General features: G+C 35.9%; 2 protein-coding genes and 1 long non-coding RNA gene across 16 annotated transcripts; 1 reads left to right on the top strand and 2 right to left on the bottom strand.

Moving 5' to 3' along the window:
• Positions 1-16343: 16343 nt before the first annotated feature.
• LOC143146434 (omega-conotoxin-like protein 1) lies at positions 16344-18637 on the bottom strand. Of its 2 annotated transcripts, XM_076310748.1 has the most exons (4): positions 18480-18517; positions 17706-17826; positions 16907-17017; positions 16344-16642 (listed from the first exon to the last, which is right to left on the bottom strand). In XM_076310748.1, exons 3-4 carry the CDS (start codon positions 16997-16999, stop codon positions 16508-16510), a joined length of 228 nt encoding a protein of 75 aa, XP_076166863.1. In that variant the 5' UTR covers positions 17000-17017; positions 17706-17826; positions 18480-18517; the 3' UTR covers positions 16344-16507. The 2 variants fall into 2 exon arrangements, with proteins under 2 accessions (XP_076166863.1, XP_076166862.1); XM_076310747.1 differs by lacking the exon at positions 17706-17826 and having other exon boundaries at positions 18480-18637.
• LOC143146433 (uncharacterized) lies at positions 18222-24562 on the top strand. 10 transcript variants are annotated; one of them, XR_012991939.1, is made up of 3 exons: positions 18222-20821; positions 21144-21301; positions 21377-22019. It is a non-coding gene; the product is annotated as an uncharacterized LOC143146433 (long non-coding RNA). The 10 variants fall into 10 exon arrangements; XR_012991937.1 differs by having other exon boundaries at positions 21144-21266; XR_012991940.1 differs by having other exon boundaries at positions 18222-18972; positions 19052-21266.
• An 8750-nt stretch (positions 24563-33312) lies between these two features.
• On the bottom strand, positions 33313-46039 carry LOC143145986 (uncharacterized). Of its 4 annotated transcripts, XM_076309890.1 has the most exons (4): positions 43579-43672; positions 35876-35949; positions 34804-34900; positions 33433-33571 (listed from the first exon to the last, which is right to left on the bottom strand). In XM_076309890.1, the coding sequence occupies exons 1-4, from the start codon at positions 43583-43585 to the stop codon at positions 33561-33563; spliced, it is 189 nt and encodes a 62-aa protein (XP_076166005.1). In that variant the 5' UTR covers positions 43586-43672; the 3' UTR covers positions 33433-33560. The 4 variants fall into 4 exon arrangements, with proteins under 4 accessions (XP_076166002.1, XP_076166004.1, XP_076166001.1 ...); XM_076309887.1 differs by lacking the exons at positions 35876-35949; positions 43579-43672 and adding an exon at positions 45981-46039 and having other exon boundaries at positions 33313-33571; XM_076309889.1 differs by lacking the exon at positions 35876-35949 and having other exon boundaries at positions 33313-33571; positions 43583-43612.
• Positions 46040-72089: the final 26050 nt, after the last annotated feature.

Genomic DNA, 72089 nt, shown 5'->3' on the forward strand with positions numbered 1-72089 from the left:
GAAATAAATATGGATACAATTGACGATGATCATTGACGACTTCTTTCGAGGAAGTAGAATCCAAGAATTCCAGTCGAGAAATGTGAAATTTGATTATAAAATTACTTTAAGTTGCGTCTAGTCTTTCCGTGTCCACATACGACTTTAATACGCTTCGCGTAATATTCTTTACATTCGATTATAAATGATAAAAGATACAGTTCTTGTACACGTACCAACAAAATCTTCAACATCGAATGTACATATTTCATAGGTCCAAACATTTGTCCCCCTTTTTTTCAAAAGCTGTTACACCGACCGATTAAACTGCTTAATTTTTTGCGGCTAACACAATTGAAACCAACTACCCGAGTCTTGCTTCAGAATTGTTTGTATTACCGATTCCAAATCGTCCGATGTTCTTCGATAAAAAAACTTTTGTAAACCCGTGGTCTACTTTGCAGCTTCATCGTACGAAAAATCACTCGAAACTTTTGATATTGCAACAATTTTAATAAACCATCTCCCTTTGACAGGATTCACATTTTCATTAATATTTCCCTTTCCTAGTCCCCGATGGACGTCATACGATTTTATGCAAACCTCGGGCAGGGAAGCGTAAAGCATTTACAGTCACGGTACTTTGAATGCGACTAATTTTTGACAGCCTCGAAATTATGAAAGTTCAAAGTCACCTTCCGTGCGTGTAGTGGTCGGTCTAATGGACGTCGAAAAGAACGCACACATCGTCACGCGGTCCCATTAGCCCTAAAGTATTGCAATCATCGAAGTTAACGCTACGAAGAAAACTAGACCAACGGCAATTTACGCAGTCGATCGGGATGATAGACGAGTAAACGACTTTTACTTCGTGGCGAAAGCAGCCCGATAATGGTCGTTTCAGAGCGAATCTCCTTGAACGAGGCCAATCGTGGCCGTTTTACGCGAAACACGGCATTAGGGCTTGGCGCTGATGGACGTGCACGCGACTTTCAAAGTTTTTCGCGGGAATGGGCCGTCCTAGTAGGAAGGTGCGTTACATTATTTATCTTATTTATCGGAGTTTGCGCCATTTTCTGATCTGATTCCGCGATAGCAGTCACGTATGGCCCGTGGCGACGGAGACAACACACAAGGTGGCGTGCCAGAAAATTATTATATGCCTTACTTTGTCGTCTGTCTGCCGAGTGAATATTTTATTAATCCCATAAAGAGCGCACCCGCTGGCCCTGGTCGACCCGCGTTTGCGTCAGAAGCTTCGTCAGCGGAATCTCGAGCCGGACTTGCCTTCTGTCGAGGATCTCCCAAGTGTCGGGACAAGAATGTACAGGTTTTTAAGTAAACTCGACGAATTAATTGGAACACCGGCTGGATATCTACGAACTAAGATCGCGTTCGGAACCGAACGATGGGCCACCTCTTGTTACGGTTTTATATCTGTTACGAAATTTCAGAATGTTGCGTTGCACTTCACGAAGCTAAATTCACTCCTCGATAGGGAATTGATTTCAAACATTCTCTATCGATCGAGATATTATTTGATCGTCGATAGACAACTGTTTTCGATCTTGCAATATTTTGGTGTACGTATGTAAAGAATAGAGAACTGGGAATACCGAATTTAATTGTTAGAAAAGAATTTATAAAATTCTCCTGTTCTCTACAAATGACTGAAACAGGAACCAGAATGGACAACACGTAAATGTAATATTCAAAGAGACGGTATTAATTCGCCAATTGAACCGAAACTATTTCCTTTTCACGAGGTAAGATTACAAAAATGTATCTCTTTGCAAGTTTGTAACATTTTTAAATTTCTACAATAAAATGTCATTTCTTCTTACGTAGATGCACCCTTGCGTCACCTTTCGCCGTGTCGTGCTAGTTAGTGTTAGATACGCTATCAAAGAGGATAAATAACTGGAAAATTGCAAATTTGTTTCGCAGCCAAAAGTCCTAGTTCGCTGTAGCAGTAAACGGTCACAAGCACGACAGTTAATCCGAAAGGAAGGGAAACTTTGTCGTTGGAAACGAGGTCCTTCTGGTGTCCTTACGTCCAAGGAACTAAGCCGCAAACTATGAATTTATGCAAATCAAGATAAGACTGGCAAGTCTCCATGACCTCGATCGACCCTCATGGCCGCCCCGGGGTTGCACGCTGGCTTACAGTTCAGACTTCATGCTTTTCTGACTAAATGGGCTAGTTGAACGGCTCGTACTGGCCTTAGACTTAACCGACTGTTAAGTTCTATTTGAGTTACCCTCAAGACCGAATCCCTACGATCCACAGGATCCTAGGAAAATGCGGCCAGCCGACTACTATGCGAGGGTAACGCGGTGCAACGTCGAAGGGATTCCAGCCTAGGAATTGGGTTTGGATCGAAATCTTGGAATATGACAAACGTTGACGGGCGTGCTCTAGACGCGAGGGTTACGAGATTCCGCGTGGCATAGCAAGAATTTCTTACGTATTGAATCAACACGTGTCTTGACGTTCCATCTGGCACCGAAGCTGAAGAAACAAGTGTCTCGTGTCGAGTCGATCTACACGCACTTTAGCTCCGAATTGTCTTTCTTTTAACACCGATTTCAATTTGTACGAATACTTTAACTTGCCACTTCGCTGACAGGATTTCTTTGGACCGAATCTTTGATCACTCTGAAGCGATACAACAAAAGGGTCGATGATAATCGATTTAAAGATTGCTTGAATACGATTTACAAGATTTAGAAGTGGATATGGCTAGAGCTTAGGATAATCTAGTGAGTGCAAAGAAATAGTAGTTTAGATTGTAGGATCACTGTATTCTCATGATACTGTATACCATCACGTGTAGGTGTCGAGAAAGAAAATGGTCGTGAGTTATGAGAAGCAAATTGTCAAAAACAGATAAGGATCTGCTCTTCCCTGTTATCTTTATGTACAAAAGAGCTGTTGCCAGGTCGAATTGTAACGATTTGTAACGATATTGAAAGAAAAATTCAATTGACAGATGAATATATGGATTCAAAACTTACAGCAAGAAAGAGCTACATCCTGAGAAGTTGCTATCATCTGCTCTCGTGGAATAAGGATTGTGTTAATAATTGTAACTGCTAAAACACAATCAAATCATAAATGTAGCAATTAATGTCATCAACTTGGAGCATCGAATGCAGAGTTAGTATACAAATGATTTTTATTAGCGAATCAAAGAAAATGTAATTCTATTATGATGCAACTTTTCACATTAAACGACCAATGGTTCGAAAAATGAAAGAGTTTGCAACTGGAAAATTATACTTTACTCTGAATGGTCACCGTATGTTTTCCAATCGACAACATTATTTATAATAATATAATAAAGAGGTGTGTAAATGTTTTGCATCGAAACGGTACTTTTACTCTAAAAATATTTAATAACGCGCGTATAAGATAATACCATATTGTAAATAACAAAGGAGAATATTGATCGGATAAACACGAGGTATCTCCAATTTCTATTTAAATCAGTTTTTCTTTCCAATAGCGAGTCTTTCTTTACATATTTCCAAGATGAATATTAATGAATAAATAGTGAATGAATTGCAGGCTGAAATCATAATATTATAAATGAGTTCGTAGATATTGAAACTGATTCACGAGATGGAGCTGAAACGACAGATTGCACGAATAATTATAGAACATTTTTGAAGTACGGATTTTATACACTGAAATTTAGCATTCGTATCAATTCGTACGTATCAATGCGTACGTATTAACTCATACGTGTAAAAGAATTACGATTCTTCTCTCCGTTTCATTACTCGATGTTAATGTACCGTCAAGTATTTTATCGTGTTTGGAAATACGCAAAGATATCTTTGCCAGACTTTCATCTTGTCCGTTGCTGCGTTCACGCACAAACGTTTAAAAATAATAATCAGTCGTTGTACAGTTGTACAACATCGCGACTAAATATATAACATTTATTATATCGCGACAGACTTCGTTTTCCTTCGCTGACGAAAGTATCTCCACATTTCATTTTACAAATAGTCATCGTGTGACAACCACACGGTAAAATGCTTCTATTTTCAAGAGTTTATATCTTGATAAACATTCGCCAATAGCGATTCTGCATTTAGGATAGAATCAAAAAAAAAGTATTAGCAATACAAAGATTTGGAATCCTTTGAACGTCACTGTATACATTACTCGATTAAATCTATTTCACGATTTCATTTCCTGTACGAAGAGGAATTTGTTAATTTTCCGAGGAAGTACTCGAAGCAGTTACCTTGCAACTATGGAAAAAACCTAAACTTTGTAGTAAACCCTAGCTTATATATAAATTATTTTAACTTTGCTCCCTTTGCAATAAATTCAAAATCTTCGGCACACCGTTTCATTTAATTCGGTCTCTTAAAGTCAGACTGCATCGCGTATGCAATTATTTCTAGCAACGATCCTCGATATCATGCAGGATATCTTATCAACGAATCGACGATTTCTAAAGGTTCTCTATTCTTGATTTCGAATAATATTTTCCGGGAAGCACGACACGTAGATAGTATCTCCGTTAATATTCAACCGTACGTTTAATTGTCCCGATCCGTAGAAAGAGGCCGACACCGGGCCAGGTCTCAGGGAAATAACGAATGCAAGAAATCAATTCCGTACCGAGATAGGCCCCCTGCACGCATGCACACGTGCGTGCAGCCGTGTGCAAACCTCTACGTGTACATGAACGCATATCCCAGTCGAGACCCGACTTGGCGAACGATAAGATCAGTCGCGTGAGCCAACTCAGGGGTAGTTTGCCCCAAATGGCTAGTCCCATTTCCCTCTTCTCTAAGTAGCTCGGTATTTGTATTGTCGACCGCGTAGTCGTTTTCGCCTCGCTATCGTCACACTCACTAACACAGTCTTGACACACATGGCCAAGGCCTACGCGCGGTTACTAGACTCCCCCTTGGTGTCCGTCGGATCTAGACACGATAGGGGAAATCACTAATGTCCGTTTGTGTATCTTGCGGATCGATCGTTTCAAACGTCTTATCGTCGAAGACGTCGCTGGATCCTTGGAAACCACAGGGGGACGAAACCCTAGTTTCTGATAAACTCGAATTGTAACCGTATTGTACAACACTATGTTGCGTCGAACGTTGCAGATTATACAGGAAAATAATTTCTAACAACTTTAATTGTGAAGAATAAAAATTTTAATTGTTATAATATAATGTTTTAAACGTCTTATCGTCGAAGACGTCGCTGGATCCTTGGAAGCTACAGGGGGACGAAATATTTCTGATAAACTCGAATTGCAACTGTATGGTATAATACAATATTGTATCGAATGTTGTAGATTGTACAGTAAAATAATCTGTGAGATTCTAATCGCTATAATATATAAGAACAAAAATTTGATTAAGATGGATAAAAATAAAAAAAGTCGAATATTTAAAGTGTAGATTCAATTTGTGTTTTAAGGTACATGCATACCAAGAAAACTGACTTTTTCTCAATTTAGAATATTCTTACAGTAGGCGAGTGAAACTTATTCTTTGGAGAATAAGTCTTTTTGAAAATATGTTTCATGCACGTCGACATTTCGGTTAATCGACTTCCCATCGCATTTGCGTTCACGGGGAATTTGAAGTTTAAGTAGATTTCAAGAAAATGCGACACTTGTTGGTTTCTTATGCGTAATATATTTCTTCAATATACATTAACCTATTGGCAGAAACCCTTAACTGAAACAAAAGGGTCCATGTTCTTATTTTCCAAGTTCAAAACTTTGTGCTAACCTAAACGATGTATCGAGATTCTGGAGTATCGTTCCAAAGACAAGTATAGTTGAATCGTAAATGACTTAAGCATTTGTAATAATGCAATCTCCAAAAACGAAGACACCTTTTTGCTTACATTTATTCAAAGACTTTGCTCACCATACTGTAGAAAAACAACAGAAACGAAATGTGAGTGTAACTGGGAATTAGAGGGATGACTTCAGAATTAAGGGGAATGTAGTACCACGTGTAAGGGGAATGTGAACAGTGCCGGACAATTTTTGGCTAGTCGCAGGCCTTTGAAGGCCGACTAAAACGTTCGACCAAATACGATTCGCAATCCTTGCCAAGTGACGTATTTCTATCTCCCTATACTACAAGAACATCGCATTCCATGGAAGCTAGCCGAAAGGGGGAGGTGGTTGTTCGATAACCAAACCCATTATCGCGTCATACAGAGCATAATTGAATCGTCTAATGGCTCAAACATCTGTAATGATGCAATCACTGGAAACGAAGCTATTTTTACATTTAATTTCATTCCAAGATTAAATTCACTATGCGATAGGAAAACAACAAAAACGGAATACAAGTACAAAAACCTTGTATTCTAAGATAGAATATATTCTAACTCGATATCGCGCCATAGATGTCGATTCCCCGAACGCTTCTTAGAATCTTCGCGTTTCAGACGTTCGAAACTCCAGTGATTCGAGGAACCTAAACGATTAACCAACCAACGGTCCCGGTGAGAGACCGGACCGCGACTTGGAACGTTTCAATCCCAGTAAGGGCAGCAAACACGCGAGGCCTCGATTATCCCCGAATTTCCCGCGAACCTCTCGCCGAGTTAAGGAAGCCGATATTTCGTGAAAAAACTCGCGTCAGTTTCATCAGCGGGATTCGGCGCGCGTAGCGGGAACCGCCGAAAAAAAATTCCGGGGCATATCCTCCTTCGGCAACGGTCCCTGTCCTTCCACCCTGCCCGTGAGTGGTTTTCGACCACGTGAATCCGACGAACGAGTACCTGGCTTGAAATCCTGACGTCCTGACGTGGCACTGCGCCGACGGACTGAGAGGTGGTCGCTGCACGGGCGCAGCCATCGCCAGCTTCCCGAGCTAAGCTCAGCACATTGCTGTGTGCCTTCCGGCTTACCACCGATAATGTTTTCATATTGTGCCCGCGAATGTTTACGGCGTGCCAGCTGCATTATCCAGCCGCTCCTTCACGGTTTCCCGCTCGCTCGCGATTCTTCCCGGAGACCGGGTGGCGGACTTAAGTCCTTTCGACGTTTTTCCAGATCGGTGGCCCCGTCCCCCCACCCCCCTTCTCGCGACGGGTGCATCCGGTAACCGCCTCCGGCGCTACATTGTGCCAAAACGTGTCTCCTGGCATCCGAGCTGCCACAGCTTCTCGCTCTTCGGTAGCACGAGAACGAGCTTAAAAGCAGTGGAGGACTCGCGGCTTGCCTCCCGGAAGAGAACTTGAAAGGAACCACGAAAAGGGACACTCGACGCGGCTCGAGTGCTTTCCTCGGCTTACCCGTTTGTCTCCAGCCATGTCGGCTCTGTTCCTATCCACGGCTGCCTCGTGTACATCTGTCCTTCCCAGCGACGACGATTTTCGGTTCGCGAGCTTTCGCGCCGATTCGCTCACCTCGCGATTGGACGACCTTTCGAGGCCCTTCCGACCCGTCTGTGAGGGCAACCGCTCTGCACGGCCGGATCGATGATCGCCGAGCTGATTAGAAGTACACGTGTCGCCTCGCAGACGGATCGGGCTGTTTGGTGATAATTAAGGGAATCTTCCTTGAGAGCGGAAGACGACTGTTTCTTGACCCTGGAGAGGATGTTCCGCTCTCACATGGTATAAGAATCCACAGAAATGGCGAAGACAAGGGAAATTTAACTTAATAGCTCCAGTGGTTACGGTTAGTTAAATTCTGATTACCTTTAAACGATACGGTAAGAAAGATATGTGGTCGAAGTGACAATTGAGTAAAAAGGTCATACCTGACCATACACGCGGTTCACCGATGGTGGCACGAGTCCCGAGAAGAATTCAGGATTTGAAGAAAAATGCTAATCGCTGATTGGTGCACCCTTTGGTCAGCGAAATAATGTATAATTCGTGACAAACTCTACAGGGAAATTTGACCAACAACCATCGTATCGAAACGTACCGCTGTAACATTCTAACCTCTTCAATGTACTTTTGTAACATTCTAACCTCTTCAACGTACTTTCGTAACATTCTAACCTCTTCAACGTACTTTTGTAACATTCAAACCTCAGTTGTTTCAAACATTTATATTAATTATATTCGTTTCCACATTTATATTAATTATTAAACTCGTCTGATTTATATTAATATCCACTCGAGATTAATTTCCCAACACAAAGCAGAGCGAACTTAAAAAGCATCTTTCGCCAAGTTGTTCTAGAGTAATTATTACTTCGCACCGCACGACACGATAGAGTCTACAGGGGCACCCTAAATCACTGATAGATGTTTTGATAGTTTTGTCACCTCGACCGAGGTTATGGTTAATATAAACCGGGATGTTAGATTTTTTGATTGTCTTGCAGCGTCGATAAAAAAGTTTAGGGCCTTGAATCTTGGACTACCTGGTATCTGTCAATGTATTTCATTTTATTCTATTTTCAATTGTGATAACATAGGTAACATCAATGAAGAACTGTTATGCATATTTAGCTACGAATGAAAAACTTGATCGATCTAACGAGAATTTGTTTCCCGTGTCTTGTATCGTTCTTTCTAAGATTAACGATCGTAACCCTGGGTTTGCGTTACCTTTTGGACGAAGAGTGCCATTTTTGACATCGTCGTTTGCCACGTTTCCAGTTTGTTCGGTTTCTCATGGTCTTGTGCACGGCTGGCAAACATCAGCTAATTTTCTTTGGGGAACAACCGTACCGCTCTCAAGAGCAGTTGACGCGTCGTAAGCCTATACGCAGCGACCAAAGGGATCTTAATTTGAGAGCCAGTTTTTTCCGAAACTGAGAGACTCTTGTGCAACGTCTGCGGAGCTTGAATCGGTCTCGTAGGTCCAGCGCAAATTAGGAAAACACCAAGAATTTCAAACGCCTAAATGGAGATCTAGATGTTTAGCAGAGTATTCAAAATAGTACCTAAATTCCGATGGCAGAAAAATTCAACCGTTTTAGACAGAACAAGCCTACCTTGCGAAGACATACTCAGCTCGCAAAGAATAAACCCTGCAAAAGAGTCGACCAGTTTTCTTAGAATCTTTTTAAACTGAAAACGTTTGACAAGTTCGGTCGTCACTGTGCCTATTTAAAATAATTTAATTTCAATGTTGTGTATAGAAAGAAATATTCTGTTAAACCGATAGTCATTTGTTAGTCACCGAAAGGGGCGGGTCTTCGAGAAAGTATTTAACCGACACACACGTGCAAATTCTCTACAAATTCCGAACGAGGAAACTCGACCACGGACACTTAACACCAGACGACGAGCTACGACGACCATAAATTAAGAGGCGTCTCTCGACTACCCTGAACACTTGCCTGCTTTTTTTCGAATACCTTTCACCTCTTTCCTCGCTTACATTTTCCTTTCCTTGATCTGCTTTATACGTGTTCCTTCACTTTTCTCAAAACCCCTTGCTTCAGCTTCTCCGATTAACCTAAACCCTGACTAATCGCACACTTTCGCCTTCAAGATTCCGATTTTTCTACCCACTAAAACGAAAATTTTAGCATTAACTACTACCAGATCGTTTGACGTTCTTCGATACTGAAACTTTAGATACGGTCGTTTAAAATCTACAGTAGAAAACGAGTAGAATATCATTATACATCGTTTGAAACAAATTTCTTTCTCTCTCGTTGTACCAGATTTTTATGTATTTTATATATATATTTTTTCATTGTAGCAGAGTTTTTTGCAAAATTCATGAGAAGCAAACTTTTCGAAGATCGTAAGTTTTTCGCGACTAAAGTACTATTTTTCCACTCTTCTGTGAATAGAAGAAATTGGGAAGATTGATCTTCTCAGTCCCTTAACATTTTCAATGTGTTTAATTCTGATATAGATAATTTGAGGTCATATTTTATAATAGAACTTTAACTGCACTTTGCTTCTTTACAGATTGTCTCGTTATTATTTCATTACGTTTCTAGTTTCTTCTCCCTTTCTGTCTTTTATACTCCATATTTGCAAATCGTGCAATAATGTAAAAATAAATAAATAAATGTATACGAGTTGTAATAAACTCCTTGGAACATTTTATGCTACTGTACTGTAGAAAATGCCACTCGTATTAAGTCAGAAGTTTTATTCGGCCTTCGTAAGATCTGCGACTAACAAGGAACATCCGCGAAGCCCCCCCCCCCCCCTCATGTTGATGGAACATTACAGATTTGTAGAACAAATAAAAATATAGGATACGTATTTCTTTTTGCGACGATGATCAAATTTAAACCGTAAAAGTACCCTCCATGCATGCTTTTGCTTTTATGTGATATTGCTTAAGTTTTATCGAGGAAATTTGTTAAAAATAATATTTATACTTTAGAAACTAAATTTCAAAATCGAATTTAACCAAAATTCATAATCCTTTCTTGAAAGTTAACAGGAGGGGGCATGTTTATACAGAGTGTTTCATAAAATATACATATACGTGAAGATACCTTAGCATACAAAGTAAATAAAAACTACTCGTATAACCTTTTCTATCGTGTATTATTATCTTCGGGTTAATACCGTGTTTATGAAGCTGCTCGTCTTGGATGATTTAACAAAAAATATTAAAAATTCCCAAAGCGTATTTTTATTAAGAAAATTGTCCAATTCTAGAACAAAATAGATGGACAGAATTGAATTCAATAAATTACAATCCCAAGTTTAAGATAAGAATTACCGAAACTTTAAGAACGACTGCAATTTGTAAAGAAAATTACACGGAAAAGGTTTAAATTATTTTTCCGCGATGAATCTGTCTCGTCAATTTTCCACTAAAAATGCTACAAAAGCAATTAAGCTTGAAACCGATGTGCAAACGAAGCGTAGCAACTTCATTCTGGGAGCAAAGGTCAATCGATAAGAAAATGTAACCGAAGAGGACTTATAATTAATAGAGCGTTAGATCTAACCGAAATTGACATTTTATACGAGCACGCGCGTATGGTATCTAACTGTAAGACAGAAGGTAGGTGTACCATAAAGTATGAGAGTACAACATATGGCAATTAAGCTGGAGAACGATAAGGTATATCGAACAAATATTTGTACGGTGATGCCTTTACCTTCAATCCAGCGGATAGAACTTTTTGTACCTTATCAACGTTACACGATTCGAGATTCGGGGAAATTAAAACTAAAGGATCACGAAAATAGATTAAATACAGCGCGCTATCTCAGAATGAAATTGGAAAGTTTGTGACGCATTCTTATAGAGTGAAACTATAATAAATATTTTATTATTAAAGGATCGCTCTTCAAAGTGTGGTAAGAGTCGAATTAAGTGACTTGGAATTTATTTAGATACACGTTTAAAACATAAAACACAAATACGAAACGTGTCGATATTATAATATCAATCAAATCTCGATAGTTGCAAGAAAAAGGAACTGAAAACATATATATCGAGGTAACCAATCTGAAAAGACTAAGCCCTGAGCTTCGCTCGAAAAATATACCTAACTTTCCTTACCTTTATATGGTCGATATTTAACCGGTTGCATAATCGATCGTTTATCTCTTTTTATCTCATACAAAAGGTCTCCCTATCGAGTATTTCTTAAAGGATGTGTATTCCTTACTTGCAATATTAAACTGATTCGTTATCATTTCTGCTTTATTTCCATTAAGATCTGTCAAAGTGACATTCAACACGTTCGAGGCTCAAATTTGCAATGATTTATTTCCAAAAGCAAATGATTGCCCAATGCTTTGGAATTAAGGACGTGGTCGTTTCTTCGTGTACCCTTTTTTCGGACATTAGGTGCGTCTTTTACATCGAAAAGAACTTTATCTGCAAATCCTACGATGGTCAAAGAACAGAGACGACACAGCGTAAAAGAGTCGAGAAGCTTAACTTTAAGCCGAAGCTAATGAGATTGAAACGCTGTGGAAATATCCTATAACGAACACAAGAAGCTTTGAGTCTTTGAATCAAAGTCCATCTACTTTTCGAAATTAGAAAGGCTCTTAACGGTCGATAGAGTAATGTTTCGGTTGTCGGGCAATGACTGAGAAATATTCGCGACAAGCTGCAAACTTTCCCAAGTAACCAGCTTATATTTTGGTTAGGTCAGATTCTTGGACAATCGGTACTTTATAAATTTCTGCTCGTAGAAGGTACAGGGCTCTTTAATTCTAATTCTGATTCTAATTTTCTTAGTCAAATAAGTTATAATTTAGTATTATTGCATAGAATTGTTTCTATTATCGTGACACGTTACTTGTAAAAATTAATTTTTAAGGGTAACCCAAATTACGGATAATATTTAAGGAGTATTTTACACCCAATAGATTGAAATTTGAAGCAGTCGAGCTTGCCTGAAGCTTGTTTAAACATATTTTATTTACCCAGAGGAAACATATAGCGCAGCTAATGAACACAGGAGACATTCAGATGTGCACAGTAACGATATAATTAATGAACGTGTTGTTACAAAATGGTCGAAGTTGTTTAGAAGCGGTGATTTCTGATTGGAAGGTAAAGAGCGAAAATGGAAGATCGACGATGACGATATTCATGTTAATTGAAAATAGTCATTCGTACGCAACGCGAGATAATGTCAAATTATTAAACATTTTACAGAAATCAATTTCCCTTCATTTAGAGAAGTCTGGGTTAATAATTAAGTGCGATGTTCAGGTCCTATGAAAATTAATCGAAAGGAATTCCTTTTATTAATGAATAATAAATAGGAATAAAATATAGATTATATTGCAAAAGCAGTTGAATTATTAGTTTGGAGAAATTATTGCGAGAAAGGTGTTTTTTGCAAACTCTTATTTGAATAAATATAGTCGGACACTATTGCTAAGTAACCTTAAAATTCAAGAAGCAAAAAATTGACAAAACATTAATTTTCATTTTTTAGAAACGTTCCATAGAGCATAGAAAAGTTATTTTAGGTGCAAATGTACAACCATTCATGATGCATATTTACAAAATTAATATTCAAATTGTTGGCACAGAGTTGTATATTTGTACAAGCTGAAGGTACTTACTCGAACGGGAACAGAACATTATAACAGTGATCGTGTTAAAAAGAGCATGTTCGTGTTCCATTTCAAGAAATCAAGGTAATCTGGAAAGTGAAAGACGTTTGCAAAGTTCGCAAAAAAGTTCCTTTCAACTCTTCGATGCGTTCCATGGAACAAAACATACAGGGAGTCCCAATAATTATGGTGCAACCTAGAAGAAGAAGATTCTTCGTTTTTCGATCCACGTACTACGTGTACGCGTGACTAAGTATTAGAGAACGTTCCAGACTATATATAATTAACATAGTTCCGTAAATAAAGACGCGACACATATCTTCTACAATTTTTTCTATTAGACAGTTACCTTCTAGATTAATTTCATTAGAGCAAACATTCAGGATGTTGTCTACGTTGCAGCATACCGAGCAATGCTCGAGAATCGCAATCAATCAAGAATTTGAAAGTAAATTTTTAAATTGTTTTTCTCAATGACGAAAGATCGTGCAAAAAACCGTATACTACGGTGAGATTGCTGGTGCACATTGTAATTCTTCCGAGAGACCCTTCGATGAGGTGAAAAATGTAGCCTGGAAATGGTGAACTGAAAGCTGTAAAAGTATTTTAAAACTCACCAATTTCTACCAGACAATAACATTCTGGTTGCGTTTGAGTCTGCGTTGCCTCCACAGTGCTAGAGGAAACAAAAAAAAAAAAAAAGAAAAAAAAAACCGAGAGCACTTACGAACTATATAGCTATCCAGCAGTAATCTCGAGACATTGTTCACGGGTGGTTTCGATTGAGCCACATATGGTCGATCGTGGCGCGAGTTTATCGAAAGATAAGTCGAGGCGATTAAACCCGACCCTTTCTCATCCCGCGCACCTGTCCTTCGCACGCCAGTTTTATTTAACACGCTTGGATTTTTACCGCTATTCGGGAAGGTGGTCTCTTTTTATCGAATCGAGGATCGCGTTTCAACGAACGAACGCAACGCTGGTCAAAATAGTGAATTTCACTCTCGAAGAGAGTCTTCCAGGGGTTACGAACGACTTCCACGAATTTTTGGATAATTTACGACTTATTTTGCTTCGATTATGAACTTTCATCAAATTCAACCCTCTGTCTTACAAATTAAGTTTCGATAACGCGTCAATAAGAAGATTGCAATTCTCACTGTCCTCGTGAACGTTAAATTTTCTTTTTAAAGACATTGTGTAAAGGTTTCTTTCCTAATACTTCTAAGAAAATGTATTTCACCGTACCTTACCACGAAAGGGTTAAGAAAGGCGACATTGTACGCGAAGGGGTTAAGAACAGTAGTGAAAATTTAGAAGTAGTGTTCAATCAAAAGTTAAGTAAACGAGAAATACGTAAACAGTACTTTGTATCGATGAAAAGAACGAATGGAACAATAGTTAGATTTATATCGGTGATTTTATAGGATATACAAGACGTAGTCTATTACTTTTACGTAACTTTTGTAAAATCTTTGTTGGTGTCTCGTCCTTGATTGATTGTGAATCTATCGGTATGGCTAATCCAACGAGTTTTGCTTCAGACACAATTAAATGTTGCAATTATATTTCCCAATTTAAATATTTCTTAATAATAAGTCTAGTGTTACTATTTGCGTATATAATCAGTCATTATATTATCCATTTTTGATTTCAACCGCACGGTAACTCTAACAAATTCTACTTTTCTTTGATAATTATAACGAATATTATCTAACGAATTGGTACACGTAGATAATAATTTATTGCGGTAAATACCGTTCTGGAATAACGTGACATAAAATCAAGTTTCAAATCAATTTTATGCTTACTCGGTTGTCTTCGACCGAAACTTTCCACTCTTGTTACGTAGTTTTCTTGCATTTTCCACTCTCTCTGCGTTCCCACTTATCATTAAGGAAATTGCACCGATATTTTTCACCGCCAGTATTAATTCAAAAATATTCAAATTCGATCGATTCGAAGTTGATGAAATTTAACCAAGATCCATCGAAGTATACGTCGATGTATATCCGACAATCGAATGGGAAAGTTTCATGCACGATTTTTCAGAACCTGTTCAAACCTACGCCAAAACTTTCTTTCCAACGATAAACAATTGCTCGAAATATTGGAACGAAAAAAAATGATTACGGTCTCGTTGCGTTGAAAAACTCGCCGGGACAATAAAGAGATATCTCGTGTGAAAAAAAATTTCGAACGAAATTTAAGTTCCAGAGGTCACAAATGACACCGGAAGTCAGACTCGATAGACGTCATCCTGGGATTAAAGGACACAGCGAATTCGAAACGCGACACCCGTGATCGGGCAAAGCGGAAAGCGAGGCGATAGAACGCGCCGCTTAAATTCCCAGTGTGCACGGCGCAATTACATGGTTGGCCAGGTATAATTTTTAAAAATGTTTATTTTCTAAGTGCCCCCCTCCCCCTCCGAGTTACCGAGGGGGAGTCGTTTCCGCGTGGAATCGACTGAATTTCATTTCATAACAGCGACACTTTTACCGCCACGATATTACCGAGCGCGGCGTTCGTTGCCTCAGAAACGTAACGCAATAATCTCGTACGAGCTGATAATAATAATCGTAGACCTAATAATCGTGACCTCTTCCCGGAATGGAAATCCCGAGTACCGCTGTATCGCGTCGCGACCGCGCGAGCTCGCGTTCGTTTCGCGAAATACCATCGTCAAAACGTTCGATCGTCGATGGAACAAGGTGAAACGAAACAATTCTGCGATTGCCGACATTGCTTGTAATGAAAACCGTGACCATACAGGGTATCCCAAAACACGTGGGTGTAATTTCAGAGACGAATTCAACATTTTAAATATGAAAAAAATTCGTATGCAGTAATCCGACACGACCTTCGTTTTCACGTTACGAACGTTTCGTCTTTCGGTGGTCTTTACGACGAAGGATCGTCTTTTTTCTTTAGGTAAACCTGTACAACCTTTCTATTTGTTGTGTAAATATTTCGTAACGTCCAATCAACTACCTCGTTTCCACGTTACGGACATTTTGTCTTCCGGCAATCCTTACGACGAAGGATCGTCTTTTGTCTTTCGGTAAACCTGTACAATCTTTCTATCCTTATTGCGTAAGTATTTTTTAACGTTCGATCAACTATCTCGGTCGTTGGACTTCGATCCTTCGGATTTCTATTCGCGAGTCTAAAGTGTTCGGTTTACGACACACCGATGGATACATCGAGCCATCCTCAGTGCTTATTCGAAGCTACCAGAGAATTCGTACAATTTCACGTTCGAAGACGATCGAACAATCGAATTTGAAAACAAAGTCACACCGAACGTTTCTTCCTTGTTTCAGCGCGCTGAATTCACCTTCGAAGTCACGCCCGTGTGTTTTGGTATACCCTGTACGCGCACTCTTGAAGATTCTCTGCTTCCTGTTTGTTCCATTTATTTGTGATTTCTGACGTATGTTTACATCCGCGGGCGGTACTCGTTTCTCGGGTCTTTACCATTCTCCGAGTTAACGTTTCCAATTTGTCGCGTCTCGTCGGGGAATCTTACGATCACGGGGACGTCTACTGGTCGTTTTAGTAAGCCTTGCCCTTCTTGCCTAAGATTATCTCGCGCTGCATCAGCAACTCCTCCGCGGTGATCTGCACTTGACACCTGTTCGCGTATCTGTGACACTTCAGGCTGTTGCAGCACTCTCGGTCGGAGTTACACTGAAACGAACAAATAAATTCCCATTGGTATCCGGCAGGTGGACGCGAAACGCCGTACTATTACTGTTGCTATAAAATTCAATTCGAGACCGATCGAGGTGAGACTCTCAGCGAGCGGGAACAGGGTCCTCGCGACATCGTCGCGATTGTCCCTTTCTTTCGCGTGGTTAACGATCGTCTGGTTTCTATAATCGGTTTCGAAGTGGACATTAGCAGCCACGAACAGGTGAAAAGAATTTTTCTTATTCTTTTATTTTTACTTACGGAGTCACCGTGTCTACCGCAGCTCTGGGGCGCCGCCATGATGACGGTGGTAGCCAACAAGGTGATAAAGATGTACAGCATCAGTTTGGCCATTTTGCGATGGATTTGTTCCTTGAGAAAGAAATTTATTCTTCGTCACTGGAGCTGTTTCGTTTTGTCACGGCGTGAACAAAATCCTAGCTTCAATAGTGTTATTTAATTACATTCTAAGAACCTTTAATAAAATACAGCAGGTAAAAGTTCAAAATTCGGGCAGTTTTCCTCGGAGAAAATGCGAATCGCTGATTGGTGCACCCTTTGGTAACCAAAATACTATATAAAACGAGAGACTTGACTTGAAATTGACTCGACTCAATTTTGTAGCATTCCAATCTCAGTTGTGTTCAATATTTAAACGAAAGTTATTCGTATTTTAACTCGACTGATTTATTTTTAGTATTCACTCGGGATTAATTTCCCTCGACGTGAAGTGAAACGATCTCAGAAAACATCTTTCGCTCAGTTGCTCCGGAGTAATTATTACTTCGCACCGTAACACGTTTGTTTCTCGTTTCTCGTGGACGTTCTACGCGTCAGGTTCGAGCGCGAAGCAAGATGGAAAAAACGAGAGGCGAGACGCTTCTTAATGCAATTATGTCTTGTCTCGGCACCGTAGAAGGCACGGAACTACAAAGGTCATCCACGGATTCATGGAATTCCAGCTCATTACGCAACCTAACGAACGGACGCACACGCGCGCGCCAGTTTTGTGCGGGCACGGCGTGCACAGGTGTCCATGAATGAGTCATTAACTACTGACCTGACTCGTTCTTGAATAGCGGACAGAGTGACTAAAGTGTACGGTCACGGCCAAACATGTACAGCATCAATCTACTTCACGAAGTGGTTGTCGCGTATTCAACGCGGATAGAACTTTTTAGCTGTTGGTAAAAGATGACGAATAAATAACAGTACCCTGACGCGCGCACGATTAAATTAATTCTGGAGGAAATTTACGAGCCAATTGTGTTCGTCTGTCGGATTGATAAGTTCTGTAATCGAAAGAGTAACGAACGACCATTATCGGGGAGCTAATGTTTGTTTTTTTTAATTCCTCCGGAACAATGTACTTTAATTACACGCTAATGAAAAACACAGAACGGAGAAATAACGGTGGACGAGAAAGTAACAACGATATAATAACGTTTGAGAAAACGTTACACGATGTACTACCGAGAATTCTAAGAAGATTTTCTCCCATTGTGGAAATTTCACTTTTCTTCCTTTTGAAGTTGTCCAACGCGTTTCGATCCTTTTGTTTACCTACCTGATTCGACGCGCAGCGTTTTATTTACTCTTCGTTTCGTTCTAACGTCGTGCAAACATTAAGATTCCGTCGCACCGAATTAAACACCAGAACACTTTGCACAAAGGTACCGAACGTCGAACCGTGTTTCATTTGATTAATCAATTGATCAATCGACGTCCGTTTAGCGGATCGATCTTCGACGTTACGAGCGAATTAACACAACGCTCGCGTTCTCAACGCTTCGAGGACAGTCCCTCTGAGAAACTGCGCATAAATTCTACTCACCAGTAGCAACGGACACGACAACACAGAGCTCTTTCTTAGGAGTGTGGGGCCCAAGAGTTTGATCTTAACTGACTCGACGACTTGCTTCACACTACGCTTTTATACCGCAACGTCGCGTCACTCGGGCAAGTTCCTTAACTCGTGTGTCGCGTATATTGGAAGACTACGAACCGTGTTTGCAAGAATATGTTACATTTCTCGGACATATGACTCACATTTCTTCGCGATTGTAAGGCCCATACGATTATCTCGTTCCTAGTCGAGACTCGCGCTCTTTTGTGCGTAACTGAATAATCATGTGGTTGTTATCGTTCGATACATTTCACTGGCACTGACTTCAGCGATACGGTTTGACCGACATTCAGTTTCGTCGACGCTATGTTTTCACCGACACGTTCCAATCATCGACAAATGACTTCCTCGGCATTCATTTCGTCGACAGTCTGTATTTACCGACAGGTTTGACTTCGTTTTCACCGATATCGGTAGTTATGTAAGAAATGCTTGTTATTATACATATGGATTAAGCTGCGTCGTGTTAACTCGTCGATACAGTTTCTCCTTTGGTTCAGGACAGCTACGTTAAATTGTTCGCGAAACAAACGCAATGAGTTCGACGAGCCAGATTAATTTCAAACAAGTGGCAGAAGTTGTTTTCTCTATTGGTGGAAAACAAAAAATTGTAATCGATGGTTTTACGTGTAGAACAAATAAAAACAGAAGTAAATTGTATTATTAGGTTTGTGAAAAATGTAGCATTAAAGAAAACAGTTGAGAGTATTGTGGTGCTGCAAACACAATACACATATATACACAATTAATATGTAATTGTTATCGCGACTCTTCGCATAAACACATAATCATTGTTCAGAAGCATCACGTGTAGGAGTTATTAAATACTGCAACGAAATCAAAAGTTATCTTTAGTTGCTAACGAAAACTCCTGTACTATTGTTAGAAATATAACTTTTAAAACTGAAAAATCCATTTGATCGTATCTTCCTACGGATGGAGCGTTAAAACAACAAACATTGTGTCTGAGAAAGAAAAATAAACCTGTAGAAGAATAAAGTATCGAGGAAATCAATTTACCAGAGGATTTTACCAAAACGTTGAATCATAAATTTTTGTCGCAATTTTGAGAGAGGAATAAAAAAACATAATACTATTTACAACGGAGAATAATATAAAGATTTCAACTAATACAAAATGTTGAACAATAGAGAGAACGTTCAAAATAATTCCATCATTTTTTAAACAATTGTACACGATAAATGCATTAGTCCGATATTCTATGCCTTATTAACATCAAAAACCGATGATATGTAGAATGTTATTAGAAAAAATTACTCACTTAGCTGAAAAATTACAATCTTTTCTACATTTGACATTATTTTTTTGTCTACATATTTGTTTCGACATTTTTTGAAATTGCTGCAAAATATACGATAAATTTCGCATTTCTTTATGCAAAAATAAAAGGGTACTTTTGTCTCTTGTGCTAAAATGTATGTAGGAATGTTCAACGCAAGATATTGATAAAAAAATGCGGTTCGAATTAAATATTTAGTTTTTTTTGCAAGGCAAATTCCGTGCCTGTTATGCTTGCAATCGAAGAAAGTTCCAAATACATTTATAATACTGTCTTAAAGTTATTATTCTTACTCGAATGTGTGGAATAATAAGAAAATCTAACGGAAAAGTAATTTTCCAAGTACTTTTCCAAGAAGTATAATCTGTTTACAATTATTCACATGATTTTCCTTACACAAACACTTACACTTACACAAAACAACGTCGAAGCTTGGTATCGATGTTAGCAGTCTATATTCAATCAGCATGAAGTTAATTTATGTTTAATAATTATAAAAATTAAGAAAAAACAAGCAGCTATGGAAAACATCGTACAGAAAATATTACGAAATGAAACACTTCGAAAGAAAAAAAGAAATGGTTGTTTGATAGAAGAACGTATTAAAAGAATATTACAGAGCCGAGAAATGTACACTGATATGGACCTTTTAAAGGCATTAGCGCAAAATATATCGCTTTAATTTTATTTCTCCGTATCTGTGTAATTACTGTATAATTGTTTTATATTCTGTATTTTATACGTGTATTTGGAATGTTCGTTGCAGAAAATTAAATGAAATATTATTACGGTTTTTGTTCGTTTGTGTGTACCTGACAAAGGTTACATTTATTTGAAGAAATTCTAATCAATAAAGTAACAATAGAAATTTACTGTAAATAACAACGCTTTATTATTCTCCTTATTACTTTTTATACAAGTAACTGATCGTGTCGAGAACAAAAATTATAATAACGATGAATCTATATTGGTAAGTACGAACGTGTTAATGTTTTGGATAATCAATGTTTTAAATATACATCAGCTATAAATTTGCTTCAAATTTTGTCCATTTGTAAAACTATCTGTTCGCCACCAATTCTCGTTGTCAATTTTGTTGTAAGTCTATAGAGAATGGAGCAAGAGGAGTAAATACGTTGTTACTGTGAGTTACCATTATTTTGTAAGATTTATATCCATGTTTTTTATTTATCCAGCCAGAAGAAATTCATAATAATCATTGCAGATAAAATATTCTCCCCAGATATTGATAAAAAATTATTTCAATTATATCCTGTTCGATGCTTTTTCAGATGACATAAGTTGAATTGGGGAAATGTTTGGTTTACGAGTTATAGCGATTAATTCGAACCGGGTTTCGTTCGCGGTAACGAAATTGACGCGAATGCACGCAACGAAATAAGAGTAACGGTCGCGTGGGTATTCCTATGCTTTGCTATTTGCTGCCTTTGTATTTATTTTAATTTTTCATGTTTTATCATTTCAATTATCTATTCGATAAATATATATGTATTTACTGTTTCAGTATGTTTGCACTGAATGGAGACTTCGAGTCTGTAAAGGATGAATTGTTGAACAATTTTTTGCGAAAAGAGGAGTTTAGAGCAAAAGAAACAATGTAAATTATATGCAGTAAATAATGCATACTTGCAATGTAAAACGTATAGAAATTGTAACACGATGAAAGTATAACATAAAAAATTGTTTCATAAAAAGAGTGTGATAAAATAATTATTTAACGGCAACAATAATCCTGAAGTGGTAATCTCAGAACAATTAAGTGTCCAAATGTTATGCATAAAACAGTTGACAACCACAGTTTCATTAAAAAGAGTAAATAATAATATTCCATCGACGACTATAAAAGAGTTAAAGATATTTACAGGAAGTCACCAATACTTACTGGAAAAATTTTTCATTCACGACTATTTGTTAATTTATAATCACAAATCATATTATGTTTTCATTCCAATACATATTACAGAAAGTACAAATAAATACATTACATCATATTGTTATCAGTGTCGTCACGGTGCACGAACTGTTCGTTGATGTTCTCACATACTGATTCTCATATAGCACTCAGGATTTGAACATTATTTGGATAATTTATACATCTACAGAATTTTTAAATTATCATTTTCCTCGTACAAACCTATTGCATAAGATTCGGATAAAAATATCAAGTAAAAATACATAAATATTTATGTTTTCAGATCTTTTAAATGTACGATTATACACTATACTATTTGCTTTTAAATTATGTTCCTTTAAGTCATAAAATTTTTCGAAGAGAGTTTTCGTATTGATCGAAAACGTTTAACATATTAACAAATATTCACAAGCTATTTAATATGAAATGTATGTACCCTTTTCTATTTAACGAAGCTCATTGAAACCGACTGTAACATTACTTCTATTTTGTCAATACTCGACATTTTTTTGTTATTACTGGGAGAAAGTACTTTTTTGCCATAGTAATTAATATGAATTCTTATCAGATAAATTGAAGAAATAAATTCCGTGAAATAGTGGTAATCCGTGAAAACTATATATCATCTAAAAACAATGATTCTTTTCTATCTATTTCGTAGAATAAGTCAAATTACAATATCTTTATTCAATCAAAAGAAATTTACTGCGATTTTTACCACCTTGCTCCATTCCTTATAAACTTAAGAAAAAATTTATAACGAAAACCGATGACAACATAGGTCTACGAATGTGAAAAATTTGAAGCAAATTTATTATAGAGACACAGTATTTCGTCGATTTTAAGATCATTTCTCACTATCATAGCAGATAAAGCTAATGATCGTACGAAATATGTTCACTAGCAGCACATAAACCCAAACGATAAAAACTTATCTAACTTCGCGCAAGGTTAAAAGAGTAGTGCATAGAAACGATTATACATAATGTTTACCAACAAAGCCTCTCTTATGGAAAAAGAAAACTATTAACTAGTTGGAATTGTATAGAAAGGGAAAATATAACGAAGTGCAATAATTTATAATGTAACGATGCTTTCGAAATGAAATTGTGACTGATGATAAAAATGAAAAGTTCTACGTGAAATGACTATTGCGAAAAATTACGTTGTTTATAATTCGGAATAATCTGTTCTTAGTATCAATATGTTAAGAAAGATTTTCAAGGAATTAAACGACGGAAAAGTGGCCGAACACTCGATTAAAATGGAAAATACGCGACAGTTTACATTCTTGGAAAAGCGATGTATACGTTTCAGCGGTGCATAGATTATTTCTCTTCAACTTACGTTTTCTTGTAAACACGCGTTCGATTCACGTTTGCGCCCATGAACCATTTTGTATTCCCCTCGGCGCTGCTAAGTAACCTTGTTGCTTCTTTTTGAAAACCAAATCAAATCGGTAGCGTTCGTGCAATATCAACGACAACCTCGGTGAAGGAGAGACAAAGGCGAGAACGAAACGATAAGAATATTACAAGCGTCGAATATGAAAATTACAAACCGACGGAGCTCAATCATTTCAATGTTTCGAGTTTGTATTTTTCGATTTCACATTCAAGAGCCGTGCGTTCAATCTTCCTTTTGCGTGTCGGCATATTAACGTTCGAATATTCCGTAATTTTACAATTTTATTGTACGTACAAGGTTTTTTTCGTTCTTTTTTTTTTCTCTTTTCCTTTTTTCGAAAAAAGCTCGTTCTATTATATTACAGTAGCTACAGGCTGTTCTGGGTCTGGCATTTAATTCCGCAGAATAATACCTTCGAGACGCGTATCTCCGTCGTTACGTAAAAATCAAAACCTAACCCGTTCCCGTCTTTCTCTCTTCAACAATTATAATCCGTTCCAATTATACTCTAAACTGTACAACAATTCAAAAGAGGCATCCACCGCGAACATTCTTTTTCCATTCGTCGGTATGAAACGGCTGGAGCACTTTTTGCTTTCTGCGCCGATATTCCATTGACTACATATTGCAGGCTTTATACATTCCATTGATTTCTCGACAAAGCCCTCTTGTTCTTTAATTCGCTTAATAGGAAACAACTGGAAAGAAAACCGAATCATCCGGTAATATTATCCTTTTATCCGTAGACGGTAGCCAAGTGAAAATGCTGATCATTCCTCTTTTTTCTTTTTTTTCAGATCGTTGAGTTCCACCATACCGTGAACTGTGGCCGATCTCTTTCTCCATCCACTCTGTTTTTGAAAAAAAAAAAAAAAAAAAAAAAAAACAGCGAAATAACGTGATAATTTTGTAAGTTTAACTATTTTTGACTCTCATGGACTTCCTGTTTTTTCGTTCACTTTATTTCCAAACATTTATTTGCAAGTTCTTTCTTTTCGAGATACAGTCGTGTCAAGAATAGTTCTCTTCTTGCAACATGACATCATTGGATTGCATTTATTCTTAATACGTAATTAGATAGAAATTATATAAATTGTGCTTTCGAATTTTGTATTATTGATTTTATTAGAATATAGTTTATTTTACTTGGTAATAAATTTCTTCGAATAGGTAAGTTTGCAAGAACGTAAGTAGCTAACTAGTGTAGAAAATAGGAACATTTTAGTAGTGACAACATTTGTCGATGAGTTTGTAAGTATATTATAATATATCACAATTGTAAGTACTTTCGAATTTATTCCAAATTTGCCATCCTAATGAAATTCCAAATTTGATGTGAACTATATTGTTGATACGAACTCATTTCAACAATGAAAATTGTTTGAAACAACGTGATGTATAATGATAATTTCATTTAATAAACAAAAAAGGAACTGAGATGAACCATTTTACTATAATGTACTGTACAAGTTTACCTACCAAAAATTTAACTCATTTTATAACAGTGTCTTATACGATTCTTTGTTGTTGAGAATCAATATCCATGTGAATGTTGAATGAATCCTATATACTAATTAAGACTGATGTCTTTAGAGATAAAAACGAAATCGATTTCGTGATGAAACAGGGAGAAAAATTATTTTTGTTGATAATTATTATGAAGTTATAACAATTAATTTTCGAATTAGTAAATTACGTTCGTTTACGAATTATCATTTCAGTATGAGTGTTAATGCTATTATTGTCATTGAAATGTTCATTAGATTCTAATTTCAAAAAGCTACTAATTGTATTTGACGTTCAAATCGATTGTCGAGCGTTATCATCGTTTCTTTTATTTCTGATGAGTTGTGAATGAAATTAATTAGATATCCAGCTCGATGTAATTGATAGATATAAATGCGATTACTGCATATTTCAATAAGTTTTCAATTGTTCGAAATATTTGTAAATTGACAAATGTGTTTTTTTTTTAATTAACTTTATATATATATATATTTATGGTATGTCTATCTATTGTTACATTATTTAAGCACGTTGTAGCGTTTTTGGGAGACATATAAAGTATATCTTATCTTCCGAGAAATCGGAAGAAGCAATAGCAAATGCTGTCGATGATAAGAATGAGATACATAATTCTAAGGAACGATTCTTCGATGACTTGGTCTCTGTCAAGGATTACCTTACTCGTTAATTGTAACATATAACTTCTCTTACCTTCACTGAAGATGTTTATTTAAATAACAAATAATTTAAGAGAATGAAGATATTTTGGGGGTTATACGAATAGGTTATACGAAAAAAATGAGGAAAATGAGAATCAATCTGAGAATCTTAAATGAAATGACACGAAATGACAACACAATTTAATTTCCCATTATGATTCATCGATTAGTCGTTTGTTTTTTTTTATAACAATCGTTCGAAATCCCAAATGAACGTTCAAAGCTTCAGCTTTAAAGTGCATATCATCGAATGAAAATTTCGAAAATCGTCATTTATCGTTTATACAGGAACTCAACGCATTAATTAATGGAGTGTATTCTTTTATCTATGTATAAATTAAACGTATTAAATAGGTTCACTGATTACTTTAAATATTGTATCGAAAATAATGTAATATTGGTCCATATTTCATACTTCGTCTGTTTATGCAGACATAAAATAGAAAATCAGTACTGTCGCATATTTATATGAGGTGGGTCTCTCACGGGAATTGGCGCGTCACACATTATGTGTTAAATAAAACCGAAATTATTTCAGTATTGGTAATTTTTTGATTAAATTGTACTGGAAGCTTTATAATATCGAAATCTGCAAAACCGAAATAGTATCGATACTTTTCTGGTGTTCATCTAACCAATATAATCTCTGTTACATGTATTAATCTTTTAAATGTAATAATATTATTTTAGATGTTTCAGTTAAAGAAATAACAAACTATTCGTCATTCATCAACAATTTTATAAGACTTTTTATTTATTTATTAAACTATTATGTTTATTTGTTTATCACATATTTGCAAGTGTGATTAAATATTAAAAGAAAAGAATATAAAATTAATTCAGCACAGAGCCTATTACAGATTAATTGGGCAGTAAAAAGCTAAAAATGTTTATATACATAGTAGCCATATATGAAATAAATATACCATTATTGATACATATACTTACGAATGCAATGTGCATAAAGTTTATATATAGCACACAGAAGAAACAAATGATAAAAGGAATTATTTATCATTAATAATACCGTTAAACAATGATATACTAGCATTTTTGTAAATCGATATATCGTCACCTCAATATTTTCATAACTCCATTTCTTACAGAATTTCTCAGACGTAACGGGAAAGTATCAGCATAATATCGGTAAGTATTTTGTGTTTTGCTATATACAAATGTACGTTTGTATGTACAAACAACTACAGTTCCATATACTATACAATATTTTTACAATTGTTGCTACTGTAACGGCCATTTGGTGCTTATGATACTTGCAAGTGCAATTTGTCAATCGACGCCTTCTCTCTACGATATTCCGTTAACAAACCTAGTATTACCTACTTTAAACAACTACAGTCAAACCTTCATTATCCATACTAATAGGGAGATTGGACCGTTCGTAGAACACTCACTTTTCTGAGACTGATTATTCTATAATATATTTATACAAGGTGTTTTAAAACATGGGAGCAAAGCTTCAGAGAAGAATTCAGCACGCTGAATTAATAAAAAGAGTTTATATAAACATATGTCTGATATGACTTTCTTTCGGAATTACAACTGTATCTGTTTTTTACCAATTGTTCGACTGTATTCGAAATTGTTCGAAGTAGGCACCATTAAATTTAGGTTCCTAAATTTCTTAGTATTCACTTCCTTATCCGTTCAAAAGTACCAAATATTATACGAATTACTATATCACCCCCAGTTTTCGAGAAACACGAGTTTTTACAAAAACCCAGAATTTTCGACAATAATGAGATATTACATAAAAAGTGAAAACGCTAGAAGGTTCCATTATAATTGATCTTCAAAAATAGACGAGAGTTTCTCGAATATGACGGTATATAATCTATTAATTGTTTTTGGCCCTAAATATTTATAAATTAACGTCAAATTTCAAAAAAAAAGGTACCGATTTGTGTAGTTTGTCTGCATTATTTTCCTATTTTTACAAAAAGACCTTCACTTAAAACGAAACATTTCCAAAGAAGAAACTACCCATCAGAAGTGTCGAAACGACTTATATTTCGAGCAAGTCGAGAAAATATTCGTCGGCAACACGTGTACTATGCGTAGCCAAAGCTGATCGAGGGGTTCAATGAAGCACCCACATTGCATAAATAACGTGTGACTTGTTTTTCAATACTTCAAGGTTCTGTCCTTTTTTCCTCGTATATCTCTGTGGATACCAATCGCCAAATTATGACGCACTTCTTGATCAATTACAATTAACAGAAGTTCGCAGCCAATTAGCTCGGTACTACCCGCGACTAAGAATAATTGTTCGTCGCGAGTAATACCGATTACCAGGTCTCACCACGTGGAGGTTGCTGCGAGCGGAGACCCGGAGGGAGATAGATGGAATCAAAGTTCCATCGATCTCCCTCGATACGCGATACAAACGAAATTACTAAACTCCAGAGATAGAAGGAAACAATGTTCCTTCGATCTCCTCGTTTAGTTCTGCCAAGCAATTACATTATGGAAAAATGAGGCAAAATTGGGAAAGACGCGACACGAACCGTGCAGTTGGTCCTACTAGGTCTATCCCGTTTCCCCTCCGTGGTTCCGATTCCAGAGAAAACGAACGACGCCTACCACTCCCCTAGAGGAGTGCCCCGTTTCTCCATCTTTACGACGAGAGGGTCTTATTTTGGAGGCTTTCGCAGGGACCGGCAAAAATGCCTGCTCCTGTGCTCGCAACATGCCCCCTCTGGAAGCGGACACATCGGAAGAGACGGCGATAGACCGTTCGGACTACTTACACGGCCGGCCACTTGCTTGTACAAGAAGCAGTGGTGACCGGACCGAGGAACGACGAAGCGAGCAAAATTAAGCTAAAAATTGGATAATTGCTTGGCAGATCACAGCCTTAAAACTAACTTATTTTAACTGCGGAGATAGAAGGAATCAATGTTCCTTCGATCTCCTCGTTTAATTCTGCCCAGCAATTACATTATGGAAAAATTAGGCAAAATTGGGAAATACGCGACGCGAACCGTGGAGTTGGTCCTACTAGTTCGGTCCCGTTTCCCCTCAGTGGGCCCGATTCTCAAGGAAATGCGCGACGCCGTCCACTCCTCTAGAGGAGTGCCCCGTTTCTCCCAACTCCGCAGCCAGGAGCCACGCAGAGCGTGGACCTGACTCACGGAGGATGACGAAGAGAGGGTCTTATGGAACAAGGGCTTCCGCAGGGACCGGTGCGAACACCTGCCCCTGTGTTCGCAGCATTTTCTCTCTCAAAGCGGACGCACCAGAAGAGACGGCGATCGAGCGTTCGGTCCACCTCCACGGCCGGTCACTTGCTTATGCAACAAGCAGAGGTGGCCGGACTGAGATACGAGCAAGCGAGCAAAAAGAAGCTAAAGATTGGATAATTGCTCGGCAAATCACAGATATTCGTACATGGAGACCTTAAAACTAACTTAATCTATACTTAGAATTAACAGTCCCGCGGAGGATGCAATACATCAGTCCTCTTCGTTCTTTGTTCTTCGTTTTCCGATACATCTAAGAGAATGTATCTAAGAGAAACCTAAGAGAAACCTAAAGTCATGGCATAATAGAAAATAGAAATGAATTTGGTTAGTGGAACAAAATAAACATGTCAAAACAAGTAGAAATTAAAATCAGAGTACAAATGAAATGAATTAGACAGAGGCTAAATTGATAAATGTTAAACAAAGAAAGTAAACATGGAAAAACGAGTACAAATTAAAATCAGAGAACAAATAAAACAAATTAACCAAAGGAAAAAGGTGAAAAAGAAAAAAAAAATTAAGGAAGTGGTCGCCAGTACTGACCACCGCCTACTGGCAGTCAGTACCGGTTACCAAGTGGGGGGTCCCCCCTCCATCCATCCATAAACCTAAAATGAAGGTATCCGTCCACCTCGGAGGCTCCAGGAAGAATGAAATTTTAAACAACCGGGGGCTCCTTATATACCCTCCCCAAGGTGACTTACCGTTTCTTCCATTGTCTTTGTTCGATCTAATCGAAATCTTCGAAGGCGAACGGTTTCGGTGAATGTTTCTCCATTTCCGCGATTGTTACTAACATTTATGCATGTTCCCAATATTGATCGAACAATGTGTATCTTATTTATGCATTAAAAGTGATGAAGTAACTTATAGTAATTGATTTAGATCGAGATTCAAACTAAAAGGTGTTTCGTAAAGTTTTAAAGCATAAAAAGTTACAATTGTTCATTAGATACATTAATTTAAAATTTGTTTAATTCTTATAATTTACCCAATACGCGTAGAAGTTGCATTTTTTACTCAAAAGCGGCGAAATTCAATTAATCGCTTTTCTAAATAGAAAATCTTCGCGATGATCGATATGTGTAGCCTTGACAATGTCGGTTGAAACTCAATGAAGAATTCCTTCGTGAACAAAGAATATCTCAACGAAATGATATTTTAAGCCATTATTTATACTAGGACATTGTTGATAATGGTTTAATCTACGATCCTATGACGGTTGTTAATAAGTATGATAAATAAATATCAAAATATTGCAAAATCCGCGAAGACGAACGATTTCAATAAGTGTTTGTTCTTCTCTGCGATTGTTATTAACATTTACGTATATTGCGAACATTAATGTTACAATATGCATTTTATTCGTGCATTATAAATGATACATTTGTCTATAGAAATTAATTTTTATCGAGATTCGAAGTGAAATTTATGATCAAAGGCATCGATGTTTTCTCCGATTACAAATGGTTCCATGTATGTGGTCAGCAACAATTTTGAATACGTTCCGATAGCTAGAGTAAGCTATAGATAAACAAATTTTGTTCACACGAAACATTGGAAAATTTGTTCTTACGCAAAGAGTGCATTATCTTGGTTATTACTGATGTCAGAACATAAAAACATATAAAACAAATATATAGACGTTGTCTATAAGTTTAATTTCATGGAAATTTATAACTTTTGGAAAATATACATGTGAGTTTTGGTTATGCACGTTTTCTATAGAAATTCGAAATATAAAATGTAAGATCTTAGTTGGAGATAGTTTTCCAACACTTTCGAACATTAAAATTACACGCTAAAATTGAATTTTTCGATTGCTGTATACAGGAGAAAAGAAAGTACTATTTTTGTAAAAATAAACGGTTTCATATCCTTGAATAACAAAACATGTTTCTCCGTGATAGAACTTATTTAACACGATTTATTCACGAGCAAACGAAAATTAATTCCATTTAACAAATAGCCGAATTTGCCATGTAAGCGATTTGAATATTGTGTGTATGGAAAGTAATTACTTTCGTGTTTCATTTGAAAATATAGTTTCCTCTAAACGTTTCACCCGTTTTTTAAGATACATATGTATTTACCAATGCGTCAATTGCATCTAGATGGTTATTAGCGATGATGGTTTAATGTTTGTTAATGTAGTTGTTTATTTTGTATAAATTTCAGTTCATAGAGTATCATGTACATTTGAATCTCGCCGTGAGCGTGTGTATACACTCTCTCGAAATAGGCGGCGCAATTACTGATAAATTGATACGATCCGATTCGATCAGCGGATGACAAACTTTCGGGAAAGCAATCTGTCGTTGGCAATAAAATTATACCATTAGAAGTTATGCTTATAGAAGAAAAACATATTGATTTTTAGAAATTACAAATATCTTTAGCTGTTTAAACAGTTGTTAAGACACGTTGCGTCTGTACCTTAAGTCTTTGTTCGCTTAGGTGATTTGAACGAGCATGTGATTGTCTATCGTAAGTCTATCTATAAAATAGAGGTAATTATTTACATTAGGGGAGTCAAGATAAACATTTTGAACAAATTTTCCTTCGTTGTGTAATTGTCACTCGGTTTTATTCCGAAGAGAATATTATTAATCCGAATACAGGACTCGTAAAAAGCATTATGTTGTCCATACGATTGTTATAGCCGAATAATTAATTTCTTTAATATTATGATTGAAATATTTCCAATTTCAAGTAACGATAGTCTAAGATAAAGTTTAATACAAATTGTAATTGCCATATTATTTATTATTTACACTTTTACCACAGGACTCTGATTCGTCTTGAGTGTATCTGAAACTTTGAATTACAAGAACTGTAGGCACGATACAAAATATGATAAATATTTTTGTAAATATACCTGAAACTAAGTAGATTCTAATGTAAATAATTACCAAATAGTATTTATTAACATCAATGTTTAACATGTTCGATAATTTTCTTGTGCGATTGCACGAACTTACTTTTCGAAGGATTCTTGCACCATTGCTATTTCATTACGTTTCTAGGTGGTCAGACTCTTTTGTGAAGTTTCTTTCTTAGGATACAGTTTATCGCAAGTAACACAACTATCGTTGAAGTAGCGATTAGTACAATGAAAACCAAGAGAAATATCTTTTTCATTTCCGTCAAGTATGATTTGTCTTGAAAATCTTGCGTATAGATACGAGTGCCTGAAACAAAATAGTGTAAGGTAACAAAAATGGCAAATTAATTTATCTCAACATTCCTGTTGATCGTACACAGTGTTTCGTATCAGACGGTAATTGAATTCGAAAGTATACAGGTACTGCAATAAACATTGACTTCGCTAATTTCTTTGCAAGTCGTTCACGTTTATATACAGAGCGGGAGGTAATTTCTAGTGCAATTGAAAAAGAGGTAAGTTTTCGTATAAACATTTTATTTATTTATACGAATAAAATTTTGTTTTGTATTCTATTTATGTACAATGTAAATAAATTTGAAAAGTTTTGTTTTAGATTTTATTTATATAGAAATAAATGAAATGTTTATGCGAAAGGTTGCTTAATAATTATATTTATTCAATATCCTTGCTATACACACGCACACACACACATATGTAGAGAAGTGTATATACAAGATAAACGAGTTAGAGACGCTAAGTATATGGATATTACTTACTTGACTTCAAATGAATCGGAAATGTAAATTAAAATTATTTTTTACATAGCTTCCTTTCAAAAATAATTGTTTTCGAAAATCTGTCAGATACGCATAGTCCTGGGTACAAATATAAAAGAGTTTTGTAATATAGTTGTAAATGCATGATGTTAAAGGTGAGTGAAGCTCAAGAAAATGAAATCTAATATTCGATCTCATTAACACATTGATAGAAATATTGTGTAGTTTCGATAAATGTAAACTCAAAAGTGTAATTCGAGAATCAAAATTTTGTAATTAATGGACCGTTCTGTATTTTAAGTATAAAAAGTCTTCAGTATTTTCATTGAGAAAATCATATATATATATTTATTTCTAGTAAAAAATGTATCTTTCTATGCATTACATGCAAACGTATAAACATCAACAACGCCATTCGCTGAACCGTGTTATAGTCAAGTATGCACATGTGTACTTCACGAATTTTCGTACCAAAACATGTCATTCTACATGTTTGTTTAATTTTTTTCGTGGAGAATTATCTCCTTTTCCGTTATTCTGGAATTACACGACACTGTGTAAACCATCACAAAGTAAACGTTACTTTTTCAAAACGAAATAAAATTGAGTGCTTTGTATTGATCATTTTCAGGACCTCCTAATATAAAACATAGAAGTATAATACCTATCGTACGTTTGGTACCATGTCTTACTGAATTCGAAACGGTTACTTTATAGAAACTAATCGATTAAATGCAGATCGCTATGGCGTAATTGTAATTATTAGAGTTGAAGTCGTATATAATTAACAAATCTACTTATTCTGTCGATATTATTCGCTTGTAACCAAATGTTTCCCGCAACGAATATTTGTTTCCGTATTTGTCTTTTACATCGCACGATACTGCGAACGAGCTCAATAAATAACAACGTAATGGTATTAAGAACGATAAGTGAAATGAAAATGTTAAATAAAATCCCTTTCTTAAAATAATGTATCGTTTATATTATTTTCATATTATAAGTGTAATACATAGAGGTAAATGGAATCAAAGATTCGTAGGCCTACGAAGAAAAAAAAGTATCGATCAGTTGGTCATTTATAGCGTCATTTATAGTTGATCATTAGCTAGTGGTGCCGCTGGTTCTTTCGATGGATTTGCCGGTGGCCCTTGAATAGGTTTCGAGGTGCATCGACCAGCCCATGGGTTGCACACAGACGGTACACAGCAGTCGCTGTTACTCGAGCACTACAACAAATTAGACCTGAGAATTAGCCATTCACGTCCGTGAAAAATGATGAAAAATTTACCGAACGAGAATTCACCGATTTCTAATTAATCGCCGTACAAACGTAAAGACGTTGAATTATTTAAAAATTCGAAAACGAACTCTAATGCTGCGCTTTTAACCTTCGGTACACCATCAATTTTAGTTTGTGAGCAAATTAGAATTTCTAATCTAGTTACTGTTCACTATTACAGTATTTTTACTTCTGCAAATTATACGTAAATTTACTTAAAAATATGCGAAAATAAAAAGGTTACATCGAATACAAATGGTAAGTGGAAATTATTTTGGTACACTTGTTCCAAATAATGTAATATTGTTGAAATTTAACAAAAGATTTGAAGGCTGATTATCAGTTTCTTCGGTTCAAATTACAAGACAATATAAATAATTATAATATTTTACTGCGAATTTCTTAAGTGCAGTCATATAAAATAATTGAATTCTTAATAGTATGATTTATTTTATAATAAACGAATGTTCCTTTCTGTCTGTCATGTACTTTTTTATAACGTTAATTTTCTTAACAGACATGTTTATATCTTATTAAATTTCACTTTCAATTAATCCTGCACAATATATACCCAATACATAATTGTTAGCGTAAATTAATTTCTTACATTATCTACGGGTTGTTAATAACTAAACCTTCTAACTAAATATTACAATAGCCACCAACAGGTAGATATTCCACTGCAATATGTATAATTAAAGAATTTTCAATATCAAATACATTAATTCACAAGTTATTAAAGTAGTTTAACAAAATTCATTCAACGAGTACAAAGATATCATTTATTCACGAATTTTCAAATGTTTCTTTCTTTCTCCTTAATTCTCACCAATAATAAATTCAAATTCTAAATTCCTATTTAGTATTTACTTTTTAGGATGTTATTTAAATCGATTATGAATAACTGAGACAATTTCTATTTATCAGTAACCATTGAATGATAAAAATAGCTAAAGAATAATAAAAAAAAAAACTATCTTCAATAGGAAGAATAAAATCTCATCGTATACCATGCCATTGAATTACAATTATTAATTTTAAGCATATTATAAATGATTAAGATGTAGACTCTAAACGATGCAAATTCAGATTCTAAGTTCTTAGGTAAAACCACCAATGATCTGAATGATAATTACAATTTCAAATATATTGTTAATAATAATTGACAAGTTTACTTACAAGAGATCCAGGTGGTTTGCAACCCTCGACAAGGGAAGCGGCCACGAAAGCAATACACAGGATTAGAAACAGTTTCTTCATTTTTCTTCGTATATAGCTAATTGAAAGAGAAAAACATTATCACTAAAAATTTCTTATTCACTAGAGGAAGTTTCTAATAATAGTCTTGTTCATTGATAAATGTGCACCTGAATCTAAAGCTCACCTTCTGCTCACTTGGATAGTGCTTGTAGTTTTCTGATTCAGTTCGAGAAGACCACGGTATTTATAAGAACAAACTACGTATCGGAGCATAAAACTCATCCCTTTTTTAAATTATACCGCACCTTGACGATTTATAAGGCACGCCCTATTTGCGACCGTCGCCGATAATATTATACCTTATCGGGGTTCGTCGGCCAGTTAAACACCGAGAGGAACGATTGGATAAACAAATTACGTAAACACTCGTGTTTTGCAGATATTTATAAAAATCCAAACCCCCTGTCAAGCCTTATCACGATAAAACAATAACTTTTCTAAAGATCGTGAATAACGGTTTTTACGACACTTGACAGAATTTTTAACAATCTTAACCGCGACGGCTTACAATTAATATCGCAAAGTTAATATTAGATTTTCAATATGCTTCTTCGAGAATATTATATTAATGGACAGTTAATATATCAAAACATGTTCAATTTGATTATTATTGGTTCGGTGTTACTAATCTTGAAACAATTGTATGGAATTCTTTTAACTTTAAATATTATTAAGAAGCAATAGACTGTGCTCGATATAATATTTACAGTAATACATAATTTTTATTTAATAAAAAACTAATGTAGAGTACGGATGACTTAAATAATATATTTAGATACAAATAACCAATTTGTAAATAATGACAACTATTTTTGGAATGACAACTCACCGAGCAATGAAGACATGTTAATTTGATAATAACAATCACTGAGAATACCTTTTCAAATTGTATGTACTGCCTTTTACCAATCTATTTGTGCTTCGAATATACATTAATTTAATATTCCAGGAATGATATGAAATGTATAAACAGACATGTGTAATACTTTACCCGAAACTTTAAACTAATAGATTTTATTTTCAAGATGTGTTTTTTCCAGGTAACGTAACAAGTATTCCGAAAACCTATAAAATATATTATTTTGATATTTAAACTGCATGTAAATAACGTACCTCTTTATTACTTGTATCAAAATTAATTTAATATCATTGGTCATTCTTTTAAAATTAATATTTAAACGTCAATTTTCGCAACATGGATTGAATATTTAACTTCAAAATATGTTTTACATTCTAGTATCAGCTATTTACCAGCTTTTTACCATTCATTTGTATTGTAGTAGTTTAAAAAAATTAGTAGATGAAATTTCACATATTTTCTCGAGTATTTTTTATTTTCCTCTGTTTCACAAAATTACTTATTCTTTCGGGCAACAAAGTAGAAATCTCTCTTGAAACTAAGTATTTATAACATTAAAAGCTTTCAAAATGTTGCACACCTCTTTTGAATAAATAATTGTTTCATTATTACGAGCAGTGCATTTCATCCACTAACTAGAACAAGGAAAAAGCCAGACTTGACCGTAAATTGCGTATCTTTTCTATCTTCAAGTTTTAAACAGACTTATTATCCAAGCTCGTAAAGCAAGTTTGCGAATGAAATTTCGAAACATATGCCCGTGATTCGCGAGAGTACGATAATTTTATTCCAAACGACCGTTGCATAGCACCCATTGTCGAAAATATACCTATCTGTTTGCAATTATTTAGAATTAGTCGAATTTACGCGAATAAGTTTTCGCGGCGCGTAACGCGTTGAGAAGCACGCATAATAATCCGCAATTGGTCATGAACCCGCGAAATAGTGATTATTAAGGATCGTTATCGATTATCCTTATATCAGTCGACAAACTGTGAAATGGAATCGGATTCCAGGATTGCGTCGTCAACGTTATTTCCGAAAGCGCACTTCTGTGTCGCGGTTCACGAGCATCATTAATTATTCGCCCGTGTATAATCAACAATTTCAACAAGTAGCATAATTAAAAAGTACGAAAAACGTGTCGCGTTTTCGTTACCCGTTCGTGAATCGATGGAGCATCGAGGGACTTGTCTGTGTAGCAGGGTAAACGACACTGATGCAACCAGTTAATTTCTATGATTAATATAATTTTATACATCGATGTGTCTGTTAGCTTGTACAACATTGAAAGTGAATAGAAGGATTGCGTACATTTGATAAATTTTTGCCACATGAAATTCTTTAAATAGGATCACTTTTGTTACTAGTCGATGTAAGGGCGCGTGTATTTTATAAAGTAGTTTGTAAATTTGTACTGTTAAATAATTAAGTTCAGTGTGACCTTTATAATTGGTTCTTTTAATTCAACGACCTTTCCATATATGCTATAACTTTGTATCTTTATCAAATTCGTTATTAATGTTCACAGTGTGAATGTAATTATAGTTTTCTTTTAATATTTATTCCTTTTCCTTTTTTTTAACATATTTAAAGTTAGTCAATATAGCATAGTTTTTTCTCCGTTTTCTCTAGCAAGGATCTACTTAATTATTCATATATCTTTTATTATATATTTTAGCTTTATTAGTTTGATTGACACACATTCTTTTATTTTATTATTGAAGCCACGTTTCTTATCCTGTCCACCATAGTAAACTGTTAAACTGTTTAATTTTTCCTCTTCGATATTTACAAATCATTCTCTCAAACTGAATGTTACATTTTTCAAATTTTCTAACTCTTTTCATCAGTATACGCATCGTACCTTCGATCACTTTCGTACCCCAGCATTTGTTACTAATAAACGTTCTTCAATAAATAATCTTCCCCGCTGATCTCGTGGGTTTTATCCGGGGACACGTGATGGACATTTCGTCGACGGTAGTTCACAACGACGAGTAATAATTTCGGGGCAATCTCTATCGAGCTTGCTTTGTGTTCCCAAAAAATATCAGAATCTGATGTTAACCGTAATCGTCAATTAGATTTTCGCGCCTTGTCGACGGTAATTGGCGTAACACCGGCGTAATATTTCAAAACACCTGGCGTGTAACACGCTCGCGTGTCGCTCGGCCTATGAAACCCGCTCTCTAAATTGATTCAATTGTCGTTTCCCGAGGGAGAGACCTCTTCGTCCAAATATTTTTCGGAATCCGCTGGAAACCGTCGACCGCGGCTGCTATTACCTTTTTTTCAATACTGCCGGCGATCTTTCCTCGAGGCCAAAAATTATTGTCATGTGCCCGTGATTGAACGCCTCGTTCTCTGGGAACGTGTTGGTGGCGCGCGCGCGCGTGTGCGCGCGTGCGCGCGTGCGCGATCACCACCGAAGGAAAAGCTAAGCTGTTCAAATTGATCCCTTCATCGCGATCGACCAGAAAACAATTTCTTTCGAAGAAATGAGAGAATGTTAAACGATATACATTTCTGCTAATTAAACAGAGGTGAATGGAATAAAATCGATTTAAATAATAAAAGAATTCAAGATTTTACGGCTGGAATTTTAAATGAATCGAGAATATAAAAGTTTGCAATTTTAACCCTCTGAGACACGAATAGGTACTTATTGTAGATATTATTTTAGATATTATTCTAAATAGAATGATGCTACTTGGATATCGATATTGTAATATGGAAGATTAATTTTTAGATGGACTGTCTTTATGACTAGTTGTGTGTCAAAGGCAACGATCGTATGTAATTAGTTTTCAGATACATTTACCTCTATATGTTGTCAGATTTTCATAATTATTGGTTAGTAATTCATAAAGTTTATATTTATGACTGTTAAACCTTCTCCTACTGCAGGCCATACGTGATTAATGGGACAATACTCATTGCATTATCATTTAGTACCAGTGATATTCATTGTGTAAGTCTATTGTTCTGGTCATTGTCACGTTGGAACAAAAATTCTTCTAACAATCCTGATGTTTCTTGCTTTCAAATTTGGTTCTAAATTTAATTTTGACTTAGAGTTACTATATTTCGTGAAACCAATTGAGACAAAGACATGTGTATACTTTTTTTTCTTTTTATTTGTAATTTACAAAAATTTTATATTTTATAACAATATGAGATTAATTGTGTAATTAATAACTTGTGTAATTCTTACATTTTGCATTATATAAAAAAGAGGGTAACTAATTTCTATGTTACTTTAATATACATTGAAAATGAAACATAAGTCCTTGAATTTTATGTACGAATTAAACAGGTAATTTAATATTAATTAATTACCTTGAATGATATTGTTATAAAAATAATACTAAAGAATAGATATTTTGTAATGATTTCAATAATATACAAGTATTGGATCAGTGTAGAAATACGACAGATTTCTAATTGTTGAAACGAAGTACTTATTCAATGTTGGGGAAATTGTTTAATAATCGAAATCCGTCCATACTACTTCCACAAACGCATAGTCTTTTCAAGTTTTATAAACTATTTGAGCATATTTATAATAAGCAAAGATACTTACAAAGAGACTCATGTTTGTAAAATGATCCAAATGTTAGACTTTCTTGAATGAAATGCAACAAATGAAAGATTTACTGGGCATCTAATATTGCAGATTTTTCACCAAGTTCTTAGGACGAAATAATATTTGCAGCCTTCAAAATATTGGTTGCAGTTCTCAATTAAACAATTTTCTAATTATTCGGAGCGAACACAACTATGGACTGTACAATAGCAGATAGTGTTCCCATCTTTGCAAACTTATTTCTTTCTCAGAATTCGGATTATTGAAAGTATTTTCGTTCTTAGTGACTGAATTAACTGATATCTGACGTCCAGACATGTGGTTAACTGTTTACTTTAACCTATTAATCTCACGAGGTCGTCGAAGTATCAAAATCGTGTTCCTTTAAATTACTAAATATTGATTTTTTAGTGTGTCGCAATTATTTCTCCTTCGTTCTGAACATATTAATATGATACGAAAAAGTGATATTTCAGTCTGCAACGTTGTATAGTGAATTCGAAAAAACTTATAAATTTTAATTTCATATTTGCATTAAAATATGGTATAATAAGAAACTAATTATTTTTTTATATTCTTCTTCTGGTATATTGTTCCATGGAATCGTCCATTTATTATTTTTGTGTATCCGTAATTGAGTAATAACCGCGAAGTGTACGTTGGTTTTACCGTAATTCTCGTTTCAATTATATATTCAAAGGGCGATAAACTAGAAATTTGGAGGCAATGTAGGAAAAGTCCAAGCACTAATGAACTGCAATATACAAATTGGTAAGCGAATATTCAATATTTTCAACATTTCACTGAGAAATGCTAAAATGCGAGGACCATTCGAGTTGGTTTTTCGTTTTTCATTCCCTGTTTCCGTACACTGTTCCAGCTACGAAATTTGTAATGCTAATGTATATGTACATACGTATGTACTGGAAAAAGTAAGGATTACATTTTTAAATTTGATCGCATAACGTTACAAAATGTTGCATCTCGAACTCCAAATAATACACGTAACGTTTACGAAGAGCAGAAAAATTTTAAATTTCCATTATCACGAAGGAGACTTAACGCTTGTGGTAAACACATTTGGTTTTATAAGCCATACTTTCGAACAAATATGTACAGGTCAACTAAGTGAAACAGGATTGCAATAGTTACTAAATAATAGATACATAGATACGTACCGAAATAGGAAATCACGTATAGGAAACAGGCCACTTTAATATCTTTGCTATTTTCGATATAATCCAATCGTGTAGACGTTATTAAGTTACGCAGAAAACTAATAAAAGTGATATCGTAGTCTTAAAGTATATAAATTTATTAGACAAATTCAAATAGACAGAACAAGTTATTAATAAGCGTAAGCAGTTGACGCAACATGAAACATGTTTGTAATTATATAATATTTTTATTGGGTGGTAAATATCTGAAATACATTTCTTACTAAAACTAATAAACTAATAATTCTCGAGATATTCAGCTACAAGTACAAAGTGAAAGGTATTGTATTGCTTCTTGTACTACTTTAAATGACGAAGATATCAAATTAGGCTAGTTTTAGTACATCACCTTGAACATTCAATTAACAAAATTTCGAATACACTTTTAAATAACCATTCTTCGTTTTATATTTTTGTGATATTGAAGTACTATGAAATACATTTATCTTCCCAAAATAAAACCTTTACATCCAAAAGTAATGGTTAAATCAATTACCGTTCCAGTATTAAGTGGTACATGGAGTATGTACATAGTATGTACACCCAAATGGAGTATGTACATATAGAATGGATTCTGAATAAGTGTAATTAGCGAGCAGATACTATATCACAATACTTCGAAACTAAGATTTCTCGTATATTCTGAAATATGATTTCGAAAACTTTATTCTCGTAACAGTGTACGAGTATAAATTAAAAACCTACAAGTAAATTAACTTTGGAAGCACGATTTTAAACGTCAGCGTAGCGAAAATTGTAATGTATCGGAGAAAAAGAATTCCGAAGAGAATCCATGACCGCCGTATCTTTTCCATTCCAAATCGAATTGGTTAGACTGTGTTTTCATGCTCATTTCCAATTTTAAATTATGAATTGAATTTTTCAGTGAAAACGCCGAGCGATATCAGAAGATCAGATAGGATTTTTACGAAATTAAAAATGGAGATATCGGGAGGTTTGAACAGCGCTGGAGTAAATGAAAAAAAAGTTACGAAATAACAAATCATTGAACGTACCGAAGTAACGGAGTTTATTATTTATAAAGGCTTCATGAAATCACTCGTGGAATCCAATATCATTTACATTATCAAAATTTAATCGAGGCACGTATTATATTTACGTCGTCCCGGCGAATGCAAATACCAAAATGCGTTTCACCTTCAAGTGTCGAATCGGTGGCTATGTATGTGCAAAAATGAAACCGTTTCTGAATTTTCTGCGCGCGATTTCAATGAGCTGCTTATATCTATAATTACACGTTACACGTAAATATGGTTTGTTATTATAAAATGTATGTAACCAGAGCTCCGTTAACCACGAATAATATTTCCCTCTGACTGATAAACACGCCTGATCAAGTGCATCATTGCTTGCAATTTAATACAACGAAGACAGATGAAACATTTATCGAGCGCGGTTTTGATAATCACCAAACAAATGAACGATGAGTCATTTTATCATCACAGTAATTAAATGGTCGTCTCGATTATTTCGCCACAGCGAGAAGTTGATTCGAATAAAATGATACTAACGATTACCGATAAGATATCGGTAAGTTGTAGATAAGTTTCGATTTTTCGATAATAACTTTTAAATACCTATTGCATTACTAAAACCGAGCAAAACAAAACATGATAAACACTGTTCACGTAACTCTGATTACGCGTTTCAGCTTAACAGTTAATTAACATAACTAGATTAAAATCGTGCTCTTCAATCGAATAGAATCCTAATGTGTATTTGAGAATAATTTGTATTTTTTAAGGACAAAAATTGCAGGTGTGAATAATAGAATCCTGATGTAAAATTTTATTTAAGACATAATTCGAGTGAATATTTTAGCACAATCAAATCCCGATATGCGAATAGTCTACTATACATGTAGCATACTTTCTCACGGGGTACCACATGTCTTATTGAAATATTCTTTTATGACACTCAAAACTACTTCTAACCATTACAATTTAACGTAAAACACTGTGGACTGATAATAATTGTGATGGAATTACCACAATGTGCACACGTTTAGGACGTTTGAACGAGGTCGAAGAACGATTGTGGAATGTTAAAGTGAGTGAGAGAGAGAGAGAGAGAGAGAGAAACAAAAAGTATGGCTGAAAGAATGGAGAAACGAGCACGTGGTTGTTATATGTAGAATTTATTAGAAACAATTTCATTTAGGATCCATACACACATATTGATAAATATATACAGTGTAAGTAATAATGTGTGTAGTTTGTTACAAAATCCACATCAAATTTAATGAAAAGTTTAGGGACAACTACAGGAAACGTAATTAAGAGTGATCGAGAAAGAGAAAATTATTATCAAATTTTTAGACAATGCTAAAATGAATCCGGTTGAAGTTTATAAAAGAGTTCAGTTTGCCAAAGATCTTTTGCAAGTTCAAATGTTTAGTGGTGTGACATTTGTAATCCTTTCAGAGGTGAATTATTTTATTTCGCATGAACAAAAACTCAAACTAACATTGACACGCAATATCTGCCACTTTTGTAACGATATTTTCCTGTTCCACCACTGGAAAATTTATTCACGAATATTTGTTTAAAATTTTTGTGGTTACTTCCATGTTATAATATTCCAAATAATTTAAAAACTAAACGTGTATGCCAGTATCCTTCAAGAGATTGAGGAATGGAAACTTCGTCAACGAAGATAATATGGAAAAATAATAAAAATATATAATCATTACTATTATTCACTTTCAATGAATGGTATTAAACAAAGCTTCGTTTAAAACGAAGGAAAATACAACACACAGTTTGCTATCTTTGAGGTCACGTTCGAATATACATTATAAAATGAAAGGATAAGGACGTTATCACCAATAAAAATTTGTATTTATGGAAAAATTTCAAATACTGAATAACCGTTGAACAAATTTTCATTCGTTATTTGTGCAACAAAAGTTACAATTTAAATTAGAAAATGAAATTATATTTCGATACGAATAAAAACACTGAAACAAATGTTGCGAATAAATCATTATACTAAGTGTTTTTACTTACCTACCATCTATGTTCGTCACTAACTATAGGGTGTGACCTATTATAGTATAATACTGAAAGATTGGTGAGAATATCCCTGAATGGAATTCAGAATTAATAATCAGTAATAGAAAAGAAAGTTAATTCACTATTAGCTTGAATTTCCTATCGCATAATGTAGTAACTAATAGCGTTACTATCATAAGAACGTAAATTATAAATAAAAAGATAAATTTATCTGTTAGGGGCATTCTTTATAACTTCTTGCAATACTTCCGTATACAGTTCTGATTTGACTTTCGCGAGTTTCTTTTCATAAAGTTTTTAAAAAGGATTTAATTGACCACCATTCGAAAGCAATGAACTTTCTTTAAAGAAGACAATAATTGAAAGGTTTCTAAAACTTAGCAAAAAGTGTATAGATTTCTATAGTGATTACATTGAATTATAAAGTGCCCCGTGTATAAAAACATTTAAAGTAGTCAATCTCATGCACATTTGAACCACTTTGTAGTTTTACTTTTTGCTATATAAGAATCGATGATCTTTTTGAATCATTTCTATGTGGCTGGAATGCAGCCATTCTGAATATGTTCTCTCAATTTTGCATTATTTTTCAAAACTCTTGGTTTTTGGACTACTAGAATAGATGAACAGTATTTGAATGCTTAGTTTATTTTTGTTTCGTTACATCGATGTTTGAAATGAATATTCAATTTATCGATAACTTTGGGGATCCCAAAAGATCATTGGTGGTCTTTATACGCACAGAGCAGAATTGGATGATGAGGCAGGGTTTTACTGGTGGCTCGAGGTTATCTCGAGACGAACAGAGTGCACTCGTTGTAGATGCGTTGCGTGTGTGTGTGCATTCATTAAATCTAGGAGAAGAGTATGATGTATATCGCTATATCGCTGGTTCGTCTAAACGATGGGATGGCTATCAAATTCAGGGTCAGTTCCGAAGAAGCGATAAACTGGCCATGTGATATCTCTTCTTAGAACGGTACTGTACTCTTGGGGTTCGGAAAATTATTAAATGTGCAATGTTTATGAAGAATTGTTTGTTTCTTGCAGGATAAATTCTCGAGGTCACGATGTTTTTGTAAATATGATTTTCGAAGTAATCAATTGTTTTCGATGTCAAAGTAATTTTTAATCTACGAAGATAAAGTTATTTCCTTCTTCGTTGATATCAAATATTGTTAACTAGAAACTATAACGCAGGTTATGATAGCAGTATCTATTGAACAAAAAATGTTAGAAATATCGTAAAGGTGTAATTTTCGCTGTAATATACTTATTATGTATGAAACTGTTTTATTCTGGTAATTTCTAGGAACATGTACACATTATTATTTTTTGCATGAGAATTTACGAGATACTAGTAATATGAAACATTTATCAACGAACAGAATCACACAAGATTTTGATTCAAAATTTCTATACCCATCTGATAAGAACCACGACAAAAGTCGTATAGCTTTCGTTACGAAAAAAAGGTGACATTAAATATCACTTTTTCTGGGTTAGGAGCTCCTAGAAAGAAGTTTCTGGCTTGCGCTGCAGTCTGCTCTCGTCGCTCTTGCTGTAATTTATGGTACCTCGACCACCTTCATCCCCTTAGAGTCGGAGTTTCAGAGTGTTCTCGCTAGCATATACTACTTTCCTCGTTAATAATTTCTCCTTTTCTTGGACAGGTTTAAGAAAGAAATATTTCCTCGTAATTACTTTACAAAATATAAATCTCTATTTTATGCTATTCTATTTGGAATTTAGGATCGATTGAGAAAAAATCTAGAGTTCATAAAAAAAGATAAGACAATCACCGGATTGTTAAGGATATATTTTTACTTACCAACTAAATGCTTTACAATGTTTATTTTAGTTTTTACTATTATAGTTTTTACTATTGTCTTGTACCAAAGAGGATCAAAATATTTTTTTTTTTTATTTACTTAGTGATTATTTTTATTGCACATATGCGTATATAATGGTAATACGTAAGATAAGTAAGAAAAATGTGCATACGTTGTATAAGAAAATGCGAGGTACAACTAAAGTGATATTACTAACTATTAGAATACTATGAGATAAATAAAGACTATTGATAATACGTCTAAATATTAATTTTAGTAGTTTTAGAGTGTTAAGTAGTAAATCGACTATGGAATTATTTAACTATTGAACGCTATCTCAAGATACAAAAACCTGTGAATAATTCACATCTAATTTCTAACGTCATAAAAACCAGTAGATAAATCGTTAAATTTTAAAGAAGTATCATTATCTATAAACAAAATGTTACGATGTGTTTTAACAATATTCTAATTCTGTTTGAAGATTTAGTGTTTCGAGAGCATGAACGCATGTTCGAAACAATTGAGAAGAGTGATATAATTTAGAAATTGTTGTACACGTACGTTGTATTTTTGTTCGAAATGATTCCCTCGTGACGGCTTACTTGTTGCTGGTGATTAGAATGTTGCGTGTATCGTAACTGAATTAACTTCGCCTCTAAGACGATGTCTGCATTAAAATTGCGTGTTGGGGTTGTGTGCAAGTTCTGCACGCACATCCGGTTTGTGTTTCCGGGCTAACGACTGATTTCCGGTATACACGACGCCTTAACCCCAAGGAAACGTTAAATGTATCAAGGAAGTTAGTATACCTATAGTTTGTCCAACGAGACGGGGTACCAAATGCGACGAGTGCACATGATGAGTGCATGATCAGATCAGGGCCGAATTCACAATACTTGGACCCAATGGTTACGTAGAACATTTTTTTTGACCTTCATTTTTATTTTTTGTAATTTAAATCATTTTATTTACAATTAAATTACTTGTGTAGTAAACAGCACATATAATAAAGAAAGTATTTTTTCGAATAATCGCTTCTTAAAAAGATATAATAAATATAGAATAATAATGGAATTAATGATATAAGTTAGGAAAAGTAATTTTTTTTTTATAAAGTTTATTCTGAATCGCTGTTTGAATTACTATCACTACTACTACGACCACCACCATTACCAATCCAGTAATGTTGGGTTCCTTTGAAAAAGATCGAACAGTTCGAATAAATCGAGCAACTTGACACTCAAAAGAAGACGTGCAATATAAATTCCGAACATTCTTTCAAACTGTTCAAAGAGTCCTTTATAACTGAGTAAAAGTCGTTCCTGGAGCTGGAAGAAATAGACCAATAGTTGCAGACCGTTTAACCGATCATGCTGGAATTAATATAAACATTGGTGTCTCGTCTGTTTGGATGGACTATAGGTGTTGAGAGGAAAAAAGAATTGTTTTATTTCACGTGTAACTTGGAACCAATGACAACAAATTAATAAATCGCTTGAAAGCTACTCGATATGAATTTTTCCGATAGTGCTCAAAACAAAAGTAGTTAATTTTGTTGAATTTACTGTTTGCAATTTCTATAATGGCTGCTCGACGAAGTATTTAAACACAATGAGTCCTATATTTTTGTGAAATTCGTCTGCGGATATTTAATTATCCACAAAGTTGCAATAATAAATAACGAGTTCTCTAAATATTCCCATTTTCCGATGTTTTCATACGCAAAGCAATTAACAGTAAATGAAATTGGTGACGACTAAAATTTGCATATTATTTTGGGTACTACAATGAAGGGTAGATAATGTTTCGAATGCTTTGCTTTCTTTGTTATTGAAATACCGGTATCAATGTCAATATTAATTAATCGATACTGATAGTTACAACGTGACTTTTATCGTAACATGTTAGAACAATTTAGTCGCAACTTTCGTTAAACTTGTACCATATTCTAATTCTGGCCCAGGTCAAACATTTTGTTTACCATCAATCACGTATCTGTGGATTCAAGAAATCCAAGCTGAACAAATTTTGCAAAGATTCCAATCTCTGTCTATGCTATCAATGTCAACCACAAAGACTTGGAAAATCGTACTATTGTATCTCGCAATCATTTCCCTTGAGAAGAGCATAAGGTCGCCTTGTTGTCTTTCGATCGCTGCTTTTATCATTGAATGTCTCAAGTGTTTACGGCCAGCACCTCTTCGGCTCTCCTTATCGACCGATCACCTTATCTGGCCGGAATACTCCCTAGGGTTCGCGTGCTTCCTAGTCACTTAAGTGATAAATTTTCGCTGCTAACGTCGAGCTGTCTTTAGCGGTTTTGCCCCGTAGGATCTATTGCTCTTTTAGTTAGCGATTCTACGGCACTTAAGCTTCGTCCATCGTCTCCACCGCGTGTCTCAGAATACCGGGTGTTTCAGAATCACAGGTACAATTTTATATTACAGTTAGGATTCGTTTAAAGGGACGAAAAGATTTAACGAAATTTTCTAACACGAGATTTTTTTAAAGATTCATAGGAGCTTTTTTATTTCGTAATAAACATTTTTGATATATTATATATTCTAGATTTTTGTAATGACCGATACACATATATGCACCTCTTTCATATTAATTCATGCCACCTTCTATCTATAAATAAAATTAACCTACACCTATTACTTCTGTATATAATCAAATTTCTTTATACAGTAATAACTTTTTAATTTCGCTTATTTTGATAAAGGATTCAATTCGCTCCTTGTATTTTTATTTTTATTCAATTCTCACAAACATTTGATTGGTTTAAGTAGTAACATATTATTTTTAGGTAGTGCTGTAAAAGTTTCGACAATTTTGTCTTCGAGTATGTCTAATGTCTATACTAAATCGTTAAACTATTCGGTATGAACTGTTGATTAACTCTTTGCTTTTCGAACACAAAATTTTGGCAAAACAATTAATTGTTACCTTTTATTATCTACTTCGGCTTGTAATTACACTATATAAATATCATTGGCTTAATTTTACCTGATGGTATACTGAACCACCAAATACCTAGTGATAAAGAATAAAATTGTACTTCCTATATTTATTCCATTATGCACCCATGTAGAGTACTATATATGTAGGTAGGTGTATGCGAACTGCAGAGCATGCGAGTGAATGTGGCACATAAAGCATCTGTAATGTCTAAAATAATGTTCTCGCGGAATAACTTGCATAATAATGTGACAAATAATTGTACATCTAAATGTCATCAAGTAAACAACTCAAATTTAATAATTACTTTCTCTATAATAACAAAAAAAGCTGTATAGTAAACACCTAACAGTACTTTTCGAGTTCCACTACCATTTTTAAAAAATAAGGACTTCAAAACATTCAAGATTTCCCATTATTGTGACAAATAATTGAACAGAACAAATATTTCTTTAGATCTGGCACAAATACACGTGCACACAATATTTTAAAATTCGATAATTATACGCCACACAATATACATCCGCACGTACGTATCATACAACTTTAAAATAATACCAAAATCTTTTCCAAATATACTCTATATTGTACATACACCAGTTGGTTCAAACTGCTTAAAAATTCCAGCGAAAACCCCGTCTACGGTCCAAGTCCCAAAAGATGGAATAATTGTTCATTTTGTCTCCATTTCCCGTCTACCTTTCCCACCTGTAGTTCTGAAACACCCTGTATCGTTTCATTCTACTCTCCTTTCCGGTCGACACGTCCACTCCCGTTTTCCCGCTCGCTTATTCGTTCGCAGCCCCTGTTTCTATTTTGATCCTGGCTCTCTTAGCCTCGTCTTCGCCTTGATTTTCCAGCTTTTCTCTCATCCCTGTTCGAGCAGTATCGCTCGACGCCTCTCCTTCCGCTCTAAATTCCCCGCATCTCTCTCTTTCGCTGACACTCCGACCGGTTCCCTCGACTCGGCTGAAGTGGCGGACAATTTGATAATTGGATCTGCGGCACGGCCGTGATTTACGTGTACGAGGGTCCAGCTGACCATTCGAGCAGGGGGGCACGCGATGCATCCACCCTCGAGTGCCAAAGTGGAGACGATTGCTGCGGAGATACGCATCTTCTCTGTGCGAATTAACTGAAACTATATTTGCCACGACGACTAGACGCTGTTTTACGGCCCCAGGCAATTCCGATGATAGGGCGAATTGCCACGACACATGTGCTACGCGATTGACCGAGGCTTCGTCAACAAACCAAGAAGGAGCTTGTGTTGTACCCAGTCTTGTCACGAGTTCTCTTCCGTGTGTCGCTCGACTATATTTGAAAAATCGGGATACGACATCCAAGCGTATAGACGGGGTTGGTAGCGAATTTATTCTAGAAATCGACCTTTTTTTTATCTCGACCTGAGATTTAGCTACGGGTGAATCGCCCGACGAAGAGAGTGAACGAGATACACCAGGAGTGAGGGCAATATCGAGCGAGTCTCGTATTACAGGCGCTCGGCCGCCGAGCTTCAAAGCGATGTCGCTCGCGTATCAGTGTGACACCTAATGTAAATTAAAACCTTTCATATTTCCCATTGTGTCTTCACGAGAGCATTATCGATGGATTGGTGAGATTTTCACGGTGAAAATGAGATCAAACACGATCGTGTTTGGATTATTTTTAGGTGGAAATTATGCGAACTATTTTTTTCGAAAATGTTCAATCATGTGTGATTGAAAGTAGATCGAATAAGGTCGTGTTTGAGCTCATTTTTCACGGGACAACCTCAGCAATTCATTGATAACATTCTCAGGAAGATACAATGTCGGACATAGAAATTTTTATTTTTGTTAGCGAATGAAATTCGATTCTGCCGACGTAAAAATCGTAAACAGTGGTGGGGTGATTTTTTTGCATATATTTGAGCAAAATATTTACATATAGTTGGACATTACAGTGTATTGAGTAAAATAAATAAGAAATATTATTACTTTTAATTGAATCAGGTATTATTTGCACAATTACTAACAAGAGAAAGATAATGGTATTATTCAAAATTTTGTCCTACCATATTTTCATATAATATTATCAATATTCATCTTACTCGTTTTTAACTATATCTGTTCGTTTCAGTTCATTATGCTTCCAAGTTTTGAACCTCGTTCTTTTATTATATAAGACGTGAAAAATAAATTAAAAATGTAAAATAAAATTTTTTCTTGCAAGACTTTATTTTTAATCGACTTTAAATATTCTCTTGGTACGAGTTCGCTTAACTACGTCGTGTTTGAACGGATTTTGATACGGACCATATGTCGTTTACAAATAGCGTTAATATCATACGTAAAGTTGATTCCTTATCAGTCTTTTTGTACTGCTATCTACCTTTGTCTGCTACAAGGGGATTTGTAAATGAAAATAAAATACTTTAGAAAGACTGTAGTTTTTAAGATTCACTTTGTTAATAGAGAAATTTTTCAAAATGATGCCCATGATGCTATATAGACAATTATACACTTTAAAATAAATTATTATGCTTTTCAATGAATTTTTCATCTTTAATAAACTATCTATTTCGTATACCGCATAGAAAAAGAATCATATCCATGTATTTTTGATTATTGTAAGTTACCATTTTAACGAGTTTAAAAAAATTGATAGTTAAAATCGAAAGACAGTAAGACAACGGATCATGACACTGTATCATGAGTCTACGAAATCGTGAGAATACAATTTTATACAAACGCAAAAGTAAATAGTGGTTTAACGACATGGTTAAGTGCACAAAAACAAATTTTATTTTACATTTTAACTCATTTTTTCACATAGAACCAACTCTTCCTTTGTACAATAATTATTCGGTCATTCTGTACGTACCATCATATCCATGTATGTGTAATAACGTTTTCTAAATAAAACAAAATAATACGTATACAAAATGATCACCTTTTGCAATGATCGTGTCATGCAAGGTTTCCAAAATTATTATCCGAAGTTACTTTTACCGAGGAGTTCTAGACATCATTTTAACACAATTTTTTATCAGAGTACTCAAATCTGGAATACTAAAGGTACAGTCTTCGGCTAAAATGAATCCTGGGACATTGTTTCGTAGCCACTCTTGACTTACATTTGCCTCGTAAACTAGAGTGAAGTCTCTCGAAGCACCCACATACGCCTTTGGAAGAGAATCGTACTCCTGGGTTTCATCACTTTTTCCAACATACGTTTTTGGCAGACTTTGACCCAGTTCCAACGCCTTTCTCACAGAAACGAAGACGCGTCACATGATGAGACATTCCTCGCGAAACAATCACTGGATTTGAGATGGACCAGACTTGAATCCACTTACGAACGATTATAAACTGTGGTCAGAGTTAGAGAGTATGGGCTGCGGAACTTCTCATATGAATTTGGATAGCCTGGAGAACACCCTGACAAAAGCAGCTTCTGAAATAACAGTGGAGACCGTACGTGCAGCGATAGCCGATTGGTCGCGTCGTTTGTAAACCTGCATCACTGCAAAAGGTAGCCACTTCGAATAATACCACTATTTTTCTATTTTTTTTTTTTATTAACCCTCCAAATAAATTGCACTTAAATATTCCTAATTTAATATTCAAACGAATTTCGGTAGTCGGAAATGTCATATTGAGAAGTTGTACGATCGGTTTTTTTAACATCCAAGAGAAAAAAAGGGGGACTGAATATCCTTTGAATGTATGATATTCTTAAATCTTGAGTATTTAAGAATTAAAATGATTTCTATTTTCTTAGAATAATCTAGTATTTCTGTGCTCAGCACTTTTTAAGTTTTCTAGTAATTCTTTGTACTTTTTTTATATATCGTTTATCGACGATGACTAATTCATTTTATCACAAAAGAGAGACTAATTGTCTAAATATCGTTCCAGTATTCGTAATATAAAAAGCAATTACTAGTACTTACATGGCATAATTACATCATACTAGCTGATATGAAAAAAATTGTGTAAATGAGCAAAATTTGTTTTATAAACTAAATAAATAATTAATTGCTAACTTTTGTTTCAATTACTTTGAAGTTGCTAATTGTCTCAACCATTTTGAATGTGTATTGCAACGAAGCATAAGGTGACTCACGGTAATTTTAATGTTAAACGAAAAATTTATTTTTCATTGTGAGCAGTTTACATAATAATTTGCATTTTTAGTTAAACTACATATTCAGAATCATATTGTATATTTGGTGCGTATGAAGTACATTTATCTTGTAAAATTTGTTTCATTTGTTATTAAACTCTCACACGATAACGTTGATCGATGTCAATAATACGTTATCGGTGACATAAGCTACATCGAAACATATATTTACGTTCTTATAAGGAACGTAAGAAACTTTGTAGACTCGTAAAACATTAAAAAACAAAAAAATTGATTCGTACCTTTTCTAACCACAATAATATAAATTTGAGGGGTAAACCACCCTTCAAAGTTCGAGTCCTAAAATGCTAACTTCAAAACGGTCAGAGATCGACGAAATATGTTATAACAAAAGCTGGAACTGTTCCTGATATCCTTATTATTGTTACTACATTTGTACTGTTCAGTTTCACTAATTGCAATTGCGAGTTTACATTACGATGCCAAATTACACGAAATTGAATTATACGTGTATATGCAAAAGTCGAATAAAATATTACAACAGTTCGAATAATTTTCTAAAGGGTGCATATATACACATACGTTACGCATACGTTACACGCGTAAGCACATCCGTAGCCTAGCAATCGCATAGACAACAGTTACCAAAGTAACGAAACAAACAGACCGAACAAAAAGTGGAAATTGTACGATAATGTCTCGAAGGCAAGCTGCCCCTGACACCGATAACGAGAGCACGATTATCGCAACGCATGCTGAATGTGAATATAAAAGAACCCTGCGCGAAAATTGCCTGCGGTTCGATAGCGAGCCTCCGGATGAGCTGTTCGCGTTGAATCAAATTCGCGTCGTAAGAAGAAGGCGACGACCCGTAAAATGAAACGACGAAGTGCCCGAAAGAACCTCGTAAAGCTTCACCTCCCGTCCCCACCCTTCCCCTCTCCACACCCTTTCACCCCCCTCGGTCGAAAGCTGCCGACACGCTCGACGCTTTTTCTCTTTCTTTCCACTCTGACAAGTTGGCCCAAGTACGTACATCGTATCGTGCTAACCGTAAAAGAGAAGCACGAAAACGCGCGCGCTCGGAGAAATAAACTCCCCGGCAGTTGCTTCCTCGTTTATTTGAAACTGGCTTGGCTGAACTTGGAAACTCGTAAGGGGTTTCCTTCGAGCTGGCGGTTGGCGCGACGAATCTTTACGTTCGTAACGTTATTGCGCGGATGAACTTCCTTCGACCTTAACCTTAAAGCAATCTTACACTTGAGATTTGTGATTCAAAAATGTCCAAACTTTATGATTTGTAGAGATGATTAAGGAAATACAGGAGCATCTTCTCTGTTATAATAACTTTATTTTTAGAAAGAGGATATATTGTGACAATGCAATGGGACGAGAAGATTCGAGGAATTAGAGTTAAAGGTTAGGTTGGGGATCGAAGAATCTTTCCGCTCGTAACGTTATTGCGCGGATGAACTTCCTTCAACCTTAACCTTAAAGCAATCTTACACTTGAGATTTGTGATTCAAAAATGTCCAAACTTTATGATTTGTAGAGATGATTAAGGAAATACAGGAGCATCTTCTCTGTTATAATAACTTTATTTTTAGAAAGAGGATATATTGTGAGAATACAATGGGACGAAAAGATTCGAGACATTAGAATTAAAGGTTAGGTTGGGGATCGAAGAATCTTTCCGCTCGTAACGTTATTGCGCGGACGAACTTCCTTCAACCTTAACCTTAAAGCAATCTTACACTTGAGATTTGTGATTCAAAAATGTCCAAACTTTATGATTTGTAGAGATGATTAAGGAAATACAGGAGCATCTTCTCTGTTATAATAACTTTATTTTTAGAAAGAGGATATATTGTGAGAATACAATGGGACGAAAAGATTCGAGACATTAGAGTTAAAGGTTAGGTTTGGGATCGAAGAATCTTTACGCTCGTAACATTACCGTGTAGATGAACTTTCTTCAACCTTAACCTTGAAGCAATCTTACACTTAAGGTCTATAACTCAAAAATACTCTGCTCTTAACTTTATGATTTATAGAATGGGCTAACGAAATACAGGAGCATCCACTCGTCTCTGTTACAATAGCTTTATTTATAGAAAAAGAATATATTGCGATGGCGCGACAGGACGAAAAAACTTGAGGAATTAAGGTTAAGGATGTATTCGTAATTTTCGGACCGAAAGAAGGTAATTATTTGATTGATTTTTTTTAAACATTAGAAAATAATTTATTTGATAATTTTTCTTATATAGTTACACATCTTTCGGTGGTCCATCTCGTACGGTGGACTCTTCTTTCTGAATTGCCATAAATGTATGTTATATGTCCTTTTGACCATTGTTATAGGCATTTATACATGATGGACTTGCCAATTGTGAAATAACAAAGGCGATAGACAAAGCAGTAACGCATGATTGTGCCTATGTGCAAGTAAAATGCATTAGCAACCAGCAGCCACTATGTAACCGAAAAAATGGAAAATTTAATAAAATATGAATATATAAATTAAGATTTTTGTTCTCTTTAAGCATAAATTTTGTTATAGAACTATGTCACATTAAACTTCTTTAAAAAAATGCATAAGTTCGTATTCATATATATATATGAATGGTAAAATTACCATGTTGGTAATTTACTTATGTTGGTAAAATTCTTACAAAGAATGATTAGTAACTTCCAAACTATAAGTGGCATGGGTGAGTAGACTTGAAATCTTGAAAAGAAACAATTTTAAGCCAAGATATTGGTGGTACTTAATTTATCTACTTTAGGTTAACATAGGTGTCGCCAAATTTTTTTAAAATTTAACTTAAAACTTTGCTTAAATTTATTTTTCTTTTAATTTTATTTCGAATCGATTGTCGAGTGTCACGACCACTGTATTTATTTCTGGTAAATTGTGAATGTAATTAAAGAGGTGTCAAGTTTGATGTAATTGAAGTCTCAAATGATTTTGAAGACACACCTTACATAGAATGGTTCGACGCAAGAGTATCAATTTCAAGCGTGTAGGTATCGGTGGTATCAGAACACGTTCCAGTCCCATCGCTATAGTTTGAGACAGAAATTGGGGATACTGCTCTTAGAATTTTTAACTTGTTCAGCGTTCGGTATATTTATGGAATTTTTTTACCTTTTTTTGTTTGATTGTTCGTTGTCGAACGAGGGTGTATCGCGATCTTTATTCTAAACAATCACCACTTTAAACGAGCCGAGAATATACCGATTCAGTTTAGAATTTTCAATTGCTAACTATTCCAGCGAGCTAGATTTTATTCTTTCCATTTTGACTACCAAATAAAGGTGTTCCGCAAACTCGATCCTTCTTCAAAGGCAATTTGGCCTCTCAATTAGACGAGAAGCGTGGAAGTAAACGCTATTCCCTTTTAAGATTTTTAATTGTATTCTATTCTGACGTTGTAGAACATGCATTCATGAAATTTGTTGTTTTTTTTTTATTCAATTTTTGGTAAGCGAATATAGGTGTTCTAAGAGGATTATCTTACGACATAGATTGTCCGTGTTAGGTACTAAAATCTAAGAGAGTCGTTTGAAAATGTTTAATAACAATTTGTACATATCGATTGTACATATCAAGTTCCTTGACAAATAACAATCCTTGTAATTTTAATTTTGTTTATGTCGTTCCAAATATATACAGTGAATTTCATTTCGATAATACGAATTACAGAAATTGAAAAGAAGTAGCTATTGTCATAATATTGTTTGATATTTTACATTTGCTAGGAGTAAATAATTTACGCTGATGATAATGCATTAAATAAAAAACTGAAATGCTGCTTTCGCTTAGTGTATTCAAGCATGTACTATTTGTATGTTTTAGAAGGATTCCTTGTGCTGGAGTCTTTTTTAAGTATTTTCTTTGGTTTTTCGTTGTCGGGTAAAGGCTTTATGAACAATAGAATTTTATAAAGTATTATATCTAAATTTATATACACATTTTATTCTGAGAACCTATAGTGCCTGTGAAATATTTTGACTCGTTTTTGGTTTATTTCAGTGTCATAAAGTTGCTTCTCTGGGCATACTAAAGGCAGTTTACAATTGTTAGATAAAGAATTACAAATTTGAAGACAATTTTGGGAAGTGAATCACGTAGTAGGGCTACGAAGGATAATGTATGTTTAATGTGACAACGATTTTTCGAGAATCCAACTTGAGATAAGAGTTTCGAAATATTAAATAATGCACTGGACGATAAAGTTATTGAAACAGCTGATCCTCTGAATATTTCTAGCAGTCTAAGGTTTATTACTATAAAACATTTTGACAGATTGGAACGTGAGTGTACGACATATTTTCCTTGTCTTCCTCTGTTTAAATCAATGCCTAACTCAAAATTAACTGGTTTTAAGTTGCCATTAGTATTTTAAACGAAAAGCAGAGATACGGATCTTAAACCTATCGGAGTACTTCGATAGGCTATGTTTTAAAAAAATATCAAAATTGTTCCTTCGAGATGTTTCATTCTCGATAAAACTGTTCCTTCGTTTCTATAAATAGTCTACGGTTTTCCAGCTGGATTAAATGGGAAACGACGCGTATTAGAGCATTGGGAGTGGCAAAGGAAAAGTAGTGACTCATTACATCGTATCTTTCGCGGCAATACCCGCCAATTTGAATATCGTTATTTAATATTCTCAGCGGCATTAAATATTATTAATACGACCGGATAATAAATTAATAACGCAGAAACCGAGCCGGTTAATTGATTACCGCGGTGGGCAAATAAAAAATGACGACCGACGAATGGCAATAAACAGTAATTTACTTTGGAACGCGCGGAGGCCATCAGGATCAAGAGTAAATTGCGCGGATTTCATATCGGTAACGATTAAAAGTATGGAAATCAATCATTAAATGTAAATAACACTCGGTGAATAAATTCAATAATTTATTAATCAGCATTTGTGCCGGTTTCAATCCGGAAAGATTGCTACCACTCGCGTTACCGCATATTCCCCGTAATTATTTAATAACAACCGCCGCCCGACACCGATAATGACAATACCGTTATTATTATTATTATTATCATCATCATCATCATCATCATCATCATCATTATTTTTATTATTACCTTTAAGCGGATTAACGCGTCGCGAATCCCGCATTATCGGGCTAATTGAAACTAATGAAACTGTTGGCCTAAGGAAAGAAAAGGTGGTGGTGGAAATGTGGTGGTAAAAAGCGCTCGCGCGCCGGCAAGGCTTTATCTGTTGCATAAGAGGATTTTTCGTCTGTAAAAGGCTGGGATCGAGAGCACGACGTAGCTTTATTCTTGCAGTCTCTCGTGGTTACGTGCCCCCGTGCATAAATCTTTCCTCCGACGACAGAGACGAAGCGAGCCGCGCTAAGAAAGGAGAAAGGGGGATCCAACTCCTTTCGTGTATTTACACTGGTCTAGCTGCTGGAGTTAGAAAAAGTGCATCCCTGGCGTGGTTGGCTGGGGAAGGGGGCAAGACGGTGCACGAAACGGAGAGAAAAACGAAACGAATTCGGAGGAGGACGAAGCTGCCAACGGAAAGGACGTTTCACACGTCCATTGTCGTTACATCGCCTTTGAGGCGTTTTAAATATTACACGTGCACGTTCTCTCGCGCCACTTTCTCGCTCCACGCGTATAAAACAGTTTTTCTTCATTTCTTCCGGGACTTGTTCGCTAAGCCGTAGAGCGTAATACGAGAGATTGCGTTTAACTTCGTTAGCAGGTCAGAGTATCCTTATTACTGAAATTCCTTCGCGCCTCTGAGACGGGTATTTACATTTCTCGCGAACGTACGTATTGCTTGTCCTTCAGAGGAAATATTGTTATTCGAATACTGGTAAGTAAATGAAATACTATTCACTGTTGAGTAAATTTCGTTATGGAAAAAGTACACGAAAAACGACGAGTGTGACCATTTTTTCCAAGGACTATACTTTTTCCATAATTTACACTTTCGAACCGATAACTTTATTTCAACCATTTGGACCAAAAGTTTCTGTAGTTACCTATTAAATTAACTGAACTAGTATAGGTTTGAACTTGTTACAAAATTGTTACAAAACTTGTAACAAAATTGTAACAGTAATTGTTACGATTGTTTTGTCATTAAGGAAAAGAGTTCAGTTTGACATTATTTTATAATTGCTAATAAATATTGCTAATAAATTAGCAATGTGTTACGAAGCACTTTCGGACAAATATTCGTCTATAACTTCTAATACATTCTTAAGTATTATGTTACTCAACGTTCCTCATCAAAGATACAATTTCTCTTTAGAAACGAATCAAGACGCTTTAAAAAGAGCGATTTTTGAGAACGTTAAAGATTTAAGTTCGTCAACGTCGAACCAATGTGTCAAAGTTTCTTCCACTTCGGAGAAATACTGCTGATCGAGAAACAAGACGAAATAAAATGAAAAAGGGCAAACGTTGAGAGTTAAAGTTACGTCTTTCGGGGAAGACTTTCTCAGGATAGGGTGCCAGGTAATAACCTTTAGCTGCGATAAAAAGAATCGACTTAACAATGATACAACTGCTAGAGATGGCGGAATAAAGTCGTAGACGAGTACTATAACTCCTCGTGTAATCTCGATTTTACTGTCCCCGTTAAATGGTCCATCTGAACATCGCGTGAAAATACTACTCAAAAAATCGTAAATGCGAGAAACATCTTTCGTCGACTGGCTGAAGATATGCGAATTGGATCGATTTTATTTAAAGTAAATATTTTAGTCTTCGACGAGTCGCGATAAAACGAGGTAACTATTTCTTTTCTTACGGAGATGTACGTAAAAATATATAGAGGGTCGAGTAATTGAGGTTAGGTTCAGAAACAACACTCCAGCTGCACCTCGCCTCTTTGGAAACTTTTTCATCTGTTAAAATACACTCCGTTCTGTCCGAACGACTGACCTTGAACCCTACAAAAGTGACCAAACTCCGCAACAGTATCAGAATAATATGCGAGCTCATTGTTTACGCCAATAAATATTACAAGTTTATTTTACGTTTTTCAATGTTAACTACTTCTTTGTAATTAAATTATGCGTAAAGATTGTCGTACTTGATTTCAAAGATAATGAACACAAAGATAATTTAAAGAAACATGAAATTTCTGCCAAGATACCGGTAAAATTTTTGAATCTATTCGACCACGGTTCGATTCTAATCGAAAGTACGATAATATCTGCTTTCAAGTGGCAAATTCGGATCTGCTCTACAGTGAGTGCGACGCAACGAGAGCGAGAGAGTCAGAGCAACAGGGAGCTAGTCTCGCATTACGGTGGCCGTAACTTCAAAGCGATACTGCACGTATATCGGTGTATCAACCACTGAGGTAAAATAACATTTTTTATATTTATCATCGTATTTTATTATCAATGAACTGTAAAGTAAAATAAGTTTAAGCACGTGTCATGTATAATTAAAAATACTCCGAATAAGATCCTATTATATACTCATTTTCATCTAGAGAATCTCATCAATCTATTGACAATACTATCTTAAAAGTATGTATACAAGCAGTGATGGGAATGATTTAGTTACTTAAATCCGGTGTAAAAGTGTCATTTGAGAATGGTAATTACTGATTAGTATCTGGCAAGTCACAGTTCTAACGTGTATGACAGATACTTCGTACTATCGTTAGTTGTAAATAACGTAGAAAGTAGCTCCGTTCGAGCATATCCAAAAAGTAGTGGGGATAACAATGTGAGGACCTGAAAGATCGAATTGAGTTTATACTCGAAAACTAAATGTCAAACTAATAGAAACACGTCACCAGTCAAAGGACAAAACTGAGTGACGAGCTGTATTTTCTAGCAACCTGACCAAAACCCATCACTAGTCATAGATAAGGCGGACACTAGCTCCCTACGAGAGCGTTCAGGAAGTAACGAGGATAACTATGCGAGAACCTGAAAGACCAAATTGAGTTTACACTCGAAAACTAAATATCCTAACAAATTAACAGAAACACGTCACCAGTCAAAGAACAAAACCGAGTGATGAGCTACATTTTCTAGCAACCTGACCAAAACCCATCATAGTCGTGACATAGTACATAATATGACATACATGTCATACATAGTGTGACATAGTCATAGATAAGGCGGACACTAGCTCCCTACGAGAGCGTTCAGGAAGTAACGAGGATAACTATGCGAGAACCTGAAAGACCGAACTATGCCCTCGTCCGCGAACTATAATTTCTGACGAACTGACAGAAACGAGGTCCATCGAACGAAAGAGGGCCATCAGTGGTCAGGAATTTCAACGCGAGCGAAGATTTGAATGGACGGCCTTTAATTTCCTCGAGAGGAAGATATAAACGGCGGCGACGAATGAACGCGGGCATTTCGTAAGTCCGGTCGACAAGCTGGCCTTTTAAAGCTTTTCTTCCAGCTGTTTAGGCTATTAGAAGGACGAGGATGGGGACGATTGTCGTTGAAAGGGTGGCCATCCGCCCCCGGACATTTCCTAGCAATTTCCTGACGCTGTTTTTCACGTGAACTTTTGAACCGGTTCCCCGACTCGGCACCTTTTCACTGTAAAATATCCGCTAAGTAGCCGCGGCAAGACTGACCGATTATAAATGGCTACGAGCAAATACTAGGGTTTTGTGTCCAGATGCGTCCTGTACATTCAACGCGACCTGAACAAGCTCCGGTGTACGTAGCGCTCATCAATGAAAGTGAGCGTTTTTGAAAAATTAACGAACCGTCCTGCAAAGTCAAGTTTTCACCAAAATCGTCCGGCCTCTGTTTTTCGAAGTCCACAATTATCGATGAAGACACTTGGTCGAACTTCTCACTTTCGAACATAATTGGAGAAAATGATGGCCATTATCGACTTTACTTACCTCACGCGTTGGTTCTTCCCTTATCTTGGTTATGGTTATTCCCTTAAGTTCGTGATTGTTAGTGTATATCGAGAATAAAATATCGGAGATAAAAATTTCAAAATGAAACTTTCTTGGAAATATCGTAATAGTAACGAGAATGATAGTTCATTTTAAACGTACTCTGATACTTTAGTTTCAATATAAACATTTTAGGTTGGCTTATATTTGTAGTTTATACATTATTTTGTATGTCGAAATTTTACTTAGTTTCATTTTGTCTTAGAAAACATATTTTGGAATCGATATTAAAAAGCAAATGCTTCGTATATGGTACGCGCACAAGGAGGTTGGGTTTGAGGTTATGGCGCCATTTCTCTAAGGGCCATTGCCTTAATCGCAAGAAGTCTGTGTGTACCTGTTCCATGTGCGTTATAAATATTACAAATGTCGTCTAAAAATGACTTTCAATTAAATACAACTCGTTTTTCCAATGTAATCATATTTAAGCTACAATATTTATCTGCGCTTCGTATTTTTTTATCATTGCATTTCTTTTAATTCGGTACGTTTTTCATTAAACATAGACAAGTGATTACATTTTTGTAACGTGACAATGGCTACTGTCCATAATTGAAATCCATACGTCTGTATAACTTTGATTATAACTTCGTAAGTTCAAAATTTGTTCTTTGTGATCAATTGAAAGTGATTCTTCATCGACCACTGAATGTTTCTCCTTCTGATTACAATTTATTCATTCATTATAGTTCTATCCGAGTACTCGAGAATATTTACTTAGAGACATTCCAATCATTTATCGTTTACCACAAAGCAGTTAATTTACCCATTAATATTGGGACTCGTGTCGTATACAAAGCAGTCGATTTTTCAACGAATATTTAGTACTAAATTTACATATATATTTATATCTCTGATTGAACCATGGCTAATTTACTTCCTCGCGTTAGACAGAAGCCCAACGTTAGTCGGTTCTTCGCACGCAATTCGTGTTTAAAGTTATTCCAAACGGGTTGAAATATTCATCTCGGTTCCGAGAATCGCCGATGAGATCGAAAAGAATAACAAACCGCGGTCTACAGCGCCGAGTTTAAATCTTGGTCGCATTATTGTTGCGCTAAATAAAAAAAAAAAAAAGAAGAAAAATACCGGGGGTGGCTGAATATGTCTTCGTTAAATACGCTACTAAAACGCGAAAGATCGTAAACTGGCACGACAGTTCTACTCGAATGCATGCACGGTTATCTCGCATCAGGCGTGGCGGGCTTCAGTTTATGGGAAGTAGATTCTAAAAAGGACAGTGTGTAGTTTTGCTGCAACGATGTAACTGGTAAACGGTATTTTATAGCGGTTACTGAGCAACCGAGTGCCCCTAGGAAATTCTCACTGACGAATGTTAGGCGCGAAGTGCACCGTTTTGCGCGTACACGGTCGTTTATTCATCGAAAAAGGAAACCATTCGATATAATTTCACGAATTATTTTATCCAGTGGCCGGCCAACAAATTTTCACTTAATAACACGTTCAATTACCAGCCAGAAGTTAATGCCGATCGATACAATTAACACGTATTATAACAATTGAATTACAATGGGCGTTAAATAAATAAATCGCAATTTAAATTTGAATCCAATGAACGCGTTTTGCGTTGTTTCTGCGGCGTAATCGTCATTCGTCATTTTTGAAATTTAACGCGAGCGAGTGTTATTTTGTTTCGGTCATTGACTTGTATTCGTACAAACGAAATCGATTCAACATCGGGAGTTTTCAATGCCACTCTTTCACTTGAAACAAATTTTACGAATACCTATACGTGATTTCCTTTTTACGTTGGTTTTTGGAAACATTGATGTATTAAAGTCGATAATTTTGTGACGTACAATTAATACTATTGAAGACTTTTGTTGCTTGTTAAATGATCCCGGTCGAGTAAGCAATTATATATTTTTATTCGTTGTTAATACACGTGTTCGAAGATAAGCTTCTAAGGTCGATAAAATTTACAGGAGAAATTTTCTTTTGTTCGTTTAGTCAATAAATAAGAACTCATAATTGTTTGTTCGATCGCAATTATTGCTTTCATGTTAAATATATTTTTATTAGTATTATTATTATTAAGTATTTCTGTTAAGCTTATGTGGAAGTATACACATGAATATATACAAAGACAAACTGTAACTAGTGTATTATATGCGTAATAGATGTATAGTTAAAAATGATACAATATAGCATAACCTGAATAAAACATGAGTATATGTTACGTATACGTATATATTTAGTTATGAAACTATGCAATGATTATTCCTGATTCATTGTACACTATGCAATATAATGTATGTATAATTACAATTGTCTAGAACTGTTAAAGGAAATTAATTAATAATTTAATTAGCGAAACCTTGAGAACTGCGTCTAAATTTCTGGTTGGAAAGAGTAAAAATAAACGAAGGCAGAGTAGTTTCATTGTGATCTTCTTTAACCACTTAATTGGTTATTGCGAAATATTAAAGGCAAGAATATTATCGAGAAAACTGAGATACCCCCCAAAAAATAACAAAAATAATATAAACGCAAAAAAAAAAAAGAAACAAAATATAGTATAAACGCTTCTAAGAGAATTGATTTATTTGCAAGACAAAAATATGAGAGGGAAATATATACAAATAGTATGATATGATTTTCTAATAACCAGTCGACCAACACGTGTAGAATCTGAGCTTTTTCCACGGCTGGATTAATTTGTGCAAAAATTAGGTCGCAATCAGGGGATCATAGTCCCAACAAATTATGATTTTCACGCCCTTACTTTTTAGGAAAAGCTAATAAATAAAAAATTATTTACGTTTTCGAAGTTACGGTATCGCTCTTTATTGATTTATTACATTTAATATTACATTTACATTTGAAATAAAATTTTATTTATACGAATTTTTGTTTTTCTTTTTTTTTTTTTTTGTAATGCTCGATTACACGTAAACAAAATATTTATTATTAAAATTTACTGGGTTTTATTTTCGATATTGATAGCTCTGTGCAAAATTAAAAATAACGATGAATTACCGGTAAACTGATATTGATCGAACATTTCATCGAATTGCCAGTAATTGAAAAAGTCGGTAAATTTACAATCTCTACCAGTGACTAAACAAATATTACTCGACACTGTTCATATTCCCCTTACTCGTACCGCGACATTTCTTTTATACCGGGACTGATATTTATTCCTCTTTACGTCACGAACACTATTAAACAACAATTTCATCGATGAATAATTTTTCTTATAAAATGTCTTTATCAATGTATATTCATTTTAGTCAACCTTCTGTGTTAAAGTGGGCTTCCGAAACGTTTATTAACATTTAGGTATTATTTCCATTTTGTTGTAAAAAATGTGATTTTTCTCACGCGTTTTGAAAATTTTGTCAGTTAGAAAGTTGGAAAAATATTCGTTTCGTTTTACCGTGCAAAGTTAAGGTACCCTTTTCGAGCGAGTCTCCCCCAGGCGACAACCATTTCGGTTGGTGAGATTTAGGAAGAAAAATTCGTCGATGGTCTGAATACCTAAAATTGGTTAAATCAGTCGACCAGTAAACGAATGAATCGGTTTGGACTCTCTGTCCGGTAATCCGACCAGGCCGATTTGTTCTCTCCTATGCTCGTAACACAGAGGCTGTATTCACGGTGCCGTTTGTTTACTGAAATTTATCGAACGTTGCTCGTATAATAAGTGTACCGTTTTAATAACTCAATGCCGCGAAGCTGAAACGCTCAGCCGCAGGAAGCAGATCCGGCCAAAAGATTTCCCGCGGCGACAATTCCCGCGAATTTCGCGGACAACACTTTGACCGCTGTTTAAGCAGGCTGCTGGTGCCACCTGTCGTCGAACAGACGTACCGAGCGGCTGTGGCGCATGTGCGTTGCGCAGAAAAAACTCGGAAGTGGAGAAGGTCGGTAACGAGGATTCCTAACGAGATCGATACGACGAAGAAGCGTTGGGCGTTCGGGGAAATTCGGGTTTCGAGTGAGAAGAAGGTGCGAAAAAAATCGGGAAAAGGTAAAAAAAAGACAAAAAAATGAAAAATTCGAAAATATCCCGCGAAAAAAAAAACCGACAAAAATTCGCGTTCGCGAGAAGCGCTGTTTTTTAGTGAAGATTTTTCGAACACGCCCGCGGGCCATCTCCTTTAGTGACTGTTTGTTCGACGGGTTGCAGCCTGTAGGCGTTCATTGACTACCCTCCTCTGTGTTCGTAACGCTGCATTCTGAAACGGAATGTCGCGATTGCTGATATTGTTACACCCTAAACAAACATCGAGAATATTGTCGGTCGAGCAGATACATATGAGCCGCAAATAATGCAATTCTTTCTAATTAAAGAGTAGAAAAGTTTCGTGTCTGTGCTTGACTCAACAATGACGATTACTGTCCCTCCAACTTTTATACGACACTTCTCACTAATACTTCCTTGCTAATACTCTATTTTTCCTCTCGTTACCAATTATACTGCAGAGAGTTCTGATGGTCTTACGATTAGAAGAGACTCTCTTTGAAATTGTATCGAAAGAGCAGTTCTCTCTGCTGGCTGATAATTCTCGAGTCGTGCAAACGTTTGCAAGCATTCCTATTTAATTACTCTTACCGTTAAGTTCGTACTCGTACTCCTGTAGATTAGTGCGATGAAACTTTAGATTGCATCCCTTAACGTCAAATTAACGGAGCTGTAAAAATACATCTCAGAGGTCAGTGGAAGTAATTACGAGCTTGATATGAAATTAAAACGCTTACCTCTATACAAATTTAATATTCCAGTGCACTCTACGCGAATCCGTACATCTTTGCTTTCACTGGATTCGATGATACTTTCAGGTCATCTTTTTTGGGGTTGACCATCACGCCCAACGAGAGGGTAACAGCGAACGTTTTAATTGTTGTCACTAAAGAAAAGTATCCAAATCGAATAAAGAAACACTTGGTCACGCGAATATGTTTACAAATATTTTTGAAATAATTTCCTACGACGTAGAACTCTCAAATTTGTACATCTACGATAATCTTCGTTAACGTACCAATCTATTCTCTAAAATATTTCATCTCTCTCCCTGTTGTCCAATTTCCCTATAATATATTCGTTGTTCTGGGATTTCAACTGGGTACACCATCCCGAGGACACGAGGACAGCCTAGATGTTGTTGCACGGCCAATAGAATCGCGGAAAATATTACCGACAATCATTAGCGATTTTCCACGCTCTGCTCCGTGAATAATGGACAGGCTGCTGGCGCGTTTCACGTGATATTGGAAATGGGTATGAAAACCCGTTACAATACGATACATTGATCCGTCTATTATCTAAACACCGTGACAAAGAGCCTGTCAACGTAATCAACGCCGAAATTTTCCGACGCGAGTTACCGATACTCAGGTCGGTGAGTTCGCCGCGTTGCGCTCAAATTAGTCACGAAGGACATCGTTGCGATTGCAGTCGCCGGCCGGCAACCAGCGAAATTAACGGCGAGCTGGAAGCAGCCCGGCGAATCTAATATCGATCATTCTCTGGACAACGGTCCGTGTCCTCCGTGCTCGAGAATCTCAAACGGGGCCTCTTCCTTGTCCTCTGCGCTCGATATTTTCCAATGTATCCAAAAATTCGCGGTCTCTGAACAGCGATTCTGGTTGCTTGAGAGGACTGTAGCTTTTAAGAAACAAAGATTTGCGAGGAGAAATTTTGCACGGTTTAACGCGATCACTATTATGGAATGAAGTTTTTCTGGAAGGGGGTTCTCCCTTGTTCTCTGCACCCGATGTATCTAAAGACTCGTTTCATCTGAAGGACTATTTTAATTGTTGGAGAGGACTTTAGTTTTCAAGAAATAAAAATTTTGCACGATTTAACACAATCACTATTATGGAATGAAGTTTTTCTGGAAGGGGGTTCTCCCTTGTTCTTTACACCCGATGTATCTAAAGACTCGTCTTCTCTGAAGGACTATTTTAATTGTTGGAGAGGACTTTAGTTTTCAAGAAATAAAAATTTTGCATGGTTTAATACGATTATTATTACGCAATCAAGTTTTTCTGGAAGAGGGTTACCCCTTGTTCTTTACACCCGATGTATCTAAAAATTCGTTTCCTCTGAAGGACTATTTTAATAGTTGGAGAGGACTTTAGTTTTCAAGAAACAAAAATTTTGCAAGGTTTAATACAATCACTATTAAGAAATGTAGTTTTTTTGGAACAGGGGTTACTCCTTGTTCTCTGCACCCAATGTATCTAAAAATTCGTTTCCTCTGAAGGACTATTTTAATAGTTGGAGAAGACTTTAGTTTTCAAGAAATAAAAATTCTGCACGATTTAACGCGATCACTATTATGGAATGAAGATTTTCTGGAAGGGGGTTCCCCCTTGTTCTTTACACCCGATATATCTAAAAATTCACCTTCTCTGAAGGGCGATTTTAATAGTTGGAGAGGACTTTAGTTTTCCAGAAACAAAAATTTTGCACGGTTTAACAATTACTATTACGTAATGAAGTTTTTCTAAAACGAGGTTCCCCGTTGTCCCCTGTACCCGATATATTTAAAAACTCGCCTTCTCTAAAGAACGATTTTAATGGTTGGAGAGGACTTTAGTTTTCAAGTAACAAAAATTTTGCATAATTTAACACGATCACTATTACGCAATGAAATTTTTCTAGAACGAAGTTCTCCCTTATTCCCTGTGCTCGATATTTTTCGTTGTATCCAAATACTCGTCTCTCGTGAACCGTGGATCGGGCTCTCCTAACCTGAGCCTATGCAGGGAGATTCTGTGGCTTTTAAGAAAGAAAAGTTCACGAAGAAGAATGTTGTACGATTTAACACGATCATTATTATAAAAAATACACATTCTTTCTGAAACGTATCGGTAAGCTTGAAACGTGAAATTGTCTTTTCTACTAATAGAAACGCGTAATTTTTTTTTATAGATAAGGTCATCGAAAGTAAAATTCGTAGTAAGGTGATCGAAAATTTGTCGAGATATCAAGAAACCAGAATAATGAAGAGTCAATGTTCTTGCAATCGATAAATCAAAAATTAAAACGAAAGGTATTTCTATTTTCTATTTTCTATTTTCTTCCCGGAATCGTTGTAAAATTATTGAGTATGTCGATAAGGAATTCTCATGAAAGACGCTCGCACGAGTAAAAAACTACTGACCCAACTATTGTTACTTTTCTTAGGCTTTTGGGGCAGTATAAAAAAGTAATATTCAAATATTAGAAATTCACGAATCGAAAATATTACATAAAATAATTATCTGTTCAATGTTTCGGACGAAAGTGCGCAAAGATCTGAATGTATAGTACCCGCGCGAGAAGATTGAGTCTGGAGTTATGGCGAATCCCATTCGTTCAGGGGACACCTCGAACGCGAGAAGAAAGTGTATCTGATCTGTATCTGCTCGAAATAATAGCCCTTGAACGAATAGGACCGAGCGTGGTCCATAATTAAAAAATCTAATAAAGTTCACCCCACACTGATCGCAATAATCCCTAAACATGAACAGTCATTGAAAATATTATTCCTGACAGAAGACTGTTTCGTGATCTCCTTATATCTTCTACAATCTTCTAAGGTACAACAGAGTACATGAAACTTCTCTCCTACTAGATTTCTGAGACAATGTACCATTAGATCGCATAACATGATTCCTGACAAAACTATATATCCAGATAAACCTATACCATGGGTTCTTACACCTGTGACTCCTTTGATCCAAAAATCACAAATTATAAAATGTAATCTTTGTAAAACCTATCACTGTCAAGTGGTTATTTCATTTTCATCGTTGTCGAAATTACTCCTAGTATTTTGTCCTAAATTACTACTAGTAATGGTTACGAAAGACCCTTCGAACTCAAAGAATACTTTCTCTCGAGTCATTTTTCCTGCAAGTATCTAATCCCAGCCTGTTCAATAAGCTACTTGACAGATCTCCATGAAACTTTACACACGTTCATCGAACAGTAGCACCATCTTCAGAAAAATAAAACGACGAACCTGATTTCTCCATTTCTTATCGAACGACGAAACTTATCGAGCAACCTGTAACAATTCCACGAGGAACGCAAAGGTACCGGGCCCACCATCGAGAAATAAAACACACGCGTGGAAGAATACAATACAGTCCGTGAAAACCGTCGATCGGTTCGATCGAGTGTCAGCCACCTCCTGTCTGCTCTCGGCTCATAAAACTTGACTCGACCCTGCAGGATTACGCGACGCGATCTTTCCGCGCGTGCTGCGGCATCCGCGGAGAAGAAAGACGGAGAACGGACGTGTCAGCGATGAAAGGGTGAAACGGGACGGAGCGAGTAGGAGAAACGGCGGAAGGAAGAGGGATGAAAAAATAGCCGTGTAAAGTGCATGCTGTGCGAGTGACCATTGGTCGAGTGCGGAGCAACCGATAGGGTCCAGTCTTTCTCGTTTATCCAATCGATCGAGCTGAAAATTTCCAACCCTTAATTAAGATCGCGAGGGCACTTGAGTTTTCAATTAAAAGGGAACTGTCGGTTCCCTGTCTCTCTCTCTCTCTATCTCTCTCTTTCTCTGGCTCTTCTCCGCCGCTCTCATTCTTCTTTTGTTGTCATCCTTTCTTTCTCCTGCCCCGCAGACTTTTCTGTCGTTCCTTCGGCACCCATGGGCGTACCCTCTCTCTCCGCTCCCGCCCCTCGTTCTTTCTCCCCGATTTCGACCCACCCCTCGACCTCGGCGTTCAGCCTCATTCCAGCGACAATATTAAATGCAATCCGCCGCATCCTTTCTCCACGACCACTCGTACCCTCTGTCGACCACCCCCCACCCCCACCCAGCCACCCTACGGTCGCGTCGATATCGAGAAATATTTGTCCGACTGGAGAACTCGCGATCGGTAATATTCTATTGCGATGGAGCCCGGCCGCGACTTTTTCATCAGCTTCTATCGCGGCGGGCCGTGAAAATTGAAATTCCTCCGCGCCACTTTTGCCCGCTGCGCGCCACTTCACCCCGTTTCCGAATTCTTCAACGACGCCACGCTCTCTCGCGTCGAAATTCGCTCCGCGAGCCCGCACGGTGCGTTTCCAATCTGGCCACAGTGATTGCCGGGGGATCCACGCGATATTCAAGAAATATTGGCCCCGCGATCGGAACACCGACCCCTGGTTCCCTTCTCGCGCGGTTTTTCACGGAGATCGACATCACCGTTTATCCGGACGTTGAACGCGATTTCTAGAACCAGGTCTTACGATACGAGGAGGAAAGAAAATTGTTCAATCGGAACGATGCGAATAACACGGGCCGTTCACGATCTCTACTTGCGAAGGTGATTTTGCTCTCGTACGTGAAGAGAAATTTGTTTCAATCGGTTCCTTTTTGTAGGAATAAATATTCTCATTTTACGAATATTTTGTTACTATTTGAATATTGCGAATATTGTTGAATATTGTGTAACGTTATTGTCCTTGAGAAGTTTCTAGGTTATTAACGAATTAAGAACCGCTCTGATCCAGCCCGAGTTAGGGAACTGTGAACGGGTTGAATGTCTTCTTCCGTTATTATACCGATCATCACGGTTTAGCAACCGTTGAGTACTTGTATAGGTTCAAACCCATCAGTTGTTCCGAGTATAGAAATTTTGTTTGTTTGTTTTAAGAGAACACTATCTAAAAAGTTTGCAAACGATCGATTTACAGCGATTCCCGCTTTCAAGTAACAAAATCGAGACCGCTCGAAAGCGGAGTAGGTAGCCACTTTTATCGCGAGTCGAGGCTCGACCTTGCGAGTACCGTTCGACGAGGAAAGTGAATAGGGTATGCCACAATTTTTTCCAAGCGTGAAAACTGTCATTGGAAAACTAGAATTAGATATTCGGTTTGTTCGGAGTTATAGGTCGTTTCGTCCGAGTTAAAGTATTCTCTAAATTTCGTAATTAATTACTGTCGATAGTCGTCTGTTCTCTGGGATTTACTTAATCACGTATACCTTCTGCACTGATACGTAACAGCGATCGGTGCGACTGGCGTACAATGTAGTCAATGGTATGAAAAGAAACAATTGTCGAGTGATACTCGACGTCGAGTTACTGTAGCAACCAGTCTCACTCGACACCGATCACAAAAGGTTAAAGCTGGCCGCGTGATAGAGATGCTTCGCTCTTGATGGTATGTTTACAAACATCCGTATTGAAGTGTGATCTTCAGACAGCGTACGAATATATTCTCGGTACAAATTAAGCACATACGAGCAAAAAAGATCTTAGCGCCGCAACAAACGCGTTAACGGTGACAGCATCGCAGACTGGAACTTCTGGATAACTGTGCAACAGATATACCTTGTGCACAGAAGCGTATTTGGTAAAATAAATCACGATAATAATAGAATTCTCCCCAAGCATTCTTTCTCTACGTTACAAATTTTTAGAAAGAAAGGTGATACTTGCAAAAGACATATATACTTGTATAAGAAATTATGATTATTAAGGACACAATGAAATTAGAAACGCTACTTACATGCCACAAGAAATATCTAGTCGTAATTTGAGAATAGAAAGTTTGGGAGTCCAGCCTCTGTCCTCTACTTGAAGAGTTTGTTTAACAAGAAGATGAAATAAAATTGATTCTTTCTTTCTTGAAATTTCAAGTTTCGAAGATATTGTACCAAATAAATTACGATAA

Source organism: Ptiloglossa arizonensis, chromosome 4 (genome assembly GCF_051014685.1).
Source record: "Ptiloglossa arizonensis isolate GNS036 chromosome 4, iyPtiAriz1_principal, whole genome shotgun sequence".
In the NCBI taxonomy this organism is placed as follows: Eukaryota; Metazoa; Arthropoda; class Insecta; order Hymenoptera; family Colletidae; genus Ptiloglossa; species Ptiloglossa arizonensis.

Excerpts from the sequence above, each read along its gene's own strand:
- LOC143145986 (XM_076309886.1), bottom strand. The coding sequence starts at position 35,106 with ATGAGTTTTATGCTCCGATACGTAGTTTGTTCTTATAAATACCGTGGT. Across the intron at positions 34,901-35,008 it reads ACTATCCAAGTGAGCAGAAG|CTATATACGAAGAAAAATGA; the intron begins GTGAGCTTTAGA and ends TCTTTCAATTAG. Across the intron at positions 33,572-34,803 it reads GCAAACCACCTGGATCTCTT|TGCTCGAGTAACAGCGACTG; the intron begins GTAAGTAAACTT and ends AATTTGTTGTAG.
- LOC143146434 (XM_076310747.1), bottom strand. The coding sequence starts at position 16,999 with ATGGCCAAACTGATGCTGTACATCTTTATCACCTTGTTGGCTACCACC. Across the intron at positions 16,643-16,906 it reads GCGGTAGACACGGTGACTCC|TGTAACTCCGACCGAGAGTG; the intron begins GTAAGTAAAAAT and ends TGTTCGTTTCAG.